Source organism: Euleptes europaea, chromosome 20 (assembly GCF_029931775.1).
Source record: "Euleptes europaea isolate rEulEur1 chromosome 20, rEulEur1.hap1, whole genome shotgun sequence".
In the NCBI taxonomy this organism is placed as follows: Eukaryota; Metazoa; Chordata; class Lepidosauria; order Squamata; family Sphaerodactylidae; genus Euleptes; species Euleptes europaea.
The window spans coordinates 20,939,887-21,011,292 of record NC_079331.1 but is presented as its reverse complement, the minus strand read 5'-3'; the positions used below and the strand labels follow the sequence as shown (position 1 = coordinate 21,011,292).

Below are 71,406 nucleotides of genomic sequence, written 5' to 3'. Positions count from 1 at the left end.
CATCCAGACGTATTGAAACAAGGTTTCTTTATTGGAAGCTACAGTAGATACAGTCCACACACTGATAGAAAGTTGCAAGTAAGCCAGTTTGCTAAACTACATGATTATATCCCCTACAGGGTAGCAAAAGGTCACACCTATTGTTATGGGAAGCTACAAGATAGATGGGCATAGTACAGACATCAATCGCCCCCAGAGAGTCAGTTAGGGTTATCTACATCCCAAGGCCGGAATTGGCAAGAGGGAGTGAACCAGAGCGCGGCCGGGGAAACACAGCAGGGGAGGCACTTGTGAGACATACCAGTCAAGGCTTGACAGATATGGTGCCTGAGACCAGGGGAGGCCAAACGGGCTGAACTGCTTTTACGAGTCCAGAGAAGAGAGGGGTGGGGGGATTGTGATAACACCACACAAGACACACAGACTCTCACATTCTGCCCCCCTTAAGGCCCCCCTCCACCAAGGTCGGGCGGATGGGGCCGATCAGGGTAAGCGGAGTGAAACTCTCGGATCAAACGAGGAGCGGCCACGTGAGGAGCTGCCCCCCACTCATCCTGAGCGGGGCCCAGGTGTTTCCACCGAACTAGATAGAACAGCTTTCCTTTCTTCAATTATGCGAGAAGGTCTGGAATGAGAGGGAGGGGGTAGGCGTTAGACTGAGTGACAGCATTCAGTCTACGGAAATCTATGCAAAGTCTTAAATCCCCCGTTTTCTTTTTGACAAAAAATGCGGGAGCCGAGTAGGGAGCCTTGGACGGGCGGATGAAGCCCCGCGCCAGATTGGTGTCCAAATATTCGCGCAACACAGCCTTTTCATTTGGACTCATGGGATACACCTTCCCTTTTGTTAATTTGCCATCCCCGACTATTTCAATGGCACAGTCCGTCTCTCGGTGGGGGGGCAATTCATCACATTCCCGCACATCGAACACATCGGTGAACTGAGAGTACTCGCTGGGGAGCTGGGGCAAGGTAGTCTCGGGAAGGGGGGTTCCTACGAGGGCGGCTGCAGGAGCGCTGAGCACCCTTTCTTCATCATGGAATTCGCACGGGTGGCGTGGGAAGGTGAGCGTCCGCTTTACCCAGTCTATGGAGGGATTGTGCCCCAGCAACCAGTTCATTCCCAAAACTACGGGTGCTACAATGGGTGCGATGGTAAAATAAAGGCGCTCCCAATGTTCCCCTATGGACATGATAACCGCTGCGGTGCGGTGGGTTACGGGTCCCCGTTTAAAGTCAGTGCCATCCATCTGGGAAAAACGGATGGGTTCGGGCAGTCGTTTCCGCCTGACTTGCAGCAACTTGGCTGCTTCTTCACTCATCATGGTACGGGCGCAACCTGAGTCCACCAGGGCAGTGAATTCTAAGGTGGGACCCCCCTTGGGTAGTGAAAGTTTGACTTTTACATATACATTGTCTTCTTGGGCGCTTACCATCAGTGAAGCTCCTTGCACAACGTTCGGTGCAGTCTGCTGAGGAGCCCCCTTTACAGCAGACCGGCGGCGTTTTTTTGCCGGTAGGTCCCAGTCTTCCTCCTCGCTGGACGAGGTGGTGGTGGGGTTGGTAATCCGCGACTCTGAAGAGTCTAAGGTCTCCATTGTAATCCGTGACCCTGAAGGGTCGGTGGTGTCCGAGGTAACGACCCCGGTACGGGCATGCAGGGCTGAGGGTGCGCTGCGTCGGCTCGGAGGAGGTGCGCCGCTCCGGCGGCGGGGTTGCCCCTCTGGAGAGGGTTTCTCTGGTTCGGTTGGGGTCGGACAAGTCGGTCCCGGGCGTCCAGTTTGAGAAGGGCATTGCGAAGCAAAGTGTCCTTTCCCCCCGCAAACGAGACAGACCCCGCTTTCAAAACGCCTACGGCGTTCGGCCATGGAGGGTCCGCTCCCGGAGGGGGTGCGAGGGTCCTTTGGCCCTCCGGGTCTGTCTCCACGGGGTTTGGTCTCTCGTCCGGTGCGTTGCCGGGACAGGATTAGCAGTTGCTTACGGTTTTCAATGTCGGCCGCGTGGCGGATCCAGCCTTCCACGTCGGGCGGGTTGCCCTGCATGAAGGCCCAGTGTTGTAACTCCGGGTTCAAACCTTCGGGGAAACACTGCACTCGGGAATTCTCGCTCCAGTCTAAAACTCGACTCGACAGCGATTGAAATTCGCTGGCATACTGCGCAACGGTCTTAGTCCCTTGGCGGAGTTGCTGTAGAGCCACCTTTGCTCGCTCACCCAAATGCAGGTCCTCGAAGCGATGTCGAAGGGCAACCATGAAGTCATCAAGGGTTCGTAAAACCGGGGAGCGTAGTTCATACTGCTGTACCATCCAAGCGGCTGCTTCCCCTTGAAGAAGGGAAGCGATGTATTGGACCCGGGAATCCTCAGAAGTAAAGGTCCGGGCCTGTTCACGCATAAAAACATCCACTTGTACCATGAAGAAGGTTAACTGGTCGCTCGGCCCGTCATAGGTGATCTTCAGGTCTCTGCGCGGTGGCGGAGCGAGAGGTACCGGTGGGTTGGGTGGCGGTTGTCGTCCCCCATCCGGTGGAGCTGCGGGTGGGGGCTGAATCTTCAGTGCATCCATGGCTCCGGCCATCTCCAGCATCGCGGTTTGCATCAGGTCCATTCTTTCCAGTAATTCCTGGCGTTCAGACTGCCAGCGCAGCCGTTCTTCATCCATTTGATGAAGGAGTACAGCTTCCTTCCGGGCGGGATCGTCCTCGAACCCTACCCCGTGTAGCACAGTCCGTCTTGACTGTATGTCGCCCTTCGGTAGCGACCAATGCTTGGGAGTTTCCAGCCAGCTTTCCAAGCGGGTCTTCTTTGGCTTAGTTCCCAAATCGGGCCGGTTGTCGGGTCCACTCGGTGTCTTCCCCGGTGACTTTCTGTCCGGCGGGGGCACGGTCGGCTCTGTGGGAACAGCGCCGTCTTTCTTGTCGCCGTCCTCCGGCTTGTCGTTGGAATCCCCGTTGCCAGCCATAACTGTCCAAAGCGGTACAGGAGCAGGTCAACGTGGTAAGGACTTGCAACTTAATGTGAGGGTTCCTGACCTCTCTGTGCAATTCCCAAAAATCACTTGTTCATCCAGACGTATTGAAACAAGGTTTCTTTATTGGAAGCTACAGTAGATACAGTCCACACACTGATAGAAAGTTGCAAGTAAGCCAGTTTGCTAAACTACATGATTATATCCCCTACAGGGTAGCAAAAGGTCACACCTATTGTTATGGGAAGCTACAAGATAGATGGGCATAGTACAGACATCAATCACCCCCAGAGAGTCAGTTAGGGTTACCTACATCCCAAGGCCGGAATTGGCAAGAGGGAGTGAACCAGAGCGCGGCCGGGGAAACACAGCAGGGGAGGCACTTGTGAGACATACCAGTCAAGGCTTGACAGATATGGTGCCTGAGACCAGGGGAGGCCAAACGGGCTGAACTGCTTTTACGAGTCCAGAGAAGAGAGGGGTGGGGAGATTGTGATAACACCACACAAAACACACAGACTCTCACAGTTGGTTCCCCCGCTCCTTCACATGAAGCCAACTGGGTGACCTTGGACTAGTCACAGCTCTCTAAGAGCTCTCTCAGCCTCACCTACCTCACAGGGTGTCTGTTGTGGGGAGGGGAAGGGAAGGTGGTTGTAAGCCAGTTTGATCCTTAAGTGGAAGAGAAAGTCAGCATATAAAAACCTCCTCCTCCTCCTCTTTCTTCTTGAACCTCCATATCTGTCAGCTCTGGTTTTCTAGAGCTGTCGTGATGGAACTTGGAGGACTTTGGAAGAGCTTAGCTGTTTTGATTTGTCCATTGACTGTTTTGCTTATTGGGCATTCAAAATGAACATTCTCGCCATTCTCTCTGTTGAACGGGAGGTGTACCAAAGTGATAGTTTGTCTGGTGTACCTTGGACTCCAACCTGCCTACACCTCTCAAAGTGATGATTTGAGGAACACTCAGTCATATTAGCTGACACTTAAGTGGTTGGGTTATAGATCAAATTAAGCCCGAACTGACCCTAGAAGCTAAAATGACTAAACTGAGGCTGTCGTACTTTGGTCACATGAGAAGATCAGAGTCACTAGAAAAGACCATCATGCTAGGAAAAGTTGAAGGTGACAGGAAAAGAGGAAGACCCAACAAGAGATGGATGGACCAAGGAAGCCATGGCCCTCAGTTTGCAAGATCTGAGCAAGGCTGTTAAGTATAGGATGTTTTGGAGGACATTGATTCGTAGGGTCACCATGAGATAGAAGTGACTTGACAGTACTTAACACACACACATATGAGGGAATGGCCTCTGCTGTTCTTTTTTTGGCTGTGAGCCCTCTGTGATGGTTCATTTACAGGTGTCAGTTTTCAATTGTTGCTGAAGCAAGCAAGGCAAACTGCAGGAAAGAGAAGGGCCTCTACAAAAAAAAAAAAGTCCTAAGATGCTCTGCTCAAAAGTAAGCCTAATTTTATTCCGGGGTGGGGGTGGGGGCTTATGACCAGTCTAAATTCCTTGTTTCGTTCTTTGCTCGAATGATGAGCTTATTGGATCGAAGGAAAGCGTTTGATGTGGTTTACCTGGATTTCAGTAAGGCTTTTGACAGGGTTCCCCATGATGTTCTGATGGGTAAACTAAAGGACTGTGGACTGGACCCCAGGATAGTTTGGTGGGTAGGGAACTGGTTGGAGAACTGCACTCAAAGAGTAGTGGTCAATGGCATTCCATCTGAATGGAGAGAGTTGTCCAGTGGGGTGCCACAGGATTCGGTTCTGGGCCTGGTGCTTTTCAGTATTTTTATAAATGATCTGGATGAGGGGATGGAGAGACTACTCATTAAATTTGCAGATTATGCCAAATTGGGAGGAGCAGCGAACACACCAGAAGATAGAGATAGAATTCAACAAGATCTGAACGCACTGGAAAAGTGGGTGGATGGGAACAGGATGCAATTCAACAAGGATAAGTGCCGAGTTCTACATCTGGGTAACAGAAATGAGGGACATGCATACTGGATAAGGGATACACTTCTGGGTAGCAGTGTGTGTGAACAAGATCTTGGGGTACAGGTGGACCATGAGTTAAATATGAGCAGCCAATGTGATGCAGTGACAAAAAAGTCTAATGCAATCTTGGGGTGCATCAACAGAGGCATAACATCCAAATTTCAAGATGTCATAGTTCCGCTGTACACTGCATTGGTCAGGACACACCTGGACTATTGTGTGAAGTTCTGGAGGCCCATTTCAAAAAGGATGTGGACAGAATTGAGCTGGTGCAGAGGAAAGCGATGAGAATGTCCTACCTGTATTTATTTATTTGCTTACTTCATTTATACCCCTCCTTTCTCCCCGAGGGGGATCCAAAGCAGTTTACATAATTCTCTCACCCACTGTGTCCTCACAGCAACCCTGTGAGGTAGGTCAGGCTGAGAGTGTGTGACTGGTCCAAGGTCACCCAGCAAGCTTCCATGGCAGGGTGGGGATTTGAACCTGGGTCTCCCAGATCCTACTCCAACTCTCTCACCCCTACATCATGCTGGCTGTCCTGGTTTAGATCTGTTTAACTTCAAGTACTGACTTGGATGTGCGAATCATAAGAACATAAGAAAGGCCCTGCTGGATCAGACCAAGGCCCATCAAGTCCAGCAGTCTGTTCACACAGTGGCCAACCAGGTGCCTCTAGGAAGCCCACAAGCAAGACGACTGCAGCAGCACCATCCTGCCTGTGTTCCACTGCACCCAAAATCGAGCTTCCCTCATCTGACTCCAGAGGGGACATCTTCTTAAACATAACACGTTTGGCCAGGGAGCCTTGTGAATTGTCCAATGACGTCAATATGTTGGTGTGCAACCAAATGGCCTACCACAAATTGTGGTTTGGCGGCTTTTGTTCTCAGTTTTAAAATGTGAGGTCAGACCCTTGGCTTCCCAATGGAATGGGGTTGCCAACCTCCAGGTGGTATGAAAAGAATAAAGCAATTCCGGCTCACATATATACTAACGTGAGGAATTATATTCACATCAAAGAGTTTATTAGTTTTGACATTGTTATATATGCTGAATCACTAAACTCTTTGATGTGAATATAATTCCTCACGTTAGTATATATGTGAGCCGGAATTGCTTTATTCTTTTCATACCACCTGGAGGTTGGCAACCCTATTCTTTTCATATCTACCGACTATAGCAGTTCATTTCCCTTATTTTATAGTGAACCCCGATGGTGGCTGGAGATCTCCTGGGATTATAACTGATCTCCAGGCGATAAAGATCCATTCATCTAAAGAAAACAGCCACTTTGGAAGGTGGATTCTATGACATTGAAGTCCCTTCCCTCCCCAAACCCCGCCCTCCCCAAACCTCCAGGAATTTTCCAATCCAGAGTTAGCAACCTTACAATGGGAGCTAGTCCTCTAGGCCAGTATATGCATATATCATATGCCTTGGGAAAGGGCACAGTTTCCCTGCTCCTTTCAAATCCTAGAAAACTGCAGAAATCAGATTTAGTTTTGGCAGGGAAGGGCTGTGAAATTAATGCTGGAGAGATGCTGAAAATTGCCCATGTTTAAAAGGGGGGAGACCCCTAAAACGTGTGAAAATAAATTCATCTGGTAGTCAAAAATAACTGCTATAATTTTCTTGAGCGTACATTTTTATGGCTGCCTTGTGGGACATGCCGTAAAGAAGACAGATTTATAGGCAGCTTGTGAGTGGGAGAAGGAATGAAAGGCCCCAAGGCGGAGCGGCTCCCGATGAATGGCAGTTACTGTGCCTTAAATGGCTTTTAAATGTTTTACGGGAGGTGTCGCGAGACAAAAGGGACGTGGTGGATCCAAACGCTCAGGCTTGAAAGGCCTGTTTACCTCAGGATCTGCCACACTCCTGCGTGATCTCTAAAAGCCCTTCTTAGCCCAATCTAACAACAACAAACAGAGGGGGGGACAGGGAACAGAAGTAGAACAGCATTCAGGTGAGAGAGCCCCTTGTCCAAAACTCTGCTCAGAATGAAGCTAAAAGGGGCCCTGCGGAATCAGACCACTGGTCCATCTAGTCCAGCATCGTTGTTTCACACAGCAGCCAACCAGTTGCCCTGGAGGGCCAGCAAACAGGGCACAGAGGCCAAGGCCTTCCCCTGAAGTTGCCTCCCAGAACCGCCATTCAGGGGATGACTGCCTCTGAATAGGGTGGTTCGCTTTAGTCATCCTGGCGAGTGGACATGGATGGACCTCTCCTCCACAAATCTGTCTAATTCCCTTTCCAAACCAGGTGGGGCCTGGAGTTCTCCTGGATTTTCAACTGATCTCCAGACTACAGGGGTCAGCTCTGCTGGAGAAATTGGTATCTGCTCGGCATGCAGAAGGTTCTAGGTTCAATCCCCGGCAACTCCTGTCGAAAGGATCAGGTAGGAGGTGATGTGAAAGAAGAGGCTGAAGTTGGTTCCCAATTAGGGAATGAACTGGGAACTGGGAACCAACTTCAGCCTCCTATGTGAAAGACCTTTCTGCCTGAGACCCTGGAGAGGTGCTGCCAGTCTGAGCAGACAATACTGACCATGATGGACCGAGGGTCTGATTCAGTATCTGGCAGCTTTGCATGCGTGGAAACACTTGTACCACTTATCTTTCAGAGGGCGCAACTCACCCAAGTTCCTGGGATGGCACTTTCAAGGTATGACTTTAAGAGGTTTGACTGTTTCCAGATTGAGCCAAAACTTGGCTTGGCAGATTCAAAGATCTCAGCTGGTCTGGTGGTCATGGTTTGCAGTTTGACTGGAACCTCTAGTATGTTTTTGAATAAACAGGGCACATTGGTGGAGGGTCCGTAGTTGTAGCAAGCAGATGCAAAGATAGGGATGCCAGCAGCCTCCAGGTGGAGCCTGGGGATCCCCTGGAATTACAGCTCATCTCCAGACTACACAGATCAGCTCTCCTGGAGAAAATGGATGCTTTGGAGGATGGACTCTATGGCACTGTACCCTACTGAGGTCCCTGTCCTCCCGAGGCCCCATCCTCAAATCTCCAGGAGTTTCCCAACCAGGAGCTGACAATCTTCCCCCCATCCCCTGCTAGAGGCTAGGGGGGACCTGGCAACCCCAGCAAAGGAGGATGGCTGACCCCTAAAAAGCACAAGGTGCAAAGGGCTGGTCAAGGCAGGAGGTATAAAGGTGCTCACTGTTCACAGTTGAAAAGAGACACTTTCCATTTGGTGACCACTCTTCTTGCCCTGGAGATTGCGAATAACCCCTCCTTACCTCCATTGGTCTCCCACTGGTACATAGAATCATAGAGTTGGAAGGGACCACCAGGGTCATTTAGACCAACCCCCTGCACAATGCAGGAAATTCACAACTACCTCCCCACACACACACCCAGTGACCCCTACTCCATGCCCAGAAGATGGCCAAGATGCCCTCCCTCTCATGATCTGCCTAAGGACATAGAATCAGCATTGCTGACAGATGGCCATCTAGCCTCTGCTTAAAAACCTCCCAGGAAGGAGAGCTTACCACCTCCTGAGGAAGCCTGTTCCACTGTGGTTCCCCTGTGGAACCACTCTAACTTTTTGATTCCCCGCTCCTACACACGAACCCTACTGGGTGACCTTGGGCCAGTCACAGTTCTCTCTGAACTCTCTCAGCCCTACCGACCTCACAAGGTGTCTGTTGTGGGGAGAGGAAGGGAAGGAGGTTGTAAGCCCCTTTGAGACTCCTTAAAGGTAGAGAATAGTGGGGTATAAAAACCAACTCTCCTTGTTGTCCTCCTCCTTCTTCTGTAGCTCAGCTTTAAGTAACTCATGCAGAATTGGAAAAGGGAAACGGTGGCCACCCTTGGGACAAAGTTACCGCCTCCGGGGCCTGCGGCAAATGCATTAGCCTGAAGGCGAAGCTTCCTTGCAAATGTTTGCTCAGCATTAACCACCATCAGAGGAACCAATCCCGTGGGACCCCTCTCCTCCTTTTAAATCTGCAAATAAGCTTGCAGGCTTTCTTGTCCAACACTAACGATTTCCCATGAGTTCTGCTTGGCTGGGTGGAAAATCTGCCCAGATGCTTTGTGTGTTTTCCAGGAAACAGACCCCCTGCCAAGCTCTGGCAATGCCAGATCAAGGCGGAAATGCAGGTTTTTAACAATCAGTTTTGAAATAGCAAGATTGCGCTTGGGGGAAAAAATGAAAATTGTGGCTCTCTTCAGGTACAACGTCAAATCTGCTTTGTCAAGCAGCGACAGAAATTTGAGGCTAGCTGAGGATACAGAATTTTGGTTGTTGCTCTTGCCAGCCTTGGAAACCAAAAAGGTGGTTTCCCAAGTGATATTGTGTGTGTGTAAAGTGCTGCCAAGTCGCAACAGACTTATGGTGACCCTTTATGGGGTTTTCAAGGCAAGAGACTAACAGAGGTGGTTTACCAGTGCTTTCCTCTGCGTAGCAACCCTGGTATTCCTTGGTGGTCTCCCATCCAAATACTAACCAGGGCTGATCCTGCTTAGCTTCTAAGGTCTGATGAGATCAGGCTACACCATGCTGCCTTCCCTCCCAAGCAATATTAAATAGAGCCAGTGTGGTGTAGTGGTTAAGAGTGGTGGTCTCTAAACTGGAGAACTGGGTTTGATTTCCCACTCCTCCACCTGAAGCCAGCTGGGTGGCCTTGGGCTAGTCACAGTTCCCTCTGAACTCTCTCAGCCTCACCTACCTCACAAGGTGTCTATTGTGGGGAGAGGAAGGGAAGGAGATTGTAAGCTGGTTTGATTTTCCTTAAAAGGTAGAGAAAGTTGGCATATAAAAACCAATTCTTCTTCTTCTTTATAGGCTGCACGTTTCAATTCTTGCAAGGAGGGGCTGTGGCTCAGTGGTAGAGCATCTGCTTGGCATGCAGAATATCCCAGGTTCAGTCCCCGGCATCTCCATTTAAAACGGACCAGGCAGTAAGTGATGTGAAAGACTTAACATCCCTTACTGCCTGCATGGTGTAGTGGTTGAGAGTGGTGGTTTGGAGCACTGGACTCTGATCTGGAGAACTGGGTTCGATTCCCCACTCCACCACATGAGCTGTGGACGCTAATCTTGTGAACTGGGTTGGTTTCCCCACTCCTCCATATGAAGCCAGCTGGGTAACCTTGGGCTAGTCACAATTCTCTTAGAGCTCTCTCAGCCTCACCTACCTCACAAGGTGTCTGTTGTGGGGAGGAGAAGGGAAGGTGATTGCAAGCTGGTTTGGTTCTCCCTTAAGTGGCAGAGAAAGTCAGCATATAAAAACCAACCCTTCTTCTTCCACCTGAGGCCCTGGAGAGCTGTTGCCAGTCTAAGTAGTCAGTATTGACCTTGATGGACCAGTGGTCCAATTCAGCATAAAGCAGCTTCATGTGTTCCTTAGGAGTAAAGCCTATGCACAGGGACCTCTTTCTGCATATTGCAATTGCATTCAGAACTCTTTTATGGTAGTTTGTCTTCAGGTATTACCAAGTGATATAATACTGACTTCCATTCCACATATTTATTTATTTACTTACTTCATTTATACCTATGGTTGTCAGCCCCCAGGTGGTGGCTGTCCCACTATGACAACAGATCTGCAGGTGACAGAGATCAGTTCACCTAGAGAATATGGCCATTTTCTCTAGGGGAACTGATCTCTATCGGCTGGAGATCCGTTGTAATAGCAGGAGATCTCCAGCTAGTACCTGTCCTGGAGGTTGGCAACACTACTCCCTTTTTGAAGGCACGAGGTAGCAGGAGATGCACAGCCACTAACATTGCCAACAAATCTACATTTTATAACTCCCCATAAAAGCCTCGCTACCTGAAAGGTCATTTGGGTTTCAGGATTGCATTGGCTCTTATGGGCTCATTGGCTGACGCTTTTATGAATCCATGCTTAATTTCAACTGGGAGGCCGTAAAACCATTTCTTTTTTTTAATAGGGGATGTTCTCCGTGCTGAAAAACGATCTGTAAAAATCAAGAGCTGGAACGTCTTCATCAGCCGCAGGCCCCTCTACCCCCACCTCTGAAAACAGGTGCGGGAGACAGCCAGATGAAGAAGGTTTCCTCTAGTGAAGTGGATTGCAACTTTGCTGGTTATGTACCGAATAAAGACTTGACTGACTAGTGAAGTAGATTTCATTGGTAGGGTTGCCAACCTCCAGGTGGTTGCAGAGAAATAGACACTTGTCAACCTCCAGGTGGTGGCTGGAGATCTCCTGCTATTATTTATTTGTTTGTTTGTTTGTTTATTCCATTTGTTACCCCGCTCTTCCCGGCCAAAGCCAGGTTCAGAGCAGTTTACAGAATATAAAAGTCATATTACAACTGATCTCCAGCCGATAGAGATCAGTTCACCAGGAGAAAATGGCCTCTTTGGCCATTGGACTCTATGGCATTGAAGCCCCTCCCCTCTCCAAGCCCTGCTGTCCTCAGGCTCTGCCCCAAAAATCACCAGGTATTTCCCAACCTGGAGCTGGCAACCCTATTCATGGGAGGGGGAGGGGAAAGCTCCAAATCAAACATCAAGTGGCGAAATCAGCAGCAGCAATCATCTCTCTACCCTGATCTGGCTGATTCATAGGGTTTCCAGCTCCGGATTGGGAAATACCTGGAGAATTCTGGGGTGGTGCCTGAGGAGGGTGGGGTTTGGGGAGGGGAGGGACTTCAATGCAATTGGGGTGATTTTATTTTTAGTATTTGTTAAGGTGGTGGCTGGAGATCTCCCGCTAGTACAACTGATCTCCAGGTAACCGAGATCAGTTCCCCTGGAGAAAATGATCACTTTGGCGATTGGACTCTATGGCATTGAAGCCCCGCCCCTCTCCAAACCCTGCCCTCCTCAGGCTCTACCCCCAAAATCTCCAAGTATTTCCCAACCTGGAGTCAGCAACCCTAACCAGAAGTGATGTTGCCGCATTGCGCGGGTCGCGGCTCCCCCCTTCGTGGGCTCGCTTTTGCCTGCTGATCAACTGAGGGTCAGTGGGCAGCCCAGTAGATTGGCGGGCTTTTCCCCACCCTCACAAGACAGTTGTCAAGCCTAGTTGGTTGGCACCTGCAACTCTAGGCTGGATCAACTTCCCAGCTGTGATGGAAGCCAAGTAGGTAGGGTTGCCAGGTCCCTCTTCGCCATCGGCGGGAGGTTTTTGGGGTGGAACCTGAGGAGGGACACCAATGCCATAGAGTCCAATAGCCAAAGCAGCCATTTTCCCCAGGTGAACTGATTTCTATCGGCTGGAGATCAGTTTTAATAGCAGGTAGTACTGTTGTGTTAGAGTAATCATACCTGAGTAATCATACCTGAGTAATCATTCAGATATACACGCAAGCTACATGCATAAGCTGCTTACCAACAGAACGACAGAAGCTGCTCCCCAGAGCCCCCCCCCCTTTCCTTTAGCACCAAGCACGTAGGCACACACACATTCCAAAGGCTGGAAACTTTCCTCCAACAGCCTCCCTCCCACCTATTCCTCCTTTTTTATACTTTCGCTTCAACCTACAAGGGAACACTCTGAACTGCTCAATAAGATAGGCTCCATTCATTAATGTAGCGAGGCCCGCGCAGGCGCTGTAGAAACTCATGACGTTGCGTTGACAAGCTAACATCGGATGTTAAGAAAATGTATCATTGTTGTATTGGAATGTCAAATGTCTATAAAACCTCTTGCATTTGCCCTGCCTCGGATCCTGGATCCTGACTCACCCAGTTGACTCCTTGGCCAATAAAGCAAGCCGTAAGCTCAAACCAACCTCCTGCCCTCATTGATCTTATTGGACTCTACAATAATGGGGGGAGCACTTCAGTACCTGGAGGTTGGGAAATACCTGGAGATGTTGGGGGTGGAGCCTGTGGAGGGTGGGGTTTGGGGAGGGGAGGGACTTCAATGCCATAGAGTCCAATTGCCAAAGCGGCCATTTTCTCCAGGGGAACTGATCTCTATCGGCTGGAGATCCGTTGTAATAGCAGGCAATCTCCAGCCACCACCCTAAAGCCAAGCCTTCCATGGATTGTCGCATGTGTTATTTTAAGCATGGGGAAAGGAAAGTGGCCCCGTTTATTGAGCCATAAATATAAAGGCCTAAATTCATCTGGGTCTAAATGCAGCCGGGAGATGGGGCTCCCAACAGCCAACTGACAACAGCATGAATTTTTCACAAGCTGGTTTCCCCCCTCGGGCCTTTCCTTTATCTTTGGAGCCAGGAAATTATTTTCTGCTTTTCAACCTTTTTTTGGATGTGTTGGGAGACTTTCTCTAAGCCCATTTATATTGGCAGCCGGCTGTTTTAAACCCCCCATAAATCACTCTTATGAATTTTAATAATCTTAAAGCATTTTTGAACATGTTCATTGAATCTCCAATACACGGTTACAGCATGGACTAGGTAAAGGCGTGTTTTGTTTTTAAAAGATGGGGGACGAATGAGTACAGAAAAAAAACACACGAGCCTTCCCCAATTTTGCAGACAACGGCTTTTCTCTGAAACTGGTTGTGGTGCCCACGATTACAGTTTAACGGTGTTGTAATTATACATTCTCTCTCGCTCAATGTCTTGCTCATGTGTTCCTGCACATGCTGGGCTGACAGTAGGGTTCCCAGCCATAGAGTCCACCTTCCAAAGTGACCATTTTCTCCAGGGGAACTGATCTATGTCACACGGCGATCAGTTGTAATAGCGGGAGATTCTTCACACAACGCATAGTTAAATTGTGGAACTCCCTGCCCCAGGATGTGGTGATGGCTGCTAACTTGGAAGGCTTTAAGAGAGGACTGGACATGTTCATGGAGGAGAGGGGTATTCATGGCTACTAGTCAAAATGGATGCTAGTCATGATGCATACCTATTCTCTCCAGGAGCATGCCTATTCTATTAGGTGCTCTGGAAGACAGGCAGGAGAATGCTGCTGCACTCGTCTTCTTTGTGGGCTTCCTAGAGGCACCTGGTTGGCCATTGTGTGAACAGACTGCTGGAATCGATGGGCCTTGGTCTGATCCAGCAGGGCCTTTCACATGTTCTTATGAGATCTCCAGCCTCAGCTAGGGCAACCCTAACCTCCAGGTAGTAGGTGTGAGGGTCTCCAACCTCCCTGGGCTATTTCCATAAAATCACTCGCTCAGACGACCATTCAGAAGCAGGTAAGTTTATTGGAAAGCATCAGGTATGGTCAGGGCCTACATGGTACAAAGCTACAAGTGCTCACATAGTCAAAAGGGCTAGAATATAAACAGTTCTATTTTGCAGACGCCGGTTGCATGTTTTGAGAACCAAGTGATAACAGCGCTGAGCTAAGCTACTGAATACACATCAAAGGCAGCAGAGGAGCTCGTTAACTCAAGCCTGAGAAAGCCAAGGTCGGAAAAGGGAGGTGGGAAGGAGGAAAGGAAAACGCACGGGACATTCCAGCAAGGGCCTAAATGGGAAACAGTCCAGCCAAGGCCTGAACCCTTCTACTAACAGAGACCTGGCCTGTCGCTTGTACGGACAGACCAGACACAGAACAGAGCAATTCCTCACAGCAGGGTTGCCAACTGCCAGGTAGTAGCAGGAGATCTCCTGCTAATTCAAGTGATCTCCAGCCATTAGAGATCAGCTCACCAGGAGAAAAATGGCCGCTTTGGCAATTGAACTCTATGGCATTGAAGTCCCTCCTCTCCCCAAAGTCAGGCTCCGCCCCAAAAATCTCCCACCAATGGCAAAGAGGGGCCTGGCACCCTACCAGGTAGTAGCTGGAGATCTCCCGCTATTACAACTGATCTCCAGCTGATAGAGATCAGTTCACCTGAAGAAAATGGCTGCGTTGGCAATTGGACTCTATGGCATTGAAGTCCCTCCCCTCTTCAAACCCCGCCCTCCTTAGGCCCCACTCCCCAGGTATTTCCCAACCTGGAGCTGGCAACCCTATTGGCAACCCTACCCCAAACTGTAGTTTTGAGGTTTATGACTCAAGCCGCACAAATTAGATTAGGGCCCCCAACCTTTTTGAGCCTGCATGCACCTCTGGAATTGGGCGCTGCCACAAAATGGCTGCTGCGGGAGGCGGAGGCCATCCCAAAGTGGCTGCTGCAGCTTACCTTCATTCTCAAGGCGAAGACCCTTGTGCTGTGGGGCAGCTCATTCCACTGTCGAACCGCCCTCGCCGTCAGAAAGTTCTTTAGGTGGAATCGTTTAGGTGGGATCGCTTTTCTCTTAGTTTAAATCCATTACTCCGTGTCCTAGTCTCTGAAGCAACAGAGAACAAGCTAGTCCCCTCATTAACATGGCATCCCTTCAAATATTTAAACATGGCTCATGGGGGTCTGCACTGGGAAAAGGGAATAGGCATAAATTAGCCTGAAGAGAAGACTGAGAGGTGATATGATAACATCTTCAAGTACTTCAAGGGCTGTCATATAGAGGAGGGTGCCAAGTTGTTTTCCATTGTCCCAGAAGGTTGGACCAGAACCAACGGGTTGAAATTAAATCAAGAGTTTCCATCTAGACATTAGGAAGAACTTTCTAACAGTTAGAGCAGTTCCACAAAGGGGAATGCTATTCCGTCAGAGGAACTGTGTGGCTGGATACAGAGGTAGAAAGGGAGAAAAGCCAACAACGCGCTGCCAGATTTTTTGGGTGGGAAGCTCTTATTCCTAGGAACAGGTCCAACAAGATAGTATTATTAAGACCTAGTAGCAGGTAGTTCTATCCTTTAATTTCTTTCCACAGTAATTAAACCTTCCCCCCAGTTCGAGGAAGGTTTTCCTAGCTCTTAATATCCCTTGGGTATTTCTCCACCTGCCAACATGAGTAAATGAGAGTTGAATTGAGTTCCAGCACTTCCAGAGCAATTGAAATGCAGGTGTTTGTATTCAGTTTAGGGTTTGGGTGTATGTGTGTGTGTTTTTTAAAGGGTAGCAGATAAAATGATTGTGTTTTCTTATTCCTCCATAATTAGAACATTCTTTAATGGACCCATTTCTTGCAGCTGAGCAGAATATGAATGCATCATTTGTTTTTTAGCAGCGTGAATCAGAAAACATAGGATGGATAGCAGAGGAATATATATATATATATATATATATATATATATATATATATATATATATATATATATATATATATATATATATATATATATATATAAATTCCATACGTTCCCTCGGGCTTTATGTAACATTTTAAAGATTCATTGAGAGTCGGGGTGAGGGGGAGAGTGATTGAAGAGTTGTCTCTTCCCAGCAATTTCCATCTAAAGGAGGAAAGTAAATCAACCGTTTGGCATAATCATGATGGGAAAGGTTTGAAGATGTCTTTGTTTCAAAGCTTTTCTGTGATATTTCTGCCTCCTGCCTTAGAGCCAAGCTTTTTCTGGAATGGGAGGGCAGTAATAGAAGAGAATAGGATGTTGTGGGACCAGCTGAGGATGTGGCAAGAAAGAAGAAGATGAGTTGTTTTTTATATGCTGACTTTACCACTTAAGAAAGAATCAAACCGGCTTACATTCACCTTCTCTTCCCCTCCCCACAACAGACACCCTGTGAGGTAGGTGGGGCTGAGAGAGCTGTGACTAGCCCAAGGTCACCCAGCTGGCTTCATGTGGAGGAGTGGGGGAACCAACCCGGTTCTCCAGATTAGCCTCCGCCACTCATGTGGAGCAGTGGGGAATCAAACCCGGTTCTTCAGATCAGAATCCACCGCTCCAAACCACTGCTCTTAACCACTACACCACGCTGGCTCTAATCTGTGAGTCATAAACCTCAAAGCCAAGATTTGGGCTTCTCTCTAAAGCCGGAGTCCCCAACGTGGTGCCCATGAGTACCACAGTGCCTGCCCACACCCTTCCTGGCACCCACCAAGTGTCTTTAGAAAGTGGTCGGGGCCAGGTGGGGCTTTTGCCCAGCAAGGCTTCTCACTGGCCACTGGAAATTTGAATGGCAGTGGAGATTTTTTAAAAGTTTGACAGTTTTTTAAAGTTGTTTTTTTGTGATTTCGTGGAGGATTTCAAGGCCACCACCAGAACTTCCACTGTTATCAGAAAACTCAAAAACACGGACCAATGAAGTAGAATTTCATCATTTCTGTATGGCACATCGTTTTTGGGGGGGGGGGTATCACTACATGAATTATTTAGTTTTAAATCCTATCTCAACTTTTGGTTGAGATAGGATTTAAAAAGGGCATGTACAAGAAATGGAAAAGGGGGGAAATCAGCAAAGAGGAATTCAAACAAGTAGCCAGCATATGCAGAGAGAAAGTCAGGAAGGCTAAAGCACAGAATGAGCTCGGGCTTGCCAGGGAAGTTAAAAACAACAAAAAAGGGTTTTTTTGGTTATGTCCATAGCAAAAGGAAGATCAAGGTAACAATGGGGTCACTGTGTGGAGAGGACGGTGAATTATTAACAGGAGAGACAGAAAAGGCAGAATTACTTAATACCTTCTTAGTCTTCTCCCAAAAGGGAAATAGTGCTCCACCTGGGAATCATGGAGCAGAGGAAGCAGTAGGGGAATTACAGCATAGTATTGACACTGGGATGTTACAGGAATACCTGGCTACTCTTATTGAATTCAAGTCTCCAGGGCCAGATGAACTGCATCCAAGAGTGTTAAAAGAACTGGCAGAAATGATCTCAGAACCACTGGCAATAATCTTTGAGAATTCCTGGAGAACAGGAGAAGTTCCAGCAGACTGGAGGAGGGCAAATGTGGTCCCCATCTTTAAAAGGGGGGGGGGGAAGACATCCCAAACAATTATCGCCCAGTCAGCTTGACATCAATACCAGGTAAGATACTAGAGCAGATAATTAAACAGACTGTCTGTAAGCACTTAGAAAGAAATGCCGTGCTCACTGACAGTCAACACAGGTTTCTCAAAAAACAGGTCATGCCAAACTAATCTCATATCTTTTTTTGATAGAGAGACAAGTATTGTAGATGAAGGGAATGGTGTACCTTGATTTCAGTAAAGCCTTTGATAATGTCCCCCATGATCTTGAAGCAAAGCTAGTAAAATGTGGGCTGGACACTGCTACTGTTAGGTGGATTGGGAATTGGTTGACCAACCAAACCCAAAGGGTGCTCATTAACGGCACAACTTCATCCTGGAGAGGAGTGATCAGTGGGGTGCCACAGGGGTCTGTCCTGGGACCAGGACTATTTAATATTTTTTATAAATGACTTGGATGATGTAATAGAGGATATGCTAATCAAATTTGCAGATGACACCAAGTTGGGAGGGGTAGTTAATACCCCAGAGGACAGGGTCAGAGTTCAGAATGACCTTGATGGACTGGAGAGCTGCGCCATAAGCGATAGAATGTATTTCAATAGGGAGAAGTGTAAGGTACTTCACCTAGGAAGAAACAACATAAGGCACAGGTACAGGATGGGCTTGACAATAGTACATGTGAAAGAGATCTGGGAGTCTTAGTGGACCAAAATCTGAATATGAGTCAACAGTGTGTATGGCGGCTAGGAAGACCAATGCAATTCTGGGCTGCATCAATAGGAGTATTGTGTCTAGATCAAGGGAAGTAATACTACCACTGCATTCTGCATTGGTCAGACCTCACTTGGAATACTGTGTCCAGTTTTGGGCTCCACAATTTAAGAAGGATGTTGACAAGTTGGAGCTTGGCCAGAGGAGGGCGACCAGAATGATCACGTCACCCCTTAACCTTCTCTTCTCCAGACTAAACAAACCCAACTCCTTAAGTCTCTTCTCATAGGGCATAGATCCTTCCCACGCGGACTTAACACTTGTCTTAGACTCCAAATGCGGCTGAGCATATGGGAGTATCTCGCTCTCACAATGATGGTAAAGGACAGCTCAACAGGGAAAGTTCTGTGCTGAGTCCATGCTGAAGAGCTCTCTTCTGTAATATGAGCTGAAATGGTTCTACTTAGCAGTAGGAGTAGGGTTGCCAGGTCCCTCTTCACTACCGGCGGGAAGTTTTTGGGGTGGAGCCTGAGGAGGGCGGGGTTTGGGGAGGGGAGGGACTTCAGTGCCATTGAGTTCAATTGCCAAAGCGGCCATTTTCTCCAGGGGAACTGATCTCTATCGGCTGGAGATCAGTTGTAATAGCAGGAGATCTCCAGCTACTTCCTGGAAGTTGGCAACCCTAAGTAGGAGGCAGTCAAACAATGCTGGTAAAGCAGCTAACCAGTGATATTTGTAGTGCAGAGGGACGACAAATGTCTAGGACAAAAGGTCATTTTGTGGCTTAGCACTTCATCAGCCTAAATAAAGTACCAAATAACGACAAAACATAAAATATACTTACTACAAACATATTTACTATAATACAATGCCAGAATGGTTTTTAGCAAGGAAATGGAAACAGCCACTTCTTCCGGACATAGAAGAATGGAAAGAAAAATTAATGGAATACACAATTATGGCAAAAATGACCAATATGATAAATACAAACAATGACATGACTTATGAGCAGTTTCATGAAAAATGGAAATTATTTTACAAATATGTTGAGGCGTAATGTTAATAAAAACAAAAATAAGAGAGCAGATATTAACCAACCATAGTGATATTTAATTCAATTTTATATTTAGATAACTATTTTGATTGCAAAGATATTATATGCATTTGTTAGACATGACAAGGTGATTATTTTTTGATCATACTATATAATTAGCAACATTTAAACTTTTTTATATAACTTGGGTTACTATTTAATTGTTAAATGGCATTGAAAAGCATGGCAATGCAATCTGTTTGATTTATTTCCGCATTTTAGTCCTTTTAATTGCACTGTGGATACTTATTTTTCCCTTTTTTCCTTTTGTACCCCTCTTTTTATAAAATAAAAAAACACATTTACTACAATACTGTAACATATAGTGCAAAATATAAAATATGAAATATTCCAGTATGACAGCAGCTAGACAACATCAGATGAACCACCTTTTTTTGCTAACAGCCCATGCTGGGAGTGGAGTTGAGACATCCAGAGGGAAGCTGGTGGACGTGGAAAGAGCATCAACTTGCAACTGGGGAAGAATATGACCCCAGCTCTTGCTTCATTTTTCTTAACAAATTTTTCTAGCTTTGTTACATCTTATATAACAACACATTTCAATACAATTTCTATCTTAAGGTTTCTTAAAGTACATTAAGGGGTTTTATGCATGGTCGCTTTAACCTCCTTTATTCCCTGTTTCAGCCAGGATCAAATTTTTCAGTATGCACGATATCGCATTCCTTGGAAGCTCAACGCTGTTTCAACGCAAAACGAACCCGGCGTTTCCCATTCCCAATGCATACAGTTTTCCCCAACCCGGGTTACTTTAATGAGCGATGAACCCAGGTCCAAGCAGGGAGATCCAGCCCGTGCATAAAAAAACCTAACTCTAAAATTTAACTTTAAAATTAAATACAAAAGGTGAAGAGGGATACAAGGGTGTGGAGAAAGCTTTACGGAAAATAGTTTCATGGGGAAGGGGGAGGGGAAAGGGATTTTTTATTTTTATCATTATTATAATTGTAAAGTTTAGAAGTGCCAATCCGGGCCTAAAAACAGTGCATTATATACAAAATGTTGCAGAGGGAAATAAAGGGTAGGGGGACCAGAGTGGAAAAAAACACAGCCGTAACGGGGAAGAGAGATTTTGATAGAGGAAAGAAGTTTGACAGAACAATTTTACTATTCAAAAACTGTTTAAAGTTTTCTACTGTCAGAATTTTCTTTTTTCCATTTCCAAAAACCAAATTAAATGTATAGAGGGCTGTCTGATATCCCCCTTTCTTCTACACCCCAGACTCTTTGCTTCATTTTAGAACAGAAGAAGAGCCCTGCTGGATCAGACCATGAAGTCCAGCGTTCTGTTCACACAGCGGCTGACCGGCGCCCAAAATGGGGATGACTGCAACAGCCTCCTCCCGCCTGCCCCCTCCCCACAACTGATATAAAAAGACATACTGCCCCTGGTACTGAAGATAATTATTTTGAGGTAAGACCAGGGCTATGTCCTTTGTATGCTTTTTAAAAAAAAATCCAGATTCTGTATCCAGGAAAACTCAGTTCTGCAACATGCATAAATTATGAAGATTAGGCAGCTTTGCATCTGTTTACTGATTCTGCACAATTAATGCTACATCTACTAGAGGCAAGCAGCTGCTGGAGTTTCATTTTCCCCTAGGGTTGCCAGCCTCCAGGTACTAGCTGGAATTCACCTGCTATTACAATTGATCTCTAGCCAATAGAGATTAGTTCACCTGGAGAAAATGGTCGCTTTGGCAATTGGACTTTATGACATTGAAGTCCCTCCCCTCCCCAAACCCTGCCCTCCCAGGCTCTGCCCCCAAAACCTCCCACTGGTGGCGAAGAGGGACCTGGCAACCCTATTTCCCCCTCTCCATAGGAGATTCTTCTCTGTCCCTCACCTTCAGCACTTAAGGGTGTATTTTCATGACAAACTAGGGTTGCCAGCCTCCAGGTGGTGGCTGGAGATGTCCCACCATTAAAACATATCTCCAGGTGACAGAGATCAGTTCCCCTGGAGAAAATGGCTGCTTTGGAAAATGGACTCTATGGTATCATACCCACTGAAGTACCTCCCCTCCCAAAACCCTAGCCTTCCTAGGCTCCACACCCAAAATCTCCAGGTATTTCCAAATCTGGAGCTGGCAACCCTATGACAAGCCTATTTGTATTGCTGTGCCTTTCCCAAAAGAGTCCTGGGAATTCCATAAAGTCCATCCTCCAAAGCAGCCATTTTCTGCTGGGGAACTATAGACCCGAGATCAGTTGTAACTCCGGGGGATCTCCAGGCCTCACCTACAAAATACTTCCACACACCCAAATAAAGGGACTTTGCTGGAGCTGCTGGGGCTGCAGCCCACCGCCAGCGTTCTGTTAAAATGTCTTTCAACAGCATCCCTTGAGAGACGTAACACCTTTGGTTTCCATGGCAGCCTGACTTTCAATGAGGATCCTTCAAACTCTAACGAGAAAGCTTCATTAGCACAGGCAGGCCTGCCGTGATGTGTCCTCAGGCACCCAACGGCCTTCCTTTCCCTGGAAAACCAAAACCTGCTTGCCTGTCAAAACCCGCTGGCCTTTCTGCTCTTGGCGAGAGACAGGCAGCTTTCTTGGGGTAGCGGAGCTTGCCAGATGTAGGTGCGAAATGAAAGCACCTTACGCTCAGGTATAGCATTGGGGCTAGAGTTGCCAACCTCCAGGTACTAGCATAGGGTTGCCAACCTCCAGGTACTAGCTGGAGATCTCCTGCTATTACAACTGATCTCCAGTTGACAGAGATCAGTTCACCTGGAGAAAATGGCCACTTTGGCAATTGGACTCTATGACATTGAAGCCCCTCCCCTCTCCAAACCCCACCCTCCTCAGGCTCCGCCCCCAAAATATCCAGGTATTTCCCAACCCGGAGCTGGCAACTCTAATTGGGCCTGGCGGTGGTCACTTCAACAGGGTGGTCACAGGAATGCATCTTTGCCTCCTCACCTGCCTCCAATATTGTGTTATACTGACCAGGAAAATCTGTACAGTGCCCGATATTTTTATTTATTTTATTTATTAAAAACATTTAAAGACACCTTTCTTCCTTAGGACTTTCTTCCTGCTGACTTTATGATAGGGTCACCAACCTCCAGGTGGTGGCTAGAGATCTTCTGCTATTACTAGGGTTGCCAACCTCCAGGTACTGGAAGAGATCCAAACAGCACTACAAGATAATAGTAACAAAGGATAAGTTTATAAGAGTGCAGATAAGTGCAAAAAGTGAACGTATATATAGAAAAATACAATCAAAATTTTTCATTACAATTAGCATGAATAGTCCAATAAGATATGCAATATAACAAAAGTAATAGTCATTGGATCACATGAAAACCATATAGCTTTCCTAAAAGACTTTCCTGTGCTTCTCAGGAGCTGGATACAAGATGTCAAAGACAAGGACCACAGCGAGGAGGTGCCAAAAAGAGGTGCCTGGACGTGTCGTCTAGATCATGCACACGTTTCGCACATGGCTTCATCAGCTACACGTATTTTGGAGTAGTCCTCAGAAGAATCTGCAGCTTGCATTGATGGCTGTGAGCCTCTACTAGCTGTTTACCACGTGCTTTCCCTTGCCCCCATCCACAAAGAGTGGGAAGGGCAGACAGACAGGAGCAGTGCAATGCAAATATGGGAGACGTACCGGCAGATGTCAGGGAGCTGAGGGAGGGAGTTCAAGCAAGGAGAAGGAACTGAGTGGGGCAGACCAGGCTCTGAGCTGCAGACTTGGGGGACGTGGAGCCTGCAAAGAACAATAGGCTGGGCGGGCTCTTGAGAGGAGGGGTCAGAGGCAGGTACTAGCTGGAAATCTCCTGCTATTACAACTGATCTCCAGCCGATAGAAATCAGTTCTAGGGCTGTTGATTCGGTTCGGCCCGAACAGAAAAACAGCCAAATTTCTCTCAATTCGGCGATTTTTTGGTTCGGACGAACCGAACTCAAAAATGCCTCCCGGCCGGGAGGCACAGATCTGTTTAAAGGGCACCCCGCGCCTCTCCAGGGAAGCCCCCTGAAGGGGCGCGGAGTGCCCTTCAAACAGATCTGCTCCTCCCGGCTGGGAGGCGCAAATCTGTTTAAAGGGCACCCCGCGCCTCTCCAGGGAAGCCCCCTGAAGGGGGGTGGGGTGCCCTTTAAACAGATCTGCTCCTCCCAGCTGGGAGGCGCAAATCTGTTTAAAGGGCACCCCGCGCCTCTCCAGGGAAGCCCCCTGAAGGGGGGCGGGTGCCCTTTAAAGAGATCTGAGCCTCCCGGCCGGGAGGCGCAGATCTATTTAAAGCCTCCTCCCCCCAGCCCCGCCGGGGAGATAGCCAAAGCAATGGGAGATAGCCAAAAGCAATGGGAGGCATGAAGGACAGTCCTGTCAGCGAGGGTGCCATGACTTCCTCTTGATAATGGGCTGTTTCTAAGCGGTGTGTTTCAGTCTTCCCCTGAACAATTTTTTTTCTTGGTTCTCGTATGGTTGTCAGTTGGAGAAGGACAGTGGGATGTTCCTTAATGAGGAAGAGTTGCTGGGAAATAATTTCAAGCAGAGGAAGTTTGGAGGGAATTAATGAGAATAAATTACATTTGCAGGCTGGATGGCTTGTAGTTAAACTGGTGGTGTTGGTGACCTTCCTGCCAACAACTGCTTCCATTGCTTATTCTCACACCAATCTGGCCCCCGTCAAAGGAATTGGACATGTCTTTGTGCCCTCTTGGCGACGCAACACCTGATCCTTGCCCTTTCATTGCGTTTGTGTATAAATCCAATTTGACAGGGAGAGCCCTTAAGGAGGTTTTGGGGGAGTTCCTGGCGAAAAGCCCCGATTTCTTAAGGACGACGATCTTATAAGTTAAAGAAAGGGGGTGGAGTTTTGAAAGCCATTGTAATTCTTTAACCGCATTCTTATTAAGGATTTCTATCAACTCCCCTTTCCAAGAGGCTACGCGCGGCACCCTCTGCGCACCTGCTCAAGGGGGGGGCCACGACTCCAAACCCCGTGCCCCGCCTCCCTTCCGCATTTAGGAAAAAATGGAGTCTCGCCGCTGGTGCCAGGAGGAGCTGCGGCTTATGCTCCGTTATCTGGAAGCGCGACGGCTGGTCTTCAACATCCTCGAATGCCCCGGGGATGAGGCCGTGGGGGTGTTCAAAAGACTGGTGGCCACCCTCGCGGAATTCGGGTGGTGGCGGAGGAGCGGAAGCGAGTGCCTAGCGAAGTATCAAAATCTTTGTGACGATTTCAAAGCCAGACTCGAAGGCCCGTTGCTGGCGCGGGGGGATGGCCGCCGTACACTTTCATCTGATGCGGCGGCATTGGGAACAGGTGAGGCAACCATCCCCAGTTATTAGGATTTTAGACCAGAAAAATAAGTTTCCTTTTGAAAACTGCTTCTGTGGAGGGAGTAAGCCCCAGCTGGTGCTAGTTAACCTTTCCCCTTTTTGGAATGCAAGGCCGTGCATTGCCATGGTAATTAAATGGTCAGCCATCATGACAATGTCCAGGTGCTGGTAGTTCTGCAGGCTTCCTCACCTGAACACATCTCTGAGTGAGTCAGCAATTCTGACCAAGCGATTAATTAACAGCTAAGTGCTTGCGTTTTCTCAATTGGCCTCTATGAGCTCATGCCACTGAGAAAACGAATATAAGGACAAACCAACCCTTGAGAAAACTATGCATGCTTTGGGGTACAGCAGGAGAGCTGTGCTGGCTGCATCACAACCCATTTGATTTTGGCCCTACGGGGAAACTCTGGTCAAGCTGACCTGCTTGGAGAAACCTTTGGACAACCTTTTGAAACTCTTGAATGCTGGAAGCATCCTTGGAAGTTGGTAACTATAAACCTGATGCAAGAAACCTTTGCCAATCCTTTTGAACCAAAAAGGTTTTTGAATGTATTAGCTAGTTATGCTAAATAGTTTATTGTTTTCTTGCTTAACACTTCATGACTTTTCTTTCCTGTAAACCAGCTTGAATCTTATAAATAAATTGTTAGCCTTTAAATGGCTTGTGTCTATGATTTTGGGATTCCAAGCCTAAATTCTAAGTGTCTTTGTGTGAGTGTAAAAACCACCTACCAAAAACCTAAGACATTTTGGGAGTGTAATCTTTCCCTGGCAGGTCTCTACCTTGCAGGGTAAGCGTTACACTCAATTTTGGAGTGAGTTGGGAGAGGATTGCCCTTATCTTCCCCCTGGAGCTCAACCTTTTGAAAGGGCTGGTGGCAGCTACTCCTTGGACTTGGGGCGAAAGCCTGGAGTTCAAGGTTTTGTCTTTTGGAAAACTTTTGACCAAACCAAAGCAGCCTCCAACTGGTGGAGACAGGTTGGGGAGCTCTTTGACAGGGGGGAAGAACATTTTGAGATTGCAAAAATCTTAGACTCGCGTATCCATCATGGTTCTCTCCAGTATCTAGTTCATTGGAAACACTTCAGTCCTGCTCAGGATGAGTGGGTGCGCTCATGTGATGTTTCGGCTCCCCGTTTGGTCCGGCAATTCCATACTGCTTACCCTCACAAACCAGCGCCCGTGAACTGAAAAGGGGGGGACCTCAAGGGTGCAGGATGTCAGGCCGGCTCTCTGCAGAGACTGCCAGATGGAGAATGTTTTGGTTTCACCAGGTGTGGCTCAAGGTCGGCCCTGTTAACTGCCAAATTCCTATTCTGACTCTGACTCCAGTGGGAACAGCCCTCGTTGGGAGGGGGGTTGCCATGGCTGCCAATGCTATCTTGATATGACCAATACTCTTTCATATAGGCCTTATACCGTGCCTCTAGTTCTCATTCATGCCAACTTACCTATAGCTGCTGTAAACCTGTAGACTTTTTCCAATAAATCAACTCTATTTTGGACTCCTCGTCTGTGGATGTTGTTTATGGGATTGTCACGAGACAAGTGCTTACACTGACACCCGAAGTGGCACCGCGCCCCATATCACAATGACGGTCCTGATTCCCGGCCTGTTGTGCTCCACCCATGGTTTGACATTCAGCATACAGAGCAGATGAAAATGTTGAGCCACCTAAAGAAAGGCACCAAAGACAACGAATCTCCAACCTCAGGTGAAGGGCCGTTGTTCCGAGGAACACATGTAAACCTTTTGGAATCAGAGCAAAGGGTTGAGGTTAATTTCTGTTATCCAATTAGCACCTATTATTAACCTATTCAGCTTGTCCTTTCAAAGTGACATTGTCACTCAAACAGTCCTTCCCAGATGAGACCCACAGAGTGTTGGAATGTTTTAATATCCTTCAAACTCAAAAGAATGTTGAGAGCAGTTGGGGGGGTGGGGGAAATCCCGAGGACAGAATCTCGAGATACATTGCGGGGGTTCATTTCACTCACCTCCCACGTCGCTGGTGATTGTCGCTGCTGATGTTCCTCCTCTGTTGAAGTTGCGTTCTCCCCTGTCATTTTCTGAAAAAAGGAACCAGATTGAATTAAAACATGTGAAATGTAGAGTCAACTTTGGGGGGGGGCATGTTAGTCAGCAGCAACAGGGGTGGACCGGGGTGGCATTAGTGATCCAAACCTATGAGAGCGGAAGGTTACATGGGCACCTGTTTTGAAGAAGTGAGGAAATTGCACAGTAGCGGAAAATGATTTAAATCACTCTATGGTGCCGCATCCCCCATTGGTCAGATCAATGTGAGAAACTCACCCAAAACATCCACAAACGACGAGAAACACGGTGTTTTTATGGACGCCTCTCCCAAGAAGCCTGAAGAATGGTCGATTTTGGGGGGATGATCCTAAGGCACGCGTCCCAGCACACCTTCTAAGGCAGGGGTGGGGAACCTTTTTCCTGCCAAGGGCCATTTGCACATTTATGACATCATTCAGGGGCCATTCCAGGTGTAGATCTCCCGGTGTGGGGGGAGAGAGGCTAGGCTTGCCAGGTCTCCAGCCACTACCTGGAGGTTGGCAACCCCAGGAGAGGCCACACAGAGACAGCCTGCAGGGCGCCCCCGCTCCCTGCTCCCAGGTGGGAGGGCAGCCAGTGGTGGGCCCAAGCAAACGAGGCACCAGGGGGCTCACCCCACAGTTGATCGGCAAGGGAGGAAGGGAAGAAGGAAAACAGAGAAATAGGAAAAGGGAGGGAGGGAGAGAGAGAAAGAAATGGAGAGAGGGGGAGGAAGAAAGAAAATGATGGAGGGAAAGAAAGAAAAGGACAAAGAAAGACAAAGAAAGAGACAGAAAAAGAGGGAGAGAAAGGAGAGTGACAGAAAAAGAGGAAGAGAGAAAAGCCTTCCTCCCCACACACACACTCGCCGGCCCTGGGCGGACAGGCCCCAGCCTCCCCCCACCCACGGCGGTGCACGGAACCCCGGGCAACCGGGCCCCAGTCTCCATAACCTCTCCCCCCAGAGTCCACAAAAGCCGCCCCCCCGAAGCCCAACCGGATCCCGCATGCATGCTCTGCCATCGGGAGCCGCCAGCCTCTTCCCCCCCCTTGCTGCTCAACAGCCGACAGGCAGCGAGAGGGGCTTACAATGTAAGGGGCAGCCTTGGGAGAAGCATCCCTCCCCTCTCCTCTCGCCGACCAAAAGCTGACAGTCGGCGAGAGGAGGTTCAAAGGGCGCCGCAGCGCCCCTGTAAGCCGCAGCCCCAGGAACACCCTCGGGGAGGACGGCCCTGCACCCCGCCTCCGCGGCAGGGCCCCGGAGCTCCCGAGGGCCACAAAAAATGTCCTCGGGGCCGGGCCTGAGGTTCCCCATCCCTGTTCTAAGGGCAGATTTAACTCACCTCCCAAGGAGTTGGTGATCGGCACAGATGATGTTCCTCCTCTGTGGACATTGTGTTCTCCCCTGTCATACCCTTAACAAAAAAAGGACCGCCACAGTTAATCCAAGTGTCGTTGAGAGGAAACCCAAATGGCGGGGAGATGGCGATGACATGGGTGGAGAGTTGTGCGATAGCAACCTGCAATTGGCAGAGTCCAAGGTATCCTTTTAAGTGAATTAAAAAGAGAAGAGTTGCTGCAGAAGCAGAAAAGAATATCATCCCCTCTCTGCCCCACCTCCCGTCACAGTCAGCCCTATGTGAGAAATGCACTGAAAATCTCCTTTTAGGAAAAACAACACAGGGTTTTTGAACGAGTGCCTCCCCATAAAATCAAGAAAATTAAAATGATCTGTGTTTTTTTTTGGGGGGGTGGTTCAAAAGGCTGGTGTTCCTACAGACCTTGTGGGGGTATCGTCCAATCACCCCTAACGTGGTTGGCTGTTGGCGTGTCCTGCACTCCCTCTCTGTAAACGTTGAGTTCTCCCCGGTCATCTCCTGGGGAAAGAAAAAAAAACAGAGGAGAAGTAAAGTTTCATGTTGAGTAAGCCAATATTGGCCCGTCAATGGCAAGCCTTCGGTGACAGCTGTTTCCACGGTCAAACATTCACAGAAAAGTAAGCGTGACCTTTTAAACCAAACTGAGAGAAGGAAAAGTTCCGCAGAACCAGATAATGACTTGCTTTCTGTTTTGTGGTGGCACGCACTCACTGTCTGTTCAATGAGCGATGCTCATTGAACATCTCATGTTGGAACAAGGATGAGGGCCGGAAACATCAAGGCTCCCACTCAAAACCAAGCAAAAAGGCGCCATGGGGGGAGAGGGCATCCTCAGTCTGGTGCCCAACGACACCGTCTGGAAACAGTGCCAGGAGTATCAAACGGGATCCAAAAGTGACTGCAAGGAGAACCCTCCATTAGAGCAGTTTTTCTAAAAAATGTGGTCATCACCCACCCTTACACGGGAACACTGAGAACAGGTCCAAAAGATATTGAGACATCGCAAATGAAGATCAATGACACACATAACTGACAAAAGTTGTCCATGGTGCTATCCAACACTGGTACGGGGAATGGGAACTAACGGCTCAACGCCTCATTGACAAAGGGATAAATTAGAAAGGGAACTGTTTGCTGCCAGAAGAGGGAACGGTTGAAAGCAAGGTGAATCCGGGATGCAAGAAAACCAATGAAAGGCAATCCAGTTTGCACCAATGGGACAGGCTGCAAAGCTCATGGAAATAATGTGGAGCCTGGCTAAAATGGAAGCTGGCATTTTTCTTGCGCGGCATCAAAATAACCGGTGCTGGCTTCTTTGGGAAAAAGAAAATTCCTCACCTGCACCCGTGTCCGTTAGCTGGGTCGGCTCTGCGAAAAACGATATCATCGTCTCATCGGAGTCCACGTCCTCCAATGAACTGCCCTCCTTGACGCCTGAAGAACTTGGTGTGAAATCCCGCTCTGGAAGAAATATCGGGGGGGGGGGGGAATGATAAGGCCAAAGGCAGGCTTCAAAGCTCGTCCCCGCCAAATTATGATCACAACTTGTGCGTGGGGAAGGATAAAGTGGGATTGTACTCACCATGGCCGTCTGAAGTAAAGGTGATGGGAGAGGGATCGACGGCTCCATATTCATGGCTGAAGAGTTCAGTCGATCCCTCTCCAAACTGAACCTGTGGGCTTGGAAAATCTGTCACCACAACCAGATTCATGCTTTTGACGAGGTTGTCTGGAGAAATGCTTGGGTTTCCACGGAAAATTCGATGCAGATGATGATAGTAAGGGCAGTACTGGGGATCATTGCCCGAGATAGAGTTGTGGGACACAGACTTTTTGTATTCTTTTTTCAGAGTTTTGGTCTTATTCCTGCACTCTACCGCACTTCTGGCATGGCCCCTGCTCCTCATCTGTTAAGCTATGTGCTCAAAAACGTCATAGTTTCGATGAGATGCTCCAAGGGCCTCCTGGACCTTCGCCTCCCCCCAAAAACAGATCAGGTCGAGGGTTTCTCTCTCCCTCCAGGAGACCCCCCTCACCCCAACTGGGCGGCTTGAGACAGACATCTCCTTGCCTAGGACTGGGAGCACGCGGGAATGCCGAATAACGGGCAGGATGTTGAGAGTGGGAAAATTTGGCGGGCAGAAGAGTAACGGCTGTGGTGTCAACGCGCCGCTTCCGGTATATCTGGGAAAAAATTATGCAAAAAAGGGGGTGAGGTGGCGACGGGAGGGGATTGGGGGCGGGTGGGACGTCGTGATGCCGGAAGACTCGGCTCCTGTTAATCCGAAATGAGCCAGGGGTAACGGTTAGGGTCAACCATTGCAAAACCAGGTTCGTTTTGGGTCGAGACAGCGCTCAGCCAGCAGCAACTGAGGTGCCCTCCGTTTGCGAGGATTTGCTCCTGGGTGAAACTGGGATTAAACAGGGAGGAGACTGGGCAGAAACTGGAGTAAGTGCTCGTGCGTTTTCGGCCCCAGAGTCCAGTCCCATACCACTACACCACACTGGTTCTCTAAGATTCCGATATACTGCCTCTGAGCAGGGAAGTTTTGTTTAGCTGCTAGCTTTTGATAGACCTTCCTTCCCTGAATTTCTTGAATTCTCCTCCTCCTCCTCCTCCTTTTTCTTCTTCTCTTCCTTCTCCTCCTCCTCCTTCTTTTTGGTGCATTTGCTGTGGAAAAGCTGATCTGACAACAATAACTGCATCATATTTAATATTATTTTTAAAGCTGTATTTTAGTAAAAATGCTCTCTGCGTCGCATCAAACTGACCTCCCCCCCAAATCAGCAACCTGCCAGCCATCTTAGTTTTGACTGGGGCAGCGATACAGCTGCGGCTGGAGACTCTATTCAAAGCAGGCCACTCAAACAATAACGCTCTGTGGGACTCAGCGGCTCAAATAAGTTTGGACCTCATCCTTCAGCCCCAAGTTGTAATTTACTGTCCGCAGATGGACACGAGGTTTGCAAATGCCATCAGTTCTGATCCAGTTGGCCTCAGGAAGCCATGACCCTCTTTCTCAGGGCTTGTGGAGCCTCCCTGGCCTCTCCCAGGGGAATTAAATTTAATTTGTTTTTCCAGCTTCCACCCCCATCTGCTTTCAACTAAGCTGACTTGACCATGAATGGCGTTGGATCCCCCCCACACACACACTAGGTTTGCCAACCTCCAGGTGGCGGCTGGAGATCTCCTGCTATTACAACTGATCTCCAGCCGATAGAGTTCAGCTCACCTGGAGAAAATGGCCACTTTGGCAATTGGACTCTAAGGCATTGAAGTCCTTCCCCTCCTCAAACCCAGCCCTCCTCAGCCTCCACCTCAAAAACCTCCCACCGGTGGCAAAGAAGGACCTGGCAACCCTACACCCCCCCATACACACAATGGCGATAGGGGGCAAGGCCAGACTAGGGTTGTCAGGTCCCCCCAGCCACCAGCGGGGGATGGGGAGGTAGGGTTGCCAGATCCAGGTTGGGAGATTTGAGGATGGAGCCTGGAGAGGACAGGGACTTCAGTGGGGTACCATGTACTGTTGCCAGTTCCAGGATGGGAAATACCTGGAGATTTTGGCGGTGGAGCCTGAGGGCAGGGTCCAGAGAGGGGACGGACTTCAGTGCCATAGAGTCCAATTGCCAAAGTGGTCATTTTCTCCAGGGGAACTGATCAGCAACGGCTGGTTCTCTACAAGGAGTGAGAGAGGGCAGTGAGCAATGGGGGTTGCTTAGGGTTGCCAACCTCCAGGTGGTGCCTGGCGATCTCCTGCTGTTACATCTGATCTCCAGGTGACAGAGATCAGTTCCCCTGGAACTCCCCCTCTCCCCCCCCCAAAGGCCCACCAAACCATATCGACCACTGTAATTGTAGAATTTCCCCCTCAAATGAATACATTAATAAAGCCATGCACTCCTGCTACAGAGTAAGCCCACAGGGTTTCACCTGGAGTAGCTCTGCTACACACAAAACCAGCTGGGTGACCTTGGGCTAGTCACACTCTCTCAGCCTACCTACCTCACAGGGTGTCTGTTGTGGGGAGGAAAAGGAAAGGAGATTGTAAGCCGGTCTGATTCTTCCTTAAGTGGTAGAGAAAGTTGGCATGTAAAAATCAACTCTTCTTCTTTTTCTTCTCTGGCACCATGTCGGGGGGGGGGGCTGGTTTAATACAGTGTTTACTCTCCACAATTGATTTTTTAATTAGAGCTGTAACTCACTGACATTATCATTTGCATGTGGGGTGTGAGAAAGGGAGGCATGCCTTTATAAACTTGTCCACTCACATCTGGATTTATCTGCTCCCCTATTTCTATAACTAATTAGAGGGAGAGGGGAAGGTGCTGCGCTCACTAACATTTTAAAACATTTCCTAGCATCTTATCAATAGGCCAAATATGGGCAACAATTTCCAGACAGCTGGACCATATGTAGAGCTTTTCCCTTCCTTTACAAATACGCAATTTGACTTGATTGCATCCACAAGACAAAGTCTGCATTATCAGTGTCGGTTCTTCAGTTTTTGAATTAAGTCTCCATCAAAGTTTTGAACTGAGAAAGGTAATGGGAGCGATTGAGAAAGACACACACACATGACCAAGTCTGATGAGATCAGCAGCTATCCAAATAATCCTATGGCCCTGGGAAGATTCCTCCCAATTACAGGGAGACCCCTGGCATTCCACAGCCGTGACAACCCCAATCTGGAAATATTTACGCCAAGAACACACACGTGGAGATGACTGAGGGACGATTTCCTACAGTGACCTTGGAGGAGTAAAATTTGCCACCTTTAAGCGGAGCAGCGCTGGAAAAATTGCTCACTGCTGGTTTCATCTGCACTGTTCAGTTAGCTGGAAAGAAGATTTGAAGTAAGAATTCCATTGCTAAGAGTGAGTGAGTGAGTGAATGAGTGAGTGAGTGATTGAATGAATGAATGAATGAATGAATGAATGAATGAATGGTGTTTATTTTAAAAGCAAGGACCAACCCCCAAGTGTGGACAAAAAGGGAACTCATTTTTGTCCTTCACGAGGCAGCCGAAGACTGTTTTACTAGGACTGTGTTTGATTAAAGCAGTCCAAATTGTAATTTTAAAATGTGGCTTTATGTATTTTGTGTACTCTTTTTTTTTGTATTTTTAAAAAATATTGTAAGTCGCCTTGAGCTCTGTAAGGAAGAACGGAGGTTAATAAATGTTTTAAATTAAATACATACATAAATAACTGCAGAGTGGCTAGGAATCGGACTGTGAAGAACTCCAGAAGGATCTCTGCATACTGGAAGAATGGGCATTAAAATGGCAAATGAGATTCAATGTGAGTAAGTGTAGTGATGCATATTGGGACAAAAAATCCAAACTTCATATATACACTGATGGGATCTGTGCTGGCAGCAACAGACCAAGAAAGGGATCTTGGGTGGTAGTGGACAGCTCAATGAAGATGTCAACCCAGTGTACGGCTGCTTAAAAAAAGGCAAATTCCATGCTGGCCATAATTAGACGAGGAATAGAGAATAAAACTGCTGCTATCATACTGCCCTTGTACAAATCTATGGTGAGACCACACTTGGAATACTGTGTACAGTTCTGATCACCACACCTAAAAAAGGATATTACAGAGCTTGAGAAGGTGCAGAAAAGAGCAACCAAAATGATTAGGGGACTAGAGCAACTGTCCTATGGGGAGCGGTTAAGACGCTTAGGGCTGTTTAGCTTGGAAAGAAGGCGGCTGAGGGGAGACATGATAGAGGTCTATAAAATTATGCATGGTTTGGAGAGAGTGGAGAGGGAGAAGTTTTTCTCCCTCTCCCATAATACTAGAACACGGGGTCATCTGCTAAAGCCGGAGGGTGAGAGATTCAAAAGATAAAAGGAAGTATTTTTTCACACAACGCATAGTTAAATTGTGGAACTCCCTGCCCCAGGATGTGGTGATAGCTGCCAGCTTGGAGGGTTTTAAGAGGGGAGTGGACATATTCATGGAGGAGAGGGGTATTCATGGCTGTTAGTTAGAATGGATGCTGGTCATGCTGCATACCTGTTCTCTCTAGTATCAGAGGAGCATGCCTATTACATTAGGTGCCGTGGAACACAGGCAGGATGCTGCTGCTGCAGTCGTCTTGTTTGGGGGCTTCCTAGAGGCCCCTGGTTGGCCACTGTGTGAACAGACTGCTGGACTTGATGGGCCTTGGTCTGATCCAGCAGGGCCTTTCTTATGTTCTTATGTTCTAATCAGGGAATCCTTGGTTCAAATCTTACCTGACCCATGCGTGGGCTTGGGGAAGACTGCCAGTTCCAGGTTGGGAAACACCTGGAGATTGTGAGGGTAGAGCCTGAGAAAGGTGGGGTTTGGGGAGGGGAGGGACTACAGTGCACTATAATGCCATAGAGTCCACCCTCCAAAGCGGGCATTTTCTCCAAGGGAACTGATCTCTGTTGCCTGGAGATCAGTTGTAATAGCAGGAGATCTCCAGCTACCCCCTGGAGGTTAAGGTAAATAAAGAAAAGAACACAGCAACAATGGCCAAATAATTCACTAGTACATACTATAATCCCATAAAAATGGTGTGTATGAACACAGAATAGGCACACTATATGTGCTTATAACTGAGTTTACTGTGATGGAACAAATGTCTGTTCTATTGTTCAAGTAAAAATTCAAAATAATCTGGTGAACCAGGTTTGTTTCCCCACTCCTCTACATGAAGCCCTCGGCTAGTCACAGATCTCTCAGAACTCTCTCTGCTTCACCTGCCTCACAAGGTGTTTGTTGTGAGGAGGGGAAGGGAAGGCGATAGTAAGCCGATTTGAGATTCCTTAAAGGTAGAGAAAAGCAAGGTATTGTAAGCCCTTGGCCCAATCAAACCACAAACCACATCAGAGACAGTCAGGTCCAAAGAAGCTGGTTTTTACTGGTCAAAAAGGTTAACAGAGCATAAAGAAAAGGTGACAGCAATGAGGCTTGCTGGCTTGAACTTGGTAATATAAAAGCATAGAAAAAGGCAAGAGATTACAAATGCACAACAATCCTTGAGTCTGGTCAGTGGGAAAACGAAAGTAAACAAATCAACTGAGATACAGGCCTGACATTCTGCCCCCCTTAAGGCCCCCTCCCATCTTGCAAGGGGGACGGCTTGTCCGGGTAGGCGGAGTGCAAGGCGTTCACTAAGTGTGGGGTGGAGACATCCTGTGCACGCACCCACTCATCGTAGGCAGGGGGGAAGTGCCTCCAGCAAATTAAGTACTGCAGGGATCCATGCCATATATGTGAATCTAGGATTTTTGACACTTCAAAATGCTCCTCCCCCCCCACCATCAAGGGCTGCTCTGGGTGCCACTCCGAGGAGGCGACATGAGGCTTAAGGAGGCTGACATGGAAGACTGGGTGGATACACCTCAGGGTCTTGGGGAGAGTCAGTTCCACAGTGACAGGGTTAATGATCCGGCCGATGGGATATGGTCCAATGTACTTGGCACTGAGTTTGTGGCAAGGTCGAGTGGATCGCAGGTTTTTAGTGGAAAGATACACTAATTCACCAACCTGGAAATCCTTGCTGGGGGAACGATGCTTATCTGCCTGCACCTTATATTTGCACTTGGCTCTATCTAGGTTGCTCACCAGCCAGGGCCATGTGGAGCAGAGGGCATGCGCCCAAGAGGCTACATCGGGATCCCCCTCCCCCTCTGGTACTTCTACAGGGGCAATAGGACCGAAGTCCTGACCGTACACAGCATAGAAAGGGCTGTAGATTGATGGACAGCATTATTGTAAGCATATTCTGCAAAAGGCAACAGTTCTACCCAGTCATCTTGGTGGTAATTGACATAACAACGTAAATAACATTCCAGTACAGCATTGACACGTTCAGTTTGCCCATCCGTCTGGGGATGGTAAGCACTCGACAACCCCTGCTCCACCCCCACCAACTTGAGGAAAGCCTTCCAAAATTTAGCCACGAAACTACTTCCGCGGTCGCAGATTATCTTGCGTGGGAACGAATGAAGATGGAAAACATGTGACACAAAGAGGCGGGCCAACTTGGGGGCGGAGGGAATACCCGCACACGGAACCAAATGTACCTGTTTGGAAAATAAGTCAGTAACAACCCATAGTACAGTTTTGCCCCCGCTAAGGGGGAGATCCGTCATGAAATCCCTGACAATTACCTCCCAGGGCTTGCTGGGAATTTCCAGCGGTTGCAGCAGTCCTGGGGGTTTGCCTTGAGACCGTTTGACTGTGGCACAGATAGGGCAGCTGCGAACGAAGGAGTCCACATCAGAATGCATTCCCCCCCACCAAAACTGTCTGCACAATAAGTGAAGGGTTTTCAGGAACCCAAAGTGTCCTGCAGTTTTAGCTCCATGGGCCAATTGCAGGACTTCTCTTCGAAGTATCTTAGGCACGTATAATTTCGAGTCTTTGTACCAACAACCAACTTGCTCAAGTACACCTTGGGGCAGGGTCTGGGCAGTGCGTTCGGCTAAGCACTGAGCCCGAAGGGAGTCCAGGAAGGAGTTGGAGATGATCACCCCCCCTCCTTTCGCGGGAGAGGGTGAACCAGGAGCTGGTGGTGATGGAGGGGGGGGGAGAAACTGGTTGCTGCGGGGCGCCGGATACAGATGGCGCAAGGGGGGCTGGCGAGGGAGCCTGCTGGTTAGGGCTGGACCCTTTGTCGGCCACTGAGCGATTTCCATGCTGGGGTCGAGTTTGGGACCGGGTCTGCACGGCCAGCATGGGCAGGGCCCCTCTGTGCGCCGGGGTGAATAAAGAGTCTGTCGGCCGATCACGTTTTACTGGGTATTGAGGCAACCTGGATAGGGCATCAGCAAGCACGTTCTGTTTCCCGGGCACATGTTTAAGAACAAAACGGAATTGAACAAAGAAGTCCGCCCAGCGCTGTTGTTTTGCGGACAATTTATGGGTCCCCGTGAGGGCAGCTAGATTTTTGTGATCGGTCCAGACTTCGAAGGGGACCCCGGATCCCTCCAGGAATTGCCTCCACAGAGTAAGGGCATGGTGGACGGCTGATGCCTCCTTTTCCCAAATGGGCCAGTTTAATTGGGCATGCGCAAACGTTTTTGAGAAGTAGGCACAGGGGTGAAGGAGACCGTCCGGTCCTCTTTGGAGAAGCCCCCCCCCCCATAGCTACGTCGGACGCACTGACTTGTACGATAAACATTTGGTTCGGATCTGGGTGCTGCAGCACAGGTTCAGAAGTGAAAAGCCGTTTGAGGGCTACAAAGGCGGATTGGCATTGATCAGTCCACAGTATTTTGGCAGAGGGCAACGTTGCAGAAACCCCTTTACCTTTTGTTTTCAGGAGGTCAGTGATTGGCAGCGCCACTTGAGCGAAGTTGGGAATGAAACCGCGGTAGAAATTAGCAAAGCCCAGAAATTGCTGCACTTGCTTGCGGGTGGAGGGTGGAGTCCAGTCAAGTACCGATTGGACTTTAGCGGGGTCCATGCTAAGGCCACGATGAGAGATTATGTACCCCAAGAAAGTTATTTTCTCTTGGTGAAATTCGCACTTGGACAGCTTTGCATAGAGCTGGTGGTTACGCAGACGTTGCAAAACTTCTCTGACCAGAGCAACATGTTCCTCCATGTTTTTTGAATAAATAAGAATGTCATCCAAATAAACTACCACGCCGCGGTACAGCAAATCATGGAGGATTTCGTTAATGAGTTGCATGAAGACCCCCGGGGCCCCTTTTAATCCGAAAGGCATCACAAGAAATTCATACATTCCAAAACAGCTAGAGAAGGCGGTGAGGGGTTCGTCCCCCTCACAGATACGGATGCGATAATGAGCTTCCACTAAGTCCAAGTTGGAGAAAACTCCTGTAATTGTCCCAAAATATCTGAAATCAATGGTATGGGGTAAGCGTTGGCTTGGGTAACTGCATTAAGCTTTCGGAAGTCAATGCATAAACGCAGGTCACCCTCCTTTTTCCGGACAAAGAACGCCGGGGCTGAGTTGGGAGCGTTCAATTGCCGAATGAACCCTCGAGCAAGATTTTTATCCAAAAAGTCACGTAACACAGCGCGTTCGGAAACGCTCATGGGGTAAATCTTGCTCTTAGTCAGTGTGCAGTCTTTTACCACCTCAATTGCACAGTCTGTGGTACGGTGGGGGGGCAAGGCATCGCATTCTTTAATATCGAAGACATCTGCAAAGTCTCTGTATGCTTCGGGCAAAGGCGTTGGCGATGAGGCATCGGAGGTTAACGCCGGAGCGGGTGGAGGCACCACCACGACTTCCTGTCGGTGCTGTTTGCACTTGGGATTGGAAAGGTAATAGTGTCCATTTCCCAGTCTATACAGGGACTATGACCTTTAAGCCAATTAATCCCTAGGACAACTTCGAACCGGATGGGGGCTATGGTAAAGTCTATTTGTTCCCAATGAGAACCAATACCCATCGCTACTCCCCGTGTGCGATGGTCGACTGGTCCCCCCTTAAAATGGCTCCCATCCATCTGGGCGAATTGGACGGGAGCTGGTAAAGCCTCGGACTTGACTTTGAGGGCTGCAAACGTGGCCTCACTAATTAAGGTGCGGCCGCAGCCAGAGTCAATAAGTGCCTTGACAGGCAATTGGGGACCCCCTTTATAGTGTTGCAACACTGCGTCCACATAAACAGTGGTTTCCACTTCACTCACCTTGACGGGAGCTTTGGGTTTAGCAGGAGATTCTGCAGGGGTCTGTGGAGACGCTCCACTCACCACAGACCGAATCCGTTTTTTGACAGATCAAGAGGGGTTTCCAGGTTTAGAGCTGGAGCATTCCATTGGTTATCCTCGTCAGAAGAAGGAGAGTTGTCCCCCATTGGGGCACTTGTAATCCGGGACCCTGCGGGGTCGCTTGGTGCAGAAAGGTTAGCCGATTCCTCAACATGAAGTGCAGAGGGTGTGGGTCGTCCCGGCGCTGCGCTGCGGGTGGCCGTGGTGCCTCTGCGTTGAGGTCTCCCTCGAGCTCGGGGTGGCATGCTGGGGCGAGTGGCCTCTGGGCGTTGAGGACAAGCTGCTGCAAAGTGGCCCAATTCCCCGCAAATAAGGCAAGCCCCCCTCTGGAACCTCGTTTCGCGATCCAGAGGTGGCCGCGTAGGTTTACGTAGGCTGGAAAGCGGCGCTTTCGGTGGGGGTTTTTGGGCACTCTTAGCCCTGTTTCGCTGTCGGACCAGGGAAATGAAACGTCGGCGGCTCTCGACCTCCTCAGCTAGCAAAATCCAATCTTCTAGGGTCTCGGGATCACCCCGCATATACGACCAGTTCAGAATGTCAGGGTGTAAGGCTTCCCTGAAATAATGAATAAGGGTGGCCTCAGGCCAATCCACAATCTTACTTGCCAGTCTCTGGAATTCATCCGCAAATTCCCGGACTGGAGAGGAGCCCTGTCTGAGTTGTAATTGTTCTGCTTTGGCTCGTTCTCCCATAAAGGGGTCCTCAAACCGTCTCTGCAAGGCAAGCATGAAATTGTTGAGGGAGCGGATAGATCGGGATCTAGTGTCAAATTGGAGGACCATCCAGTCAGCTGCTTTCCCCGTCAATAAGGAAGCTACGAAACGGACTCGGCTGTCCACTGTGGGAAAGTATTGCCCCTGTTCTCTCATGTAACTATCCACTTGATGCAGAAAACAGAACAAAGTCTTGAGCGAACCATCATAGGTCGTTTTCAGCCGAGACTGCTTCCACTGGCCGGGCACGGGTTGTCCCGGTTGCACGGGTGCCCCGGGAATTGGCACAACCGGAGCTCCAGGGACCAGGGGGAGAGCAGGTGGTTGAGCGGGCGGTTGAGCTGGCACAACCGGCTGGCCTGGTAGGTGAACCAGTGCTGCGGGCCCAGGGAGAATGGGCTGCGCTGGAGTCGTCAGCGCCTGCTGCAAGTGCTCGTTTTCCTGAAACAAGCGTTCCATTTGATCCTGGAGACCGTCTACACGATCGTATAACTCCCGGTTTTGAGCTCGCAATAGGTGCACCTCTTCCTCAGGTCCACCTGTACGATGTGCTCGACTGGCCCGCAAACCCGTGGCCCAATGAGAGCCGTCTCCATTCAAGTCCTCCTCGTCAGAATCGTCGGAGCCCCGAAGCCGTTCTGCGAGGCGACGCGCGCGTTGGGTGGTGTGAGACGGAGCAAAAGCCGGAGAAAACGTTGGTCCCCACGAGGGGCCGGTTCGCCCGGTGTCTTTGAGGCACACACCCGCCCGCGCCCGTTCTGCAGCCAACTGCTGCTCCCTTTCCCGCTCGGCCTGAGCCTTGGCCGCCGCCTCAGCCGCCGCAGCTGCCTCTCTGTCCGCGATGTGAGGGCCATCTGGTTTTGGCTCCTATCTGTTTCTATCTCCCCCTCTTTGAACTCGTACAAGCAGTTCGCACCTCTGTGTATCTTCCTGAGTCCCCCACCTCGTCCTTCTTGCCCAGGTGCCACCTCTCCTCCCCTGCTGTGCCTTCTGCCTTCACTCCCTCGGGCTGACTCCGGCCTTGAAATGCAGATAGCCCTCACTGTCTCTCTAGGACTGTTTGATGTTTTATGCTGCACCGGTTTGCCTTGTAACCTCCCATGTCTCCCATGCGTGTGAACCTTCATGCCCTGTAGTAGATAAATACTGTAACCCCGATAAGCTAGTCACTCGCAACTTTGAATCCATGAGCCTGTCTTCTCTATTTGAAGCCTTCAATAAATCTTTTGTTTCTGCATTCCAGTCTGAGCAATTGTTTTGGCGAAGTTTGCCCAACTAGCTGGGGACTCTCACACGCGAGAGCTTGGGCGGCCTCAAGCTTCAGGGCAGCAGCCGTGGTAACAAGTGGTAGAAGTTCCTTCTCCAAGAGGGCGAGGAGCGGTTCAGACTCCCCGCCCAACAGCGGTTGAACCTGGACCGCTAGAGCGGGTTCACCAGTCCCGAAAGTTGGGGTCAACAATTGTGACAGATCGGCTACCGTGGTATCCTTCGGTAGTCCCACAAACAGTAGTGCCATTTGGACAGCGATCCGTTGCGCCTCTGCTTGACAGTCAGCTGCATCTGGCACCAGAGAAACACCTTCCGGGGCCGCTCCCGCCATGGTTCCCGTTGCCAAGACGGCAGGACGACTTGGGACCGTGGACAGAGATCAAAGGCTTGGAGGTCTAGACAGGTACTGGCATCCTCAGCGTCGGACATCCAGGGGGTTATCGCTAGAGATCGCCACTGGGTCTGTACTAGTCCATTTAAGCGACTAACTTCCGTGGTAGTCCTAAGTAGCTCAGCTACAACGTCCCGTACGAAGTCGGGATCGACAGACGATGTTCCCAACGGAAAGAACGACTGGAAGCCTTCCAGGGTCCTCAGCAGGAACCCGTTACCCGGAGATCAAACCCACCGGGCCCGGGGCGAACCTCACGGGGCTCTAGTCACGGTCGAATCACTCGGAGAGCGCTCTCCTCGCTCCCATCCGAGTGGCAGGCGAACCCTCCGGGGCTCCAGCCTGACAGAAGAAAGAAAGTCGATTGCTGTCACAATGTAAGCCCTTGGCCCAATCAAACCACAAACCACATCAGAGACAGTCAGGTCCAAAGAAGCTGGTTTTTACTAGTCAAAAAGGTTAACAGAGCATAAAGAAAAGGTGACAGCAATGAGGCTTGCTGGCTTGAACTTGGTAATATAAAAGCATAGAAAAAGGCAAGAGATTACAAATCACAAACAGAGCTGAGTTCCCAGAGCTTCAAACGGAGTTCGGTAGGCACAACAATCCTTGAGTCTGGTCAGTGGGAAAACGAAAGTAAACAAATCAACTGAGATACAGGCCTGACAGGTATAAAAACCAACCACTCTTCTTCCTCTTCCTCCTCCTCTTCTTCTTCAGTGCAGCCCACATGAATATCTTCTGGGACAGAATTCCAAAGAGACAACGTGGCCAAAGCTCAATGTGGAAGATGAATAAGGGGAGGAAAGATCTGGGCTTCATTTAAAGGAAGGTAGCGGAAGAATAAACAGAGCAAGACAGACTGGAAAGAGAAGACAAGGAGTGTCCAAATGGCAACACTGGTATATAACTCCAGACGTAGGGTTGCCAGCTCCAGGTTGGGAAATTGCGGAAGTTTTGGGGAGGGGCAGAGCTCTGACCTAATCTCATCAGATCTCAGATACTAAGCAGGGTCAGGCCTGCTTCATACTTGGATGGGAGACCACCAAGGGATACTAGGGTTGCAACGCAGAGGCAAGCAATGGCAATCAACCTCTGGATATCACTTGCCTTGACAACTCCAAACGGTTGCCATAAGTTGGTCACGAGTTGGTGGGGCTTTCCACCAATATGAGAGGTTGGAGGTTTGAAAAGCCAGCAGGGCTTCCGGTTGCTTCCCATGTGCCTTCCAGAAGAAGAAGAAGAAGAGTTGGTTTTTACATGCCGACTTTCTCTACCACTTGAGGAAGAATCAATCTGGCCTACAATCACCTTCCCTTCCTCTCCCTACAACAGACACCCTGGGAGGAAGGTGGGGCTGAGAGAGCTGTGACTAGCCTAAGGTCACCCAGCTGGCTTCGTGTGCAGGAGTGGGGAGACAAACCCAGTTCACCAGATTAGCCTCTGCCGCTCATGTGGTGGAGTGGGGAATTGAACCCAGGTCTCCAGATCAGACTCCACTGCTCCAAACCACAGCTCTTAACCATTACACCACACTGGCTTTCTGCTTGGAGGCCCCTTCTGCCGTTTTCTCCGCAAGCCCAAGGTATAGCAAGACCCCTTTGTCATTTATGCCAGCTCGCTGCCCCCCCACATCCAGAGATCCAATCAAACACGGTTTCGCAGCTTGTGTAGCACGCAATCTGCCATGGTTTGATATGCAAAGCGGGACGCGGCTGTCAGCACGCAAAGACTGGAAAGCAATTGCATGTGAAGCCGGTGGCGTATGAAAGTGTTCGGGGGGGGGGAGCATCTCCATGCTCTGTGTGACAAGGCTGAGATGTTGGGAGCCACAGAGGTTCGTTGCCATTGCTGGTGTGTCAGACCTCCAACTCAGACTTCTTTCTTCTTATAAATGCCACACAGCCAGAGCGATGCAGTGGCTGGCGTGTTCGATTTGGCTTTAGGTGTCCTGGCTACTAATACTCCTCCGGCTTAGCGGCTTACATCATTCTCTTCTCCTCCCTTTTATCCTCACAATAACCCTGCAAAGTTGAAGTAGACCATGATGGGCAGCCGTGTCAGTCTGTAGCTGTAGAAAAGAGCAAGAATCCAGTAGCACCTTAAAGACTAACAAAATTTCTGCCAGAATACGCAATCATGGCCAAAATGACTAATTTAGGAAATAAAGATCAACACTACAAGCTGTTTTTTGAAAAATTGAAACTTTATTATCAATACATAAAGGTTTAGTGATAGAAGAGCATAGAGGCTAGAAAGTTAGAAATGTCTTTTTAAAATAATATCTCTTTGTAGAGAAAATGAATTGTGTAGGTTATCATATAAGAAGTGGATGTATTTTTGCAACTTATACTGTTTATTGTTGTTAAAGCCAATGGCCAGCATAGAATGCAACTTATTCCAACATGTAAAGGTTTAACAAAGTGTGGTAAAATGATTGATGTTAGAAGGCTAGAATCGATAATACTTTGATATCTTTATAAACCATATTTCTGTGTTGGGTAAACATCCTGATTTATGCAGGCCATGTAGTTATGTGATGTTTATGCTCCCTTTCCTGTATTTCCCCTACCCCTTTTCTTTATAATAAAAAAATAAAAATAAAAAAGACTAACAAAATTTCTGGCAGGGTATGAGCTTTCATGAACCACAGCTCACTTCTTCAGATACACAAGGATCTTCTTTGCAGACTTAACCCCTCCACAGGGTTGCCAACCTCCAGGTGCAGGCTGGAGATCACCTGGACTTTCAACTGATCTCCAGACTACAGAGAATTGTAGCAGTATCTAAAGAAGTGAACGGTGACTCACAAAAGCTCATACGCTGCCAGAAATTTTGTTAGTCTTTGAGGTGCTACTGCACTCTTGCAAAGTAGGTTAGGCTGAGAATGTGTATTATAATATATTGCATTCTTTGAAGGTATTCAGCTTCAGGATGGGGAGCAGAAGCAACAGACTAGGTGGGAGACTTGCGGGCAGGTGTGGGGAGTCCAAGCCAGGCAGGCTGCTTTGAGCTGACTGGATCTTGACCTAAAAAAACTCCCCCTCATCTGTGAACCACAGTTTCTCAAGGAAGAAATTAATCATCTAAATCACACACTGCTAGCAAACGGCTATTCCAGAAATGAAATCAGAAGGGCCACTAAACCAAACAAAAATCAGAAAACTCAGGAAAAACAGTCTCCCATAGGAAAGGTATTCTTGCCATTTATTAAAGGAGTCACTGATAGGATGGAGAAACTTTTGAAAAATCATAACCTACAAACAGTGTTTAAACCCACCAAGAAAATACAACAGATGCTACGATCAGCAAAAGACAAAAGAGACCCCCTCACCTCTGCAGGAGTATATCGTCTACCTTGCAGTTGCGGACAAGTTTACATCGAGACCACAAAACGCAGCATACAAACAAGGATAAAAGAACATGAAAGATACTGCAGACTTGGCCAATCTGAGAAATCAGCAGTGGCTGAACATGGACTGACACAAACAGGACACAGGGTCTTATTCCAAGACACTGAAAGACTGGACAATTCTACCAACTAATTTGTCAGATTGCACAGAGAAGCCATTGAAATTCATAAACATCAGCACAACTTTAACAGAAAAGAAGAGAGTTTAAGAATGAATAAGGCTTGGCTTCCTGTCCTGAAAACCTCCAGACTAACAAAGACTACAGTCCACAATAGCCATGCAGATTATCTTTGGATTTCACACATTAACAGATCACTTCAGGATACAATGGTTCCATATTAACGTACCACACCCTCATTAGCACATTATCTTGATACTTACAGGACAATGATTAGCACATTACCTTTGATACTTTTTGCAGGACAATGATTCAGCTCAATCCAACCCCTTTCTGACTATATATTACTCTTCCTACACACTTGACACTGTCCTTCAGTGTTACTCCTCTGAAGAGGCCTGCCACAGCTGCTGGCGAAACGTCGGGAAAGAAAATACCAAGACCACGGTCACACAGCCCGGATAACCTACAAGAACCAATCCCCCTCATCTTTTCAAATTTCATAACATGCAGCCTGAAGAGTTCTGTTGGTCTCAAAAGCTTGCAGACTGTTTTGTATTGATTTGGCTGGTCTGAAGAGAAGGTATTGCATGGGTTTTATTCTTGCTTTTGGATTTTGCGTGGACCGGCCAGGCAGTTTGCAGCTTTCCCCTCTTTCTATGGGCTGCTCAGGTTGTGTTACCGCAGCCGGGGGGGGGGGGGGGGCTCGGCATCCACCTTCCCAAATACTCTGCTGCCCTCTGGTGACAGAACTGGCGCTTGCTAGAAACATCGCACATTTCCCAGCTGATGCTGATTCCCTTTTACTCGCTACATTCTCAGTTCTCTCAAGGATAAACGTTTCATGTATCGGCACCAGTGGTTTTGAGTCCATGGGAGTTTCCTTTTTGAACTGCCAGAAGAGTCTTTTCTACACAGACTTAACCCCTCCATAGGGTTGCCAACCTCCAGGTGCGGGCTGGAGATCACCTGGAATTTCAACCAATCTCCAGACTAGAGATCAGTTCCCCTGGAGAAAATGGCAGCTTGGGGGTGGGGTTCTGGCATTATATCCTGCTGAGGTCCCTCCCCAAACTCCACCCTCCCCAGGCTCTCCCTATTGCCAAAGTGGCCATTTTCTCCAGGTGAACTGATCTCTATTGGCGGGAGATCAGTTGCAATAGCAGGAGATTTCCAGCTAGTATCAGGAGGTTAACAAAAATACCAGTTTAAGGCTCAGAATAATGATAGACAGATAGATAATTTATTTGCGGCACTTAGCCAGTCAAAACATGGACTAATTGATTCTTACAATCAAAGAATTACAGTCCGAGTCTTAAAACATTTTAAAAACATTTTAAAAAAGAATTACAGCTGGGACACATCTGTCAATTGCGCTGTTCTAAGGCGACAAATTTTCATTGCTGCTAAACAAAATTTCGCAACCTGAAGAGTGGTTACCCCCTTGTAGGAGCATCTCAAACCTTTCCCCTGCCCTGTCAGGTCTCAATCTCGATAAGAGGGGCTCAATAAACGTCAAACGGGGTAATGTATATTGTATAACGTATAATGTAGTTCAGGAGCGCAACAGTTTCTAAGTCCCCTGATTTGCAGGGGCAGAATCTCTCTTCCCAGGGTGTCTTCTTATATTTCCCCTCAAGCAAAGCAGATGGTAAGGCTACACATCTGGCCAGGGCAAAGGTCCTTCTATAATTATTTACCTCTAAATAGTGGAGATAGGCTGCTGGTGCTAGGATGTATTTAGTATGGAGGGGTGCAGTGAATAGAGGCGCCCTTGCTAGATATGTTTGTCTCTCAATGTCTTTGATCCTTTGGGATATAATTAACTTAGCTTGTTCCCACCCTAACTGAAGTAAAGCTGGGGGTGTAAAACCCAAGTTGTTTAATTTGACATCTATGGCTATCACCCATCTGGATCTAAAGGAGTCACATAGGATCAGTGGGAGAAGACCATTAGGGTTGAAGTTAATTTTCAGCCAGAGAGAGATCGCGGACAGGACAATCCTTGCCTCCACCTTCATCATGCCAGTTTCTAAACATATCAGAGCATTTGAAACACATCTTGGCAATTGCAGGGCAGTTCTAAGGAACTTAGATTGCACACATTCAATGGGAGTAAGACAAGAGGGTGAAGAGTCGAGTTGTGTTCCATATAGCATTTGTGCTAGGGTTTTCGCCTGATAAAGTTTGAGTGCTGCTGGAATGTAATGTGCCCCTTTGGTCCGGAGGAAATTGATTATCAAACGGGCTAACCTTTTCCCCAAATTGGCTACATGAGTATTATGTATTATTACCTTCCCGCGCTTTTCAAGATTTCTTGCTGCCTGTTTGTGGGACTCTCTGGTTGCTCCAGGTGAGGGCTTCTAGTGACTAGGGCATGATGGAAAGATTGCTCGGGCCTTGCGTGGGCCTCCTCAATTGTTATTGAACTTGATGATTCCAAAGGAGGCATTGACGTGCTAAGGAGTTCAGATTGGTTTTGACTATCTAAATTATCTTGAGGGGAGAGTTCCATAATTTCTGGGATGTCTATGGCATCTTTATTGATTTCACTGTCTCTTTCAGAGGCTGCATTAGGTTTTGCAGTCAAAACATCTGTAATTGGCTTCAGCTGGTGGCTGATAATTTTGGCTAAGTGCCCAGCTGTTGCCTTTGCTGGCCGTCTTATCTCTCTGTGATTAGTTATAGCAGCTCCTTCAGCTTTCTGTGCACTTTTGTTGTGATTCGTCTTTGCTTTGAGTAATGGGAAGCACTGGCTATCCTTGAAAACTCTTTTCACAGAGATCTGAAACTTGGACAAATAGCCATTTCTCTTTAATAATTTTGAAGGCATCTTATTCTGCTGAAACGTAATGAAAATTCTTTTATGGAAGTTGCAGGATGGCAGCCAAAAGAGTGTCTCTATGTCCAGCTCAGAGGGAGGACAGTTGAGAATCTGTGAGAGTGATTGGAACACAGCCCTTCTATTGTTCCACCTGTTGTGGTTCACATTGAGATTGCCAATATCCAGCACAATTTGATTTTTCTGTAAAATACGCTGGGTACGGTGCATCTGTTGTTGCAATTTGTGAGGGAGGATGTAACCCTCTTGGAGTAGCTAGCACTATCTGCCCCCATTTCCTCCCCCTGCTTTGTTTCTCCGTTATCTTTCCCTTGAGGTTTATTTAATGTTGATTTTAGTTCTTCTAACATTATATTCATCCCGTCTAGCTTACCATAGATACAAAGCACTGTATCAGCAATTAAAAAGGTTTGCTTAGCTAGACATTTGAGAGTACTTGCCTCTTCTTGTTGTATGCCCTGTAATCTTTCCACTTCTGATTGTCCGTCTTGCTCCGGTGAAGACACGAGGCCAGCTGGACTTTTATCAGTTCTTAGTTTGGCTTGATTTGTTCCTGGCTCGTGTGCCGACTCTTCCTCAAGGACCCCAAATCTGTTATTAGTTGGAAAGAAGCATATAATATCCTCCAGGTCCTTCTCTTTGAGAAAATGGTCCAGTCTCTGCTGTTTCCTCCCCTGGGAATCAGGTTTGTCAGGAGAGGTTCGTTGACGCTTCTTGGATCTCATTCTCAGAAAGATTAGCGCTTGCCAAACCTCAGAATAATGTATAAATGACAATTCAAACACTAAAGGTGAAAATATTACAAAACTGATTTACTAATTACATAACAACTGACCAACACAATATGTGTATAGTGTAGACCACAATAAACAAACAATGTACAAACAACACAACGATAATGTGTGAGAGAGAGAGCCTTCTTCAGAGGTAAGTACAAGGTAAGTTCATATCAAAATGATATTTCAACAAATTCTCAGCTTTTTTCTATTCTTTGTTTCTTTTATTTTGTGTAGGTATCTCCATGAATCAAGACATACTGGCACACAATATCTTCATCAAATAAGGCATGGTATTATGGAAATGTTCTCCAGATTAATAATCACGCTTTCACCACCAAAGTACTGTGTTTCCCCAAAAATAAGACACTGTCTTATATTTATTTTTCCTCAACAAGACACACTATGCCTTATTTTCGGGGGATGTCTTATTTTTTATTACCATAAGTACGGTATGTGTCCCGAGTCCCCGACCTGGGGCGGACCCTTGGGACTGCGCCTCGCCCCCACCGCCACACCGGGGGACCCTCCGGGAGAACCGCAATGACCGGGGAGGCAACCCCACTTACCAGGCCGGGGGGAAGAGGAGGCGAGGGCGGCCGAGCCTGCCGGATGCAGAGCTGGAGGGGGAAACGGGGGGAGGCCGAGCGCCGACCTTGCACCTCGGGGGGAAGTGGGCTGGCCCGAGGCAGATGGCATGGGTCCTGGGGGTGGGGGGACAACCCAGGGGACCCGACAGAGGCCAAAGCTCGGCCCCGCGTTCCAGCAGGGGAGTGGGAGTCCACCGCGAGTGGCGGCAGATCGCGGGGGGAGCCGTCAGTGGGAGAGGGAAGTGGGGAGAAGACGGGGAACGGGAGTGATGGCCCCCTGGGAGGTCGGGGCCCGAGTGTGGGAACAGGGGAAGACTGAGCCCAACGGCCCACGGAGGGCGGGGCTCAGGGGAGTTTAGTCTCTCTCTAGCCACGCCTATCACTATGTCTTATTTTCGGGGTACGGCTTATACTGTGCAAATGCTTGGAAATCCTGCTACGCCTTATTTTATGGGTATGTCTTATTTTCGGGGAAACACGGTAGCTTCATCAGCCAATACTTAAAGAATCCATGCTTAAGAAATCTCAAAGCGCCACAATGGCTTCTTCCTTCCTAGGCTCCTATCGGATGATGGAATGTCTTCAGCTGGCAACCCTAGTTTGTCATGGAAACACACCCTTAAGTGCTGAAGGCGAGGGACAGAGCAGAATCTCCTGTGGAGGGGGGGAAATAGGGTTGCCAGGTCCCTCTTCGCCACCAGCGGGAGGCTTTGGGGGTGGAGCCTGAGGTGGGTGGGGTTTGGGGAGGGGAGGGACTTCAGTGCCATGGAGTCCAATTGCCCAAGTGGCCATTTTCTCCAGGTGAACTGGTTTCTATCGGCTGGAGATCAGTTGTAACAGCAGGGGATCTCCAGCTAATACCTGGAGGATGGTAACCCTGGTGCTTGAGAAGGGCCAGGGCTTCTTCAGCCCTGGACCCTGCCTGGTGGCTCTGCAGGACTTCAAGTAGTTCCGCAGGGCCTGCAAGATGGAGGTATTCCACCAGGCCTATGGTTGAGGGCAGCTGCAGGTTGACATATGTCACTGGCCTCCCTCCCTCCCTTCCTATTTTATTTTATTATATAGATCTTCTTGGAATTTTCCAGCAACTAGTTGCTGATGGTTAAGGTTGCCAACCTCCAGGTATTACCTGGAGATCTCCTGCTATTGCAATTGATCTCCAGCCAATCGAGATCAGTTCCCCTGGAGAAAATGGCTGCTTTGGCCATTGGACTCTGTGGCATTGAAGTCCCTCCCCAAACCCCGCCCTCCTCAGGCCCCGCCCCCAAAACCTCCCGCCTGTAGCAAAGAGGCACCTGGCAACTCTACTGATGGTATGCCATCGTTGTGTTAATTTATTATTATTGTTTTAATACTTTTAATTATGAGATAGATGTTTGTATGTTTTTATTGTGATGAATCTGTTGCAACCCACCCTGAGCCCGGCCTTGGTTGGGGGTTGAGGGCGGACTAGAAACTGAAATAAATAAATACATAAATAAACCTAAATAAAGTGTTCGGAGCCTTTATCAGACCGAGGCTTCCTCGAAGCCAGCCTCCTGGGTCAAACTTAAGCCAGCCAGGTGAATCAAGCTCTACTCTTTGGAAACCAACAGGCACAATGTCAAGAGGACAGCAGTGTCTGTAATTTTGGCATTGCGCTACCATCGTGGCTACAGGTACGGCTGTCCTCTTTTGCAAATGTTTCTCATCCCTCCTATAAGCCCTGACTATAACTGGCATTTGCTGTAGCCTCGTCTTGTTTCCAAAGTTAGCTGCGCGTTGCTGGAGGCAGCAGCAAACTCCTGCAAAGGTTGGCCTGTGCAAGGGCGAAGGGGCGGGGCGGCGGCTTGGATGAAAGGGGCTCCTCCCCCCACTTTCAAAATAAATATATAAACGGACTTTATTCTTCCTTGCTTACGTTTTCAACAGGGCAAGGGAAAGAGAAGGGCAAAGGCGAGGCTTCACCGGCTGTTACTGAGCATGCTCAAAGCGAAAGAAAGGGCCGGGTCAACTTCAGCCGCTGCTACTGCGCATGCTCAAGGAGAAAAGAGGGTTAGCAAAGGGCAGACGGGCGACTTCACCGGTCACTACGGCGCATGTCCAAAGGAAATGAGGGCAGGCTGTGGCTTCAGCTGCAGTGCTGCGCATGCTCAATAGGCGCTTGGTCGGGCGGCGGAAGGAGGAGCTCGCCCAGTCCTCTTCAGAGCTTCTTGTCGCGTAGCCGCTGCTGGAGGGAGAGGGGGCTAATAAAGACCCGAGACCTCATTGAGGCCCAGGGTGGCGAGTATTTAAGAAAGGGGGAGCTACACGACTGCTCTACCAGCTGCCACACAGGTAGAACAGCTTGGCCCGAGAAAGGTTGGCTCGACCTGCTGGGTTGCAGCCTGTCACCCTAACGGTCTCGTTGAGATGGTTTTAAGGGCAGGAGGCGTTACCATGCTGGAGTCTGGGAGAAAAGCTTTCTGGGGGACGGGGGGGGCTTGACCTGTTGGATGGCTGCCTGCACCGGGGGAATTCTCTTGGGCTGCACCACTTGGGGGTTCTTTTAAATCTGGGGGGGCTTTTGCATAGTGGGGGGTACATGAGGCCCTCCCTGGACTCCCTCCTCTAACCCTGCCCTGTTTTCCCTTGACAGGCCCTGCTGGGGATGCCGGCCCTGAGTGCAGGTGAGGATGCCACCCTCGCCGAAAGGACCAAGGAGTCTCTCCAGGTGGACCTCTTGGCCGCTGACCTCAAGTGCAGCTTCTTTGCCTCGGCTCTGCAGAGCTACAAGCGGGATTCTGCCCTTCGGCCCTTCCCCAGCGTTTATGCCACTGAGGAGGCCAAGGACTTTGAGGCTCTAGTGAGTTGGCGGAGGCGGGGTGGGGAGACCCGTGCAACCAAAGCCGAGTTACTGCAGGCCGGCATAGAAGACTGTCGTTGGCTCATATGCATGCATATATATAAATAATTATATATATATATATATATATATATATAATTTTTAAATTTCAATTAAATTTCAATTAAAAACACACTTAACATACTCATTCCTTCACATGCATACAGTATAATCAATCTTCCAGGAGACTCATTTTAAATTTCTTTGATAATTGTTAAATCCTTTATCTATATTCCTATAGCCCTCCAAACTATCTACCAATACAGTCCTTAATACAATCCTTATCTCACATTTGTAGCGTTTCTTTTAATCTGTGCTTTAATTTTATTCTCCGTCTATCACTTCAGCTAAACTATATCATATATATAATAAATCTACTGTCTTTATATTACTATTTTGTTACGCACTGATATGCCTCCACCCTTCTTTACTGAATTATGATCTCTACTTTATGTTATCAAAGTAAAACACCTATTTCTTCTGAAATTCTTCCATCGATCTGCCTATCACCAAATTGGTTAGTTTTGCCATCACTGCATATAAAGCCTGCTTTTCACACCTGACGGGGACCTTGAAGTGAGGCGAGAGAAAGAGGGTGCTTTGCTTTGCTTGCTCTTTGAAAAGTTTTATTTCTTTTATAAACTAACACACAAACAACATCACATTACAACGAATAAACATACAGTTATCATCATATTATCGTTTACATAGCGCTTACGTATTTTTTAAAAAAAACATTTTTTAAACATGAGAGCCAGTGTGGTGTAGTGGTTAAGAGCAGTGGTTTGAAGTGGCAGACTCTGATCTGGAGAACCAGGCTTGATTCCCCGCTCTTCCACATGAGCGGTGGAGGCTAATCTGGTGAACTGGATTTGTTTTCCCCAGTCTGACATGTGAAACCAGCTGGGTGACCTTGGGCTAGTCACACTTTCACAGCCCTGCCTACCTCACAGGGTGTCTGTTGTGGGGAGGGGAAGGGAAGGTGATTGTAAGCCAGTTTGAGTTTCCCTTAAGAGGCAGAGAAAGTAGGCATATAAAAACCAACTCTTCTTCTTCTAACCACTACATGAACCTGGGGCTGAATTCAGTTTATTCAAGCCTTTTTCATTATTTATTTATTGACTTCATTTATATCTCACCTTTCTCCCCAATGGGGGGAACCAAAATGGCCTACGTGGTTCTCCTTACAACAGCCCTGTGAGGTAGGTTAGGCTGTGAGTGTGACTGGACTATAAAATTAGGGAAACTGCAATAGTATGGTGTGTACAGCAAACAAAGCCGTGAACATGGCCTAAAGTTTTGCAGACGTTCATTACGACCCTACGCCCTCTATTAAAAGGCCCTCCTGAACAATTAGGGGAAACGGTGCACAATATGACGTCTCAGATGAACATGGGCAGGAGAGTGACGTCCAATTTCTTTTCCGTGCCAGGTTGCAGACGCAGCTGTGCCTGATAGTAACACGGCTTTTTGAGGGAAGGCTGTGAGTGGCCTGAATCGGAATGGCCTCTAACCACACCCTGGCAGCGAATCAAAATTTGTCACCAAGTGGCTGCCGGCTGTTGACATTGCAAGAAATATGACTTTCTCCCAGATGGCAGTTCTGCATTTCAAGCTGAAGATTTCAGGGGAAGGATCCCTTGAGTGTTTACAGCAAAATTAGATATTAGATCCAGCTTTCCATTTGCTTAATTCTGCCCATTGGGTAGCACTTCGAAGACTGCTGGGGGTCGTTTTCAATCTCTCAGGGACTGGGGAGGGGCTGTGGCTCAGTGGTAGAGCATTGCTTGGCATGCAGAAGGTCCCAGGTTCAATCCCTGGCATCTCCAGTTAAAGGGACTAGGCAAGTAGGTGGTGTGAAAGACCTCTGCCTGAGACCCTGGAAAGCTGCTGCCAGTCTGAGTAGACAAGACTGACTTTGATGGACGAAGGGTCTGATTCAGTATAAGGCAGCTTCATGTGTTCAAATAATCCCACTAGCACAAGAGTGAGGAAACGTGTGACAAAATGGATGCCATATAAGATAAACAGAGATTTATAACCCAGTCTACCTACCATGGTGCAGAGTCATAAGCTGCAGTCCAAACTCTGCTCATGACCTGAATTCAATCCTGAGGGAAGTTGGTTTCAGGTAGCCGGCTCAAGATTAACTCAGCCTTCCATCCTTCCGAGGTCGGTAAAATGAGTAGCCATCTTGCTTGGGGTAAAGTTAGACGACTGGGGAAGGCAATGGCAAACCACCCTTAAACAGAGTCTGCCTGGTAAACGTCGGGATGTGACGGCACCCCATGGGTCAGTAATGACCAGATGCTTGCACAAGGGGACTACCTTTTAGGAGCCCCATGGCGCAGAGTAATAAGCTGCAGTACTGCAGTCAAAGCTCTTCTCACAACCTGAGGTCGATCCCGACGGAAGTCGGTTTCAGGTAGCTGGCTCAAGGTTGACTCAGCCTTCCAGCTTGCTGGGGGTAAAGTATAGACAACTGGGGAAGGTGATGGCAAACTACATTATAAACAAAGTCTGACTAGTAAACGTCAGGATATGATGTCACCCCATGGGTCAGTTCTACCGTTACCTTTTTTACCTACCTGTTTATTGTAAAAGGGAGAAGTGACATTTAGTTAAATATTAAAAGTCCTGAGTTAAATTTGTTGCGTTAAATGAAATCCAGTGTGCCTCTGAGCACTGCTTTGACCAACTTTTCATAATGTTGATTGTTTGAATGCTTTGTATTTTCTTCTTGTTGTTTCTTTTTATTGTTTATAGTCTATTTTTATATGATTTCCCCCCTTGGTAATCCTCGTGTGTGTATAAAGTGCTGTCAAGTCACAGCCAATTTATGGCGACCCTTTATGTGGTTTTCAAGGCAAAAGACTAATAGAGGTGGTTTGCCAGTGCCTGCCTTTGCATAGCAACCCTGGTATTCCTTGGTGGTCTCCCATACAAATACTAACCAGGGCTGATCCTGCTTAGCTTCCAAGATCAGATGAGATCAGACTAGCCTGGGCTATCCAGGTCGGGGCAGACAAACAGAAGTAGTTTGCCATTGCCTGCCTCTGCATAGCAACCTTGGTATTCTTTGGTGGTCTCCCATCCAAATACTAACCAGGGCTGACCCTGCTTAGCTTCCGAGACCTGATGAGATCGGGCTGTACCACACTGCCTACCCTCCCGGTAATTCTCATAGATACTTCCATATTTTTAATTGAAAAATATACTAAATTAAGGAGTAATATGGTCAAATGAGTACCCAGCTTGCTGGGGGTAAAGGGAAGATGACTGGGGAAGGCAACGGCAAACCACCCCACAAACAAAGTTTGCCTAGAAAACGTCGGGATGTGACGTTCTCCATGGGTCAGGAATGACCCGGTGCTTGCACAGGGGACCTTTACCTTTTTTACCTTTATGGCAGAAGACCAGGTTTTGGTTGAGAGTGATTAAAATGATTGGGTGGATGTTGTCTTGGGGGGGGTATAGGTTTGTTAGTGATCCCCATTCGTAAAGCAAGAGGGTTGTTTTAAGTATTGCTAATAATTGGTAAAAGAAACAAGTTGGAGCTTTGCTAACAATCAGTATCCAAGCCGGAAAGCCCCAACAAAGACTGCTGCAGAATCTGACTGATGGAACTGAATCCTGGGGAACCTGAGCGTTAAGCTTCTAGTCCACATTGTTGTTGTTGGGGAGGGGGAGAAATGTTAAAACTTGGAAAATGGAGTGGAGTGTAAACCAAGTGTGTGAAGACTTTTCGGCTGCCGAAAAGTGTCCTGACTGATCTTGCAGCAAGGGGACAAATCCTTGTAGCATGGCAAATGGCTGAAAACAAATTTCTCCAGAAAAAACAACCCTAGTGTTGGAGAGTTTGGAGTAAAGGGCATAAGGCGAACTTCCCCAAGGACTTGTGACCCCCCCCCCACTCCCTCCTGGCCCAATAATTCCAAGTAGAAGAAGAAGCGGGGAATCCAACCCGGTTCTCCAGATTAGAGTCCACCACTCATGTGGAGGAGTGGGAAATCAAATTCAGTTCTCCAGATCAGATTAAGTAAGTCCTGTCTGAACATAATTTTTCCCTGCAATTAAGCCCCCATGGAACTCATTCAGGGTTGCCTCCAGACATTGGCTTTGCTTACCCACTAGGGGTCTCAATTGTACCAGGAGAGATGGTCAAGAGAAACCTGAAATCTCTCTCAAAAAGTGTTTCTTTCTTTCTTCTCTTTCAGCTCACAGACACCAATGCATTAGTGAGCTTGAAAGAGCTCCTGGCATCTCCCCAGAACTCACCTCAAAGGACCTGGGAGCTGTTGGGCTGGATCCTGTCTTCCAAGGCCTTGACTATACACAGCGCCAACAAGAATGAGGTGAGAGTGAATGTTGCAGAGTGGTTTATCTGATCTTCCATTTCTGGCGATTCTTGGGGAATCAGCTACATGTAGGACTCCAGGGCTGGCTCTTTAAGAGAATTGGGGTTGAGGGTCACTTAAATAACATTGTTTACCACTTGGGTGTGCATCAAATTAACGTTTTGGGGAAAGGCAACTGACATGTGCCATTCGTTTTTTTTAAAAATGAATGCATCTTGCAACTAAGGAAGACTCCCCACCCCCCCAACGCGCTTCCAAAGCAAAGAGCAGTGCAATAAAAAGCAAGGTTGGGGACACCTCTTTTGTCATCTTCTAAGAGTTGTTGTCAGGGCATGACTTGAAGGAGCATGATGCAGAAACTGCATTGAAACTAAATGGGTCGTGGTCTGGTGGAAGGAAGAGACTTCCTGGATATTCATTTATTTATTTGATTTATATTCCGCCCCTCCCCGGCAACACCGGGCTCGGGGCAGCTCACAATGTATTGTAACGATTTAACCATCACAATTACAGTTAAAATTCTTCACATTTTAAAATTCCCACCTGTCCTGGTATGCTGTTTTAAGCTCCCCAGAGGAAAGCCACTATGTAAAGCTTGGTGTGCGCTGCTATCAGTTTGCAAGCTCCTTATTGCTGAGAATGGGCCCGATCCATCAGGCACTGCCTCCAGTGCAAGCCTGACTGAGCGCTGTGCAGTGACTGACTGAGAGCCAGCGTGGTGTCGTGGTTCAGAGCGGCGGACTCTAATCTGGTGAACCAGGTTTGATTTTCCACTCCACATGAACACGTGAAGCTGCCTTCTACTGAATCGGACCCTTGGTCCATCAAAGTTAGTATTGTCTACTCAGGCTGGCAGCGGCTCTCCAGGGTCTCAGGCAGAGGTCTTTCACATCACTTACCTGCCTCGTCTCTTTAACTGGAGAGGCCGGGGTTTGAACCTGGGACCTTCTGCATGCCAAGCAGAGGCTCTACCACAGAGCCACAGCCCCTCCCCAAACCTGCTGGGTGACTTTGGGCCAGTCACAGCTCAGAAGCTAATCAGGGTCGGCCCTGGTTAATACTTGGATGGAAGACCACCAAGGAAGTCTCTATGTGGAGGCAGGCAATGGCATACCACCTCTGAATGTCTCTTGCCTCCAATGGAAGAACCACTTAATTTGCTGGAGATCCTGAAAGACTGGAGTTGGAGCCAAAAGGAAAGAAGAAGAAGACGAACAAGAGTTGGTTTTTTATATGCAGACTTTCTCTAACACTTAAGGGAAACTCCAGCCTGCTTACAATCACCTTCCCTCCCCTTCCCCTCCCCATAACAGATACCCTGTGAGGTAGGTAGGGCTGAGAGAATGTGACTTGCCCAAGGTTACCAAGCTGGCTTCATGTGCAGGAGAGGGGAAACAAATCCAGTTCACCAGATTAGCATCTGCAGCTCATGTGGAGGAGTGGGGAATCAAACCTGGTTCTCCAGATTAGAGTCCACTGCTCCAAACCACCGCTCTTAACCACTACACCATGCTCCTGGGAGTATTAAAAAGTTTAAATAAACTTTGCTCGGTGGAGTCATAGGATAGGGACAGGATCCACCTCCTTGCACTCCTTTTAAGTTTTAAATGAATGAATGAATTGCTTGTTATGGTCGTAGACCAACACAATAATACTTGTAAGTTTTGGATGCCAAGGCGTTCCCCCCACCCTTTAAACAAATAAGTGAAAGAAACCTCGCTTGCTTTCTAAGTATAAGAAGATCGGGGGGTGGGGGGGAGAAGAATAAAAATTTTGAAATGGGGGAGAAATCTTAGAAATATAAAACAAGTAATATTATAAATGATTTTATGTATTATAGGTTTTAATATTTGATTAAATAATATATTTATATTTAATATTTGATTAACTAATATTTAATATTTGATTAAATAATCTGATTTTAATAACAATCCAGTTCCATAATAATGTTTAATCTTAAAATGGTATTTTATAAGCCTCATATAGAACATTTGTTTTTATTATAAGACTATTATGATTATTGGGGAACTATTAGTGTTTTCACTAGTATGTAATGTTGTCTTACTGTTGTTGCATAGAAGAATATTGTCTGTCAGCTCTCATTTCCCCCCCATACTGTATCAGCTGTTATCTAGATGTAATGATTGTATTGATTGTGCTTTATTAATCTAATTTATTGATCTAATTTGCTATTCTGTATTCTTATTCTTCTATATTATCTTTATACATATATAATTATACACATATAATTAATTTTTTTAAAAAGTATAATAAGATCCAGGAGCTGACCGGAGTTCCCAGTGTTGCGGTCCCTCCGCCGGATTTCCTGTTTGAAATCACCTACTGCAGTCAGATGGACGCCAAGTTCGAGGAAACCCGGGGAGGCAGAGACCTCATCTACGCCTTCCACGGGAGCCGCCTGGAAAACTTCCATTCCATCGTGCACAACGGTTTGCAGTGCCACTTAAACAAGGTGGGGGTCCCCGTCTCGGTTGTCTCCGACCTCAGCCCAGCTATACCTTCTAAGGATGTGTTTGCCTCAGTCCTGTCATGGTTTAGAAGGCCTGCCTGCCAGCCAGCGGGGTAGTCTGCCCCCTCTTTCAACCGGTTTGCAGCGGGTAAAGTCAGTGTGGCTGTTTTGCCTTTTCCAACCATCCATTATTAATTACAGGCATTCCTTGTTTTATTGCACTTTGCTTTATTGCCCTTCACAGATACAGGTTGAGTATCCCTTATCCAGGCATCCAATATCCAGGCTGATCCGAAAACCGGACCTTTTGAGCTGGTGCACAGGCAGATCTGCGCCGCTCGGCCTCTCCTAACCTCCGAGAGACCGGGCAGTGCAGATCTAATGCTCTTCCACTTCGAAGTCAGGCGAGATAGTTACACCTTTCCTTTATGATAGTTCGTTGTACACAAAATTATTAAAAATACTGTTTAAAATTACATTCAGTATGTGTATAAGGTGTATATAAAACATATATGAAACATAAATGCATTTGGGTCCCATCCACAAAATATCTCATTATGTATGTGCAAAAATTCTAAAATATTCCCAAATACGGAAAGATCCGAAATATGGACCACTTCTGATCCCAAGCAGTCCAGATAAGGGCTACTCAACCTTTATTGCATTTTTGAGCCAGTCTATCGGTGCCATTTTTCCAACAGCACAAGCTTACTTCGTGCCTCTGCATCAGATTTCAAATGTTTTCATTATTATTAGACATAATGCTGTGTGTGTGTTAAGTGCCACCCAGTCGCTTCCGACTCGTGACCCTATGAATCAGTGTCCTCCAAAATGTCCTGTCTTTGACAGCCTTGCTCAGATCTTGCAAACTGAGGGCCGTGGCTTCCTTTATTGAGTCAATCCATCTCTTGTTGGGTCTTCCTCTTTTTCTGCTGCCCTCAACTTTTCCTAGCATGACTGTCTTTTCTAGTGACTCTTGTCTTCTCATAATGTGACCAAAGTACGATAGCTTCAGTTTAGTCATTTTAGCTTCTATTGTCAGTTCAGGCTTAATTTGTTTTTTTGGCAGTCCTTGGTATTGTTTTTTTGGCAGTCCTTGGTATTGTTTTTTGGCAGTCCACTAACTTGTTTTTTTGGCAGTCCACGGTATCCGTAACACTTTCCTCCAACACCACATTTCAAAGGAATCTACTTTCTTCCTATCTGCTTTCTTCTATGTCCAGCTTTCACACCCATAACTAGTAATAGAGAATACGATGGCATGAATTAACTTAATCTTGGTTGCCAGTGACACTTCAGAATCCTTACACTTCAGAATCTTTTCTAGCTCCTTCATGACTGCCCTTCCCAGTCTCCTTCTGATTTCTCTGGTGCAGTCTCTATGATTCTACTGACCCTGCTTAGCTTCCGAGATCTGACGAGATCGGGCTGTACGATGCCGCTTTCCCTCTCAAATTAATAGGATTGCAGAACCAGAAAACAATGAAAAACTATCAAAGGTGTGACACCCATTCATGCAGAAAGAGGAGAGAACAGTAAAGAAAGGAAGGGGATGCGGACAATAAACATTGCAACAGAATCATAGAATCACAGAGTTGGAAGGGACCACCAAGGTAATCTAGTCCAACCCCCTGAACAATGCAGGAAATTCACAACTACCTCCCCCACACACACCCAGTGACCCCTACTCCATGCCCAGAAGATGGCCAAGATGCCCTCCCTCTCACAATCTGCCTAAGGTCATAAAATCAGCTTTGCTGACATGGCCATCCAACCTCTGCTTAAAAACTTCCTGGGAAGGAGCGCTTACCACCTCCCAAGGAAGCCTGTTCCACTGAGGAACTGCTCTGTTAGAAAGTTCTTCCTGATGTCTAGACATAAACCTTTGATTTAATTTCAACCTGTTGGTTCTGGTCTGACCTTCTGGAGCAACAGAAAACAACTCGGCACTATCCTATATATGACAGACCTTCAAGGTTATCCTATCACCTCTCAGTCTTCTCCTCTTCAGGCTAAACATACCCAGCTCCTTCCACCTTTCCTCATAGGACTTAGTCTTCAGATCCCTCACCATCTTTGTTGCCCTCCTCTGGACACGTTCCCGCTTGTCTACATCTTTCTTAAACTACAGTGCCCAAAACTGAACACAGTACTCTAGGTGAGGTCTAACAGTAGTTAGATGACAGTAGTTTATCCCTGACAGCAGTGACCAGTCTTTTTGGGACTGCATGCATGCGATGCTCACGGTGGGATGGAGGCTGCCTCTGCTACCATGGTGAGACTTGGACTCAAATCTCTGGAGCAGGTGGCAGCACCAGGCTGGACAGGCCGGTAGTCCCGTGCTGAAAAGCCTGGGTATCGGCTCCACCTGTGCCTCTAAGGTGCCATAAACTCCCATTACATGTTTCTGAATGCACTGCTTTGGAGTTGGTCAGTGCATCGTGTTTGTGTAATGGCAGATGTGTTCGCTTAGGAGTGTTCTGTCCCACTCCGTTCCCACAGGCTTTGAGTAGCATCCAGAACCATTAATGTTTTTACAGTAAAAATGTCCTCCTTCCCTTCTAACTGTTTCTGCAGAATATTTTGGGGGAGAAGAACAGGAAGGAGTTTCTTGGCAGGACTTCTTATTTTGAAAAGGTACCTCTTCGAGAGGCCAAGCTGGGAATGTGAAAGCGTCCAGGAATGTTGAAATCAGGAGATTTTTTTTTCTCTCCCCCACATTAGGAAATGTTGGGTTAAACTAAAAGCTGTGCTAAGCCTTTTTTCTTTCTTTACTTCATATTTTTACAAAGACAAATCTGCTGATAACAAAACACGTTAATGATATTGTAAAACCTGTTGGCGTTATGTTGACAAGTAAATTAATCTGAATCCAATAATTTTTAAATGGTTGCCATCATTTGAGGAATACTTCTTATCACTATACTCATCTCTCCCTCTTTCTCTTTTAAATTTTTATAAACAATTAGATTAACCATCTCTTTTTGTCTCATCTGTGTTTTGAGCCTAAAATTCATTATGTCAGCTTTGTGTACAAAGTTGTACAGTGAATTGGCTTGCCAGAGGATTTTCCTTACAGGCTCCTAGCTTGTATTTAGGAAACATGAAGTAGGAATGCCTTAGTTTCAAGCGGGTAGCTATATTGGTTTACAGTACAAGGTTCGAGTCCGGTAGCACTTTAAAGGCCAACTAGGAAGATAGTTTCAGAGGGTTGCCATGTTGGTCTGCCGTAGAAGAGCTAGATTCGAGTCCAGCAGCATCTTAGAGACCAACAAGATTTGCAGGGTATGAGCTTTTGAGAGCCAGTTACAAGTAGGAATGGCCATTTTAAGGAAGACCACTTTAAGGTGCTGCTGGATTCGAATTTTGCTCTAGAAATGCCTTAGTATTTTTGGAGAAGGGAAACAAAGACTATAGAAAGAAAGAAGGCAGTCAAGGGGAGACAGGATAGAGGTCTGTAAAATTATGCATGGTATGGAGAGAGTCATCTGCTGAAGCTGGAGGGAGAGAGATTCAAAACAGTCAAACCAAAGTATTTCTTCACACAACACATAGTTAAATTGTGGAACTCCCTGCCCCAGGATGTGGTGAGGGCTGCCAACTTGGAAGGCTTTAAGAGGGGAGTGGACATGTTCATGGAGGAGAGGGCTCTCCATGGCTACTAGTCAGTTTCAATACCTTTATTGGCATACCATCGAGCAATCAAACAGAGTATATACTAGTCAAAATGGATACTAGTCATGATGCAATACCTGTTCTCTCCAGGATCAGAGGAGCAGGCCACTTATATTAGGTGCTGTGGAACACAGGCAGGATAATGCTGCCGCAGTCGTCTTGCTTGTGGACTTCTTAGAGGCACCTGGTTGGCCACTGTGTGAACAGACTGCTGGACTTGACGGGCCTGGGTCTGATCCAGCATGGATTTTCTTATGTTCTTATCATATTAGGTGCTGTGGAACTCAGTCAGGATAATGCTGCTGCAGTTGTCTTGCTTATGAACTTCTTAGAGGTACCTGGTTGGCTACACCCATTGGCTATTCATCAACCATTTCACACTTTAAAAGGGGGGAAATGAAATTTCATTTTACCTTGACGCTATAAAGTTACAAGCTGCCGCATCTCTCACACAATTGACCGACCTACTTGCCAGCAGATAATGCAGTATCTGCTTCTCAGAAAGCATCTTTAGGAATTCCATGTCTTCTGGCCCAGGGAGGCTGAATGCAGATTGGGTCCATGTGCAATGCCCTTTTATGTTTTTCCAGACCTCCTTGTTTGGGGAAGGCACCTACCTGACAAGTGACCTGGGCCTTGCTCTCCTCTACAGCCCCCATGGACTCGGCTGGCAGCACAGCGTCATGGGCCCGGTCCTGAGCTGCGTGGCTGTGTGTGAGATCATCGATCACCCTGATGTCAAATGCCAGGTTCAGAAGAAAGGTGAGTCTGGAAGATCTCCGGAGCTGCTTTATGCCGTGTTGGACTGTTGCTCCATTGACCCCAGAAAGGATGCATTAAAAGTGTTTACATAGTAAATGGTAACTACTTCAAAAGCATACAAAATAGTTCTCACGACAGTTCAAAGAAATTGTGAAATATGTTTTGCAGTACAATTATAATGAGCAATAACTGTTATTGATTATGGTACACAAAACTGCAACAGTTTTAAAAAAATTTAAAAGGAAAAAAAAAACGCAACAGCAATGGTATGCCGGCAATGGTATGCCAGCTAATGTCCCATTTTGATGCAGATTTGATGGGTGTACTTGTTCTACTATTGTTTGTTGTAGAGCCACAATCCGAAGAAGAGATATCAAAATGGGGCATTAGCTGGCATAGAAGAAGAGTTGGTTTTTTTATGTTGATTTTCTCTACCTTTTAAGGAGAATCAAACTGGCTTATAATCTCCTTCCCTTCCCCTCCCCACAACACACACCCTGTGAGGTAGGTGCGGCTGAGAGAGTTCGGAGAGAACTGTGACTAGCCCAAGGTTCATGTGGAGGAGTGGGGAAACCAACCTGGTTTTCCAGGTTAGAGTCCACTGCTCTTGTGGAAGAGTGGGGAATCAAACCTGGATCTCCAGATTAGAGTCCACCGCTCCTAACATAATCAATGCTACAGTTTTTGCTCATTTTAATTGTATTGCAATTCACAATTTCTTTGTACTGTTGTAACGAGTATTTTGTATGTTTTTGAAGTAGTTACAATTTGTTATATAAATGCCTCTGGTGCTGTGCACTTTCCCCCCTTCTATCAGAGATTTCTCCCCCCCCTTATTTCCCCCCTTCCTCGAGAGGTGGTAAGTGCTCCTTCCCTGGAGGTTTTTAAGAAGAGGTTAGATGGACATCTGTCAGTGATGCTGATTCTATGACCGTAGGCAGATCATGAGAGAGAGGGCATCTTGGCCATCTTCTGGGCATGTAGGAGTCACTGCGGGTGTATGGGGGAGGTAGTTCAGAATTTCCTGCATTGTGCAGGGGGTTGGACTAAATGACCCTGGTGGTCCCTTCCAGCTCTGTGATTCTATGATTAGGAAGAACTTTCTGACAGTTTAGAGTGGTTCCTCAGTGGAACAGGCTTCCTCGGGAGGTGGTGAGTTCTCCTTCCCTGGAGGTTTATAAGAAGAGGCTAGATGGCCATCTGTCAGCAATGCTGATTCTGTGACCTTAGGCAGATCATGAGAGGGAGGGCATCTTGGCCATCTTCTGGACCTGGAGTAGGGGTCACTGGGGGTGTGGGGGGGAGGCAGTTGTGAATTTCCTGCATTGTGCAGGGGGTTGGACTAGATGACCCTGGTGGTCCTTTCCAACTCCATGATTCTATTCTATGATTCCTCTGCGCCAAACGTGGAGCATGCACATTTCTAATGCTCGGGCGCCACTGTTGTCATAAGCTCTGCTTAGTCTCTAAAAGGGTCTCTTTTCTTCCTGTACAGATTCTAAAGAAATAGACAAGAAGAGAGCCAGAGTGAGGAACAGCGAAGGGGGGGACGTCCCCCAAAAGTACTTTGTGGTTACGAACAACCAGCTCATACGGGTGAAATACTTGCTGGTGTATTCACAGAAACAGCACCGGAGGTACGTGTTCTCCTCTGCAGTGGCTGCCCCCAAGGATGGGGAGGGTCAGTGTGGTGCAGTGCTTAGACTGTTGGACTAGGATCTGGGAGAGCCAGGTTCAAATCCCTGCTCTGCCATGGAAGCTTGCTGGGTGACCTTGGTTCAGTTACTTGGCATAGTGGTTAAGAGCGGCGGACTGGAGAACCGGGTTTGATTCCCCACTCCTCCTCATGAAATCAGCTGGGTGAACTTGGACCAGCCACAGCTTTCTTGGATCTCTCTTAGCCCCACCTACCTCACATGGTGTCTGTTGTGGGGAGGGGAAGGGAAGGTGATTGTAAGCAAGTTTGATTCTTCCTTAAGTGGTAATTAAAGTCGGCATATTAAAAACCAACTCGTCCTCTTCTAAAATAAAGAATAAAAATGTTCCTCAGAGAATCTAAAAACTTGAGTTTCCCTGTTCTCCCTGCTACCCGCAACGTAGAAGCCAGGCTGTGTCCTCAGATGGGGAGGGCACAGCCCTCGCAGCCATTTTGTTTTTCTTTTGGCTTCCGCGTGTGCACAGAACCCTGAGTGTGTTCTTATGGACTCTTCCTTGTGTTTTTTGTGCCCAGCGTTTGAGGCGTGGGCCCTTCAGGGAGGCTTAGAGACAGCCCCCCGCTGTGGTTTAACTTGCAATTAAACAGGGGTCATGGCGGTTGGCGAAACCACATTTAAATAAAAAAAAAAAGGATAAAAGTGATAGGTGGTGGGATGTAGAGAGAGTCCTGTCCATATCGTTGCAATCTGCAAAAAACTGCCTGAGGTAGGTTCTTTTCACTTCTTTATTTATGCTTGAAGACCAACTGGTCATAAGCAAATATAGGATAAAACAAGGTACATAATTATAAATGGTACAGTTACATTATGAGACATCATTGTTATTATTGAATGCCACAGGCAGGAATTTTGCCACTGCAACAGTCACATGAGGAGCAACCTCCACTGACAATTTAGCTACAATTTCCATCTCTGGAGCTGGGGTCCATTTCTGAATGTACATTGTGGTCCACTTAGAGAACCAGCATGGTATAGTGGTTAGGAGCGGTGGACTCTAAATGGTGAACCGGGCTCAGTTCCCCACTCCTCCACATGAGGCCTGCTGCGTGATCTTCGGCTAGTCACAGTTCTCTCCGCACTCTGGGCCCCACCTACCTCGCAAGGTGCCTGTTGTGGGGAGAGGAAAGGAAAGCGATTGTAAGCCGTTTTGAGACTCTTTATGAAATAAATGAAATGCCAAATCACGTCTCATTTTCCAGATTTACAATCAGAAAGCCCCTCAAAGAGACCCCTGCAGACCTGCATAATAGTTCCCCTAGCAGTAGCACATCTTTAGAAAAAAAAAGATCCAGTATTTAGGGACTGTTAGGAGCTTACGATATGCAAGTAAGGTTTTTGAGATTGAAAGACTCAAACAAGGAACAGTTGTGGAACTCCCTGTCCAGGATGTGGTGATGGCTGCCAACTTGAAAGGCTTGAAGAGGGCATGTTCATGGAGGAGAGGGCTATCCATGGCTACCAGTCAAAATGGATACTGGTCATGATGCATACCCAGTCTGTCCAGGATCAGAGGAGCATGCCTATTATATGAGGTGTGGTGGAACACAGGCAGGATCATGCTGCTGCAGTCATCTTGCTTCCTAGAGGCACCTGGTTGGCTGCTGTGTGAACAGACTGCTGGACTTGATGGACGTTGGTCTGATCCAGCAGGGCTTTTCTTAAGTTCTTATGAGCATGCCCATTATAATAGGTGCTATTATATTAGGTGCTGTGGAACACAGGCAAGATAACGCTGCTGTAGTTGTCTTGTTTGGGGGGCTTCCTAGAGGCACCTGGATGGCCGCTGTGTGAAGAGACTGCTGGACTTGATGGGCCTGGGTCTGATCCAGTAGGGCCTTTCTTATGTTAACAAACCCTCTGGTCTCTGTAGCACGCGCTGCATTTGTCAAACATGCATAGGTATACTCCGTTTGCTTAAGAGACTCAAGGGGAAAGCCCAGTTTTTGTAACTTACTATCAACCCATTTTGGCCATGTGCTTCGAAAACCATCATTAGCAAGATGATGCAAATAGCACCTGCCGGGAGAATAAAAATTTTAAAATGGAAATAGAGATATCATTATCCAAGCTTTAGCCTCCAAGGATGGAATGGCAGCTTCTTTGCATGCAGGCTCAGTAACAGCAGTGTTGGATTTCCTCCCCCTTTGCAGGCCTGCCGGTCAATCGTGGGTTTCGAAACACTGCTTTGGCATCGCAATGACTTTCTATCTGCTCCTGTTGGTCGCCATCGGAGCCTGCAACTCCCCAACTTTTGCCTACTACTGGAACAAGCTTTTCGACGTAGAACAATGAACTTCAGGCCTCGGCGGGGCCACCAGCTTTTCACCACATGCCTTAATGCGAGAGCTGCAAAGTTTCTGTTGCTCCAAAGCTCCGGAACGGAGGGGCACCGGGAGCGAAGAAGGGGCAAACTGAGTGGTTTTGGCTTTCTGAAACTTCCAGGCTGACCTTGACACTGGACCGATGCTTGAGTTTTGTCTCCTTTCCATGAAAAAAGAAACGGTGAGACGGAGTCCTCTGTTTCTGGCCCTGGGAAAGCCAGCATGGTGTGCTGCCGCTGGTCTGAAGGGAAAGGTGTGTTGTGGGAAAGGAAATGTAGAAATGCAGCCGACCAGGCTTGGTGTGGAAAGCGCCGTCACTGAGGTGTGTCTGCCTCCGCTAAATCACAGGGTGTCCAATGCGGTCAGCACGGCGGGACATTTTTTGCTTTGTATCTTTCCGCAGAGCTTGACTGAACAGCTCATGTTCTCTTCACCACTCGGGCCTCAAGGCAGACTTGCCGAAAAGCCTTTTGAAAGCGAGCAGGTTTTTGCAGAGCTTGCGGGCATGTGCGCAAAAGTGGACTTGGCTTTTTAAAAAGGGTTTTGGCTAGACGGCTTCAGGTGATCCCGGGAAACGTTCTTACAGTTGAAAGGAAGGCATGCAGGTGTGGCGCTTGCCGTTTCTCCCCTGGCAGTTGTAGCATTCCCCCCCTCCCCCCATCTCACTTGTCTCCTTCTGGCCACATCGTTGTTCTCCTTTTGAGTTAGAAAGGTCTTGATTTCAACTCTTTTCCTCAAAAGGTGGGCAGCCCAACCCCCCAACCCCCCGATAATATCAGCCTGTATGTAGACCAAGTGCCTTCATCAGCTGGCTTTGGGTCCTCATAAGAACGTAAGAAAAGCCATGCTGGATCAGACTAAGGCCCATCAAGTCCAGCAGTCTGTTCACACAGTGGCCAACCAGGTGCCTCTAGGAAGCCCACAAGCAAGATGACTGCAGCAGCATTGCCCTGCCTGTGTTTCACAGCACCTAATAGAATAGGCATTCTCCTCTGATACTGGAGAGGATATGCATCATGACTAGTATCCATTTTGACTCCCAATGGTAGCTAACACAAAAGTTGGTCAGCTAAGAGGAAGGTTTGTTTGTTTGTCTTTTCTAAGGGATGGTTCATGCGTAGGGTTGTTGCGAGCAGAAAACTCAGGCCAACAGCGTAAGCTCTTTTGAATCCTCGGAGAGTGAATGGAATAATAAAATGAAATGCAGCAAGGAGTAATGGTGGTGTGGGTTCATGTGTGTGCGCACACATGCATGTATAAGAGCATAAGAAAAGCTACACTGGATCAGACTTAGGCCCATCAAGTCCAGCAGTCTGTTCACACCGTGGCCAACCTGGTGCCTCTAAGAAGCCCACAAACAAGACAACTGCAGCAACATTGTCCTGCCTGTGTTCCACAGCACCTAGTATAATTGGCATGCTCCTCTGAGACTGGAGAGAATAGCTATGCATCATGACTATATCCATTTTTACTAGTAGCCATTGATAGCCCTCTCCTTCATGAACATGTCCACTCCCCTCTTAAAGCCAAGTTGGCAGTCATCACCCTGGGGCAGGGAGTTCCACAATTTCATTACATTGTATGAAGAAATACCTCCTTTTATCTGTTTTGAATCTCTCACCCTCCAGCTTCAGCAGATGACCCCATGTTCTAATATTATGAGAGAGGGAGAAAAGCATTTGGGGAGAATATTTACAGTGGTCTCTGGGTGTGCGTAAGACTGGGTTTGCATGGTCATTCTGCTCAATTTTTCGTAAAGGCCCCAGTTCACATTAAGACCCTGGCTGCTCAGCCCATCAAGAAAAACGAACTATATCTGTTCTCCATCACCCCACTCTGTTTTGAGTCTTGCCGCTCTGAAGCAGATCAGGATCGGCAAGGACATTTTCTGCAGAGGGAGTCGAATTACCGGAAAGATCGTAGCCGTTCCATCCTCTGGCTGCCTTGGGAGCCCCTTCGGCTTGAAGGACTACAGGGCAGAAACATTTGCTGTTTTGTACCCATTTCTCAGTCTGATACCAACGCTTCCCTCTACCTCTCCTGTCTCCTTGAACCAGATCTGTAATACGTGAGCATTGCAGCCCCTGTATGCACCTTGGGATCTCTCACAAAGAACTATACCTCTGGCTGTGAAGCCCCAGCTTCAGTACAGGAAGAGGAAGTGACCTCATAGTGAAAAAGGGGAGGTTACCTTAGCAAGCCCCCCTGAGCTAAATAAGTGCTAGCCTGCGATTGGCTGCCCCTGGGCACCAGGCGTATCTTGTCATGTGTATAATAGATGAAGCATAATTCTATTTTCCTGTCAATTTTTTGGGATTTTTTTTTCTTTAAAAAAATGGGACAGTCTGTTGTGGGGGGGGGAAACAGTAAAAATGTCAGCCAACAGGCTTCTTTGGTTTGCTTGCACAGCCTGACAGCTGACCGGGGAAGTGGTTTCTTATATGTCTTTAGTACACATGCGTTTCAAGTTCCTTGAAACACACATGCTGAAAGACGTGGCTTCGAGTCCCAACTGTGCCCGAGGACTTCGCCAGGCATATCGCTGTCAACTTAGATCCTGCCTTTTTGTGAAGTGAGGACGAGGGTAGGCCTTTGCAGGCCTATTTCTGAAGACCATTTCAATATATAAACCATCAAGCACTTCAGTTATTAAAAGTCTATTCTTTCTGTGCAAAGTAATGGCATTGCTGTTTTTACACTGTGGAATGAGGGTGGGGAACTGAGCTTGAAACAGGCCAGGATTCCCAAACAATGTAAGAAGAGGAATCAAAATCCTGGAGTTGGAAGGGGCCATACAGGCCATCTAGTCCCACCCACTGCTCAATGCAGGATCAGCGCATCCCTGACAAGTGCTTGTCCAGCCTCTGCTTAAAGACTGCCGGTGAGGGGAAGCCTCACCACCTCCCTAGGTGGCTGATTCCACTGCCGAACAACTCTTACTGTAAAAAAATGTTTTCCTAATATCAAGCCAGTACCTTTCTGTCCTCAATTTAAACCCACTATTGCGAGCCCTGTTCCTCCTCTGCCAACAGGAACAGCTCCCTGCCCTCCTCAAGGTGACAGCCCTTCAAATATTTAAAGAGAGCAATCAGTTGGTTTTATATGCTGATTTTCTCTACCATTTGTGTGTGTTAACTGCTGTCAAGTCGCTTCCGACTCATGGCGACCCTATGAATGAAGGTCCTCCAAAATGTCCTGTCTGACAGCCTTGCTCAGGTCTTGCAAATTGAAGGCTGTGGCTTCCTTTATTGAGTCAATCCATCTCTTGTTGGGTCTTCCTCTTTTCCTGCTGCCCTCAACTTTTCCTAGCATGACTGTCTTTTCCAGTGACTCTTGTCGTCTCATGACGTGACCAAAATACGATAGCCTCAGTTTAGTCATTTTAGCTTCTAGGGTCAGTTCAGGCTTGATTTGATCTATAACCCACTGATTTGTTTTTTTTGGCAGTCCAGGGTATCCCTAACACTCTCCTCCAACACCACATTTCAAAGGAATCTATTTTCTTCCTATCAGCTTTCTTCACTTTCCAGCTTTCACACCCATACATAGTAATAGGGGATACGATGGCATGAATTAATCTAGTCTTGGTGGCCAGTGACACATCCTTACACTTCAAAATATTTTCTAGCTCCTTCATGGCTGCCCTTCCCAGTCTCAATCTCCTGATTTCTTGGCTGCAGTCTCCCTTTTGGTTGATGGTGGAGCCAAGGAATAGAAAGTCTTCAACCATTTAAGGAGAATCAAACCTTACAATCACCTTCCCACAACAGACACCTTGTGAGGTAGGTGGGGCTGAGAGAGTTCAGAGGGAACTCTGACTAGCCCAAGGTCACCCAGCAGGCTTCATGTGGAGGAGTGGGGAAGCAGGTCTGGTCCACCAGATTAGAGTCCACCGCTCTTAACAACTACGCCACACTGGCTCTTAAATGTATGAATTAAATGCCCAGGCCTGGGGGTCTTGATTATTGCAGTATAGCAAACAATGGATTTTCAGAAGCAGTTTGTAGTGAATGGGGCCAAAATGTCTGTCTGTCCTGGTCCTGGCAGTGCCATTGTACCTGCTTAAAATAACCCTTCAAATCCTGCCTGCAGCATTTGTAAATTGAACTGAGCAATGGCAGTGGAACACAAAGGAGCCAGCGTGGCATAGTGGTTAGGAGTGGCGAACTCTAATCTGGAGGACTGGAT

General features: G+C 47.6%; 1 protein-coding gene and 1 non-coding gene across 2 annotated transcripts; one reads left to right on the top strand and one right to left on the bottom strand.

Moving 5' to 3' along the window:
• Positions 1–16,930: 16,930 nt before the first annotated feature.
• On the bottom strand, positions 16,931–17,002 carry LOC130492349 (small nucleolar RNA SNORD18). The gene has a single exon (XR_008933880.1). It is a non-coding gene; the product is annotated as a small nucleolar RNA SNORD18 (small nucleolar RNA).
• A 34,681-nt stretch (positions 17,003–51,683) lies between these two features.
• On the top strand, positions 51,684–67,189 carry PARP16 (poly(ADP-ribose) polymerase family member 16). Its single transcript, XM_056865917.1, has 6 exons — positions 51,684–51,878; positions 56,135–56,272; positions 58,542–58,748; positions 63,011–63,182; positions 64,678–64,819; positions 67,048–67,189. The coding sequence occupies exons 1-6, from the start codon at positions 51,684–51,686 to the stop codon at positions 67,187–67,189; spliced, it is 996 nt and encodes a 331-aa protein (XP_056721895.1).
• Positions 67,190–71,406: the final 4,217 nt, after the last annotated feature.

Coding starts and splice junctions, on each gene's coding strand:
- PARP16 (XM_056865917.1), top strand. CDS start 51,684: ATGCCGGCCCTGAGTGCAGGTGAGGATGCCACCCTCGCCGAAAGGACC. Junction 56,273..58,541: donor ACAGCGCCAACAAGAATGAG/GTGAGAGTGAAT, acceptor TTTTTTAAAAAG/TATAATAAGATCCAGGAGCT. Junction 64,820..67,047: donor TCACAGAAACAGCACCGGAG/GTACGTGTTCTC, acceptor CCCCCTTTGCAG/GCCTGCCGGTCAATCGTGGG.